Genomic DNA, 72,089 nt, shown 5'->3' on the forward strand with positions numbered 1-72,089 from the left:
ACCGTCCCAGTAGGGAGACGAGTCGTACCGGTTACCGTCCCAGTAGGGAGACGAGTCGTACCGGTTACCGTCCCAGTAGGGAGACGAGTCGTACCGGTTACCGTCCCAGTAAGGAGACGAGTCGTACCGGTTACCGTCCCAGTAGGGAGACGAGTCGTACCGGTTACCGTCCCAGTAGGGAGACGAGTCGTACCGGTTACCGTCCCAGTAGGGAGACGAGTCGTACCGGTTACCGTCCCAGTACGGAGACGAGTCGTACCGGTTACCGTCCCAGTAGGGAGACGAGTCGTACCGGTTACCGTCCCAGTAGGGAGACGAGTCGTACCGGTTACCGTCCCAGTAGGGAGACGCGTCGTACCGGTTACCGTCTCACACACACACGTCAACACATGAACACACTGTTAGTCATTGTTTCTCTGCAGCATCAGAGCGTTCAGTCCTCGCACTAATCAGTCATCTGATCAATAATCTGATCAATGTCTAGCTGACATTTAAAGCAAGTGAAGTCTTATCAGGATAAACTGAAGGTTCTGGTTGTTGTTCCTGGACCCAGAACTGGGTTCAGGTAGCAGAACTGCACTGAAATTATTGATCAATGATCAGTTTAACTTCATTCTGCATTTGTTGTTTTTCTTTCTGACGTTTCGTTTCTATTTCTGGGTCACAGCTCTAGAAATAGATCTGAACCGACAGCAGCAGCAGACTAAATATAGATCAGCTCCAAGAAGATCTGTGGTCCAAAAATAACCAAACCGCTGCAGACTGGATCCATCATGGTCACATGATCCCACCACACCAACGCCAGCCAACACCTGCAGGCCTTCTTCTTCTTCTTCTGTTTGTTTAAAAGTGATGAAGATCAGCTGATGATAATGAGCAGGAGGTCTAATCAATCACAAGAAGAACCGGTACGGGTTGACCTCCTGCTGCTCCTACAGGAGCCCAGCGGGGACAAGGTGCAGCGTCCTGATGACCAAACATGGCAGCAAGATGGAAGACATGAATCTGCCGGTCGGAGCAGCTTGAGATTGATGGAGTTCAGGGTTAGTTAGCTGGACATTTACAGCTGGATGTCCTCCTGTGAAAGGCAGAGACACTTTGACGAGGTCATGGCTGCAGAGAGGCGAAGGGCTGTCAAAGACGGGGGGACAATCAACGTGATGGATGGCATCCAGGACCGAACAGGGAGGTCCAAGCCGTCCTCTCATTTATTTATTTACTGCAGAATACACTCAGCTGTCGGCGCTGTGATTTATGTTGTCCTGATGTTCTGAGACTGAAAAGGAGGCGAAGGGTCAGAGGGCACTCCATCCAGCTCGGTTCACCTGACAAGCAGTCTCCTGATGGGTTCTGAACTTCAGGGTGTCACATCTGCTGAAGGACGGGAGACGGACGTCCGGTCGGAGACGGATGTCCGGTCGGAGACGGACGTCTGGTCGGTGAGGGACGTCTGGTCGGAGAGGGACGTCTGGTCGGAGACGGAGGTCCGGTCGGTGAGGGACGTCTGGTCGGAGAGGGACGTCTGGTCGGAGACGGAGGTCTGGTCGGTGAGGGACGTCTGGTCGGAGACGGAGGTCTGGTCGGTGAGGGACGTCTGGTCGGAGACGGAGGTCTGGTCGGTGAGGGACGTCTGGTCGGTGAGGGACGTCTGGTCGGAGACGGAGGTCCGGTCGGTGAGGGACGTCCGGTCGGAGAGGGACGTCTGGTCGGAGACGGAGGTCTGGTCGGTGAGGGACGTCTGGTCGGAGAGGGACGTCTGGTCGGAGAGGGACGTCTGGTCGGAGACGGAGGTCTGGTCGGTGAGGGACGTCTGGTCGGTGAGGGACGTCTGGTCGGTGAGGGACGTCTGGTCGGTGAGGGACGTCTGGTCGGAGACGGAGGTCTGGTCGGTGAGGGACGTCTGGTCGGTGAGGGACGTCTGGTCGGTGAGGGACGTCTGGTCGGAGACGGACGTCTGGTCGGTGAGGGACGTCTGGTCGGAGACGGAGGTCTGGTCGGTGAGGGACGTCTGGTCGGTGAGGGACGTCTGGTCGGTGAGGGACGTCTGGTCGGTGAGGGACGTCTGGTCGGAGACGGAGGTCTGGTCGGTGAGGGACGTCTGGTCGGAGACGGAGGTCTGGTCGGTGAGGGACGTCTGGTCGGAGAGGGACGTCTGGTCGGTGAGGGACGTCCGGTCGGTGAGGGACGTCTGGTCGGAGACGGACGTCTGGTCGGTGAGGTACGTCTGGTCGGTGAGGGACGTCTGGTCGGAGACGGAGGTCTGGTCGGTGAGGGACGTCTGGTCGGTGAGGGACGTCTGGTCGGAGACGGACGTCTGGTCGGTGAGGGACGTCTGGTCGGTGAGGGACGTCTGGTCGGAGACGGACGTCTGGTCGGTGAGGGACGTCTGGTCGGAGACGGACGTCTGGTCGGTGAGGGACGTCTGGTCGGAGACGGAGGTCCGGTCGGTGAGGGACGTCTGGTCGGTGAGGGACGTCTGGTCGGTGAGGGACGTCCGGTCGGTGAGGGACGTCTGGTCGGAGACGGACGTCTGGTCGGTGAGGTACGTCTGGTCGGTGAGGGACGTCTGGTCGGAGACGGAGGTCCGGTCGGTGAGGGACGTCTGGTCGGAGACGGACGTCTGGTCGGAGACGGAGGTCTGGTCGGAGACGGACGTCTGGTCGGTGAGGGACGTCTGGTCGGTGAGGGACGTCTGGTCGGTGAGGGACGTCTGGTCGGAGACGGACGTCTGGTCGGTGAGGGACGTCTGGTCGGAGAGGGACGTCTGGTCGGTGAGGGACGTCTGGTCGGAGACGGAGGTCTGGTCGGAGACGGAGGTCTGGTCGGTGAGGGACGTCTGGTCGGTGAGGGACGTCTGGTCGGAGACGGACGTCTGGTCGGTGACGGACGTCTGGTCGGAGACGGAGGTCTGGTCGGTGAGGGACGTCTGGTCGGAGACGGAGGTCTGGTCGGTGAGGGACGTCTGGTCGGTGAGGGACGTCCGGTCGGTGAGGGACGTCTGGTCGGTGAGGGACGTCTGGTCGGTGAGGGACGTCTGGTCGGAGACGGACGTCTGGTCGGAGAGGGACGTCTGGTCGGAGAGGGACGTCTGGTCGGTGAGGGACGTCTGGTCGGAGACGGAGGTCTGGTCGGTGAGGGACGTCTGGTCGGAGACGGAGGTCTGGTCGGTGAGGGACGTCTGGTCGGTGAGGGACGTCTGGTCGGAGAGGGACGTCTGGTCGGAGACGGAGGTCTGGTCGGAGACGGAGGTCTGGTCGGTGAGGGACGTCTGGTCGGTGAGGGACGTCTGGTCGGAGAGGGACGTCTGGTCGGAGAGGGACGTCTGGTCGGTGAGAGACGTCTGGTCGGTGAGGGACGTCTGGTCGGAGAGGGACGTCTGGTCGGTGAGGGACGTCTGGTCGGTGAGGGACGTCTGGTCGGTGAGGGACGTCTGGTCGGTGAGGGACGTCTGGTCGGAGACGGAGGTCTGGTCGGTGAGAGACGTCTGGTCGGTGAGGGACGTCTGGTCGGAGAGGGACGTCTGGTCGGTGAGGGACGTCTGGTCGGTGAGGGACGTCTGGTCGGTGAGGGACGTCTGGTCGGAGACGGAGGTCTGGTCGGTGAGGGACGTCTGGTCGGAGACGGAGGTCTGGTCGGTGAGGGACGTCTGGTCGGTGAGGGACGTCTGGTCGGAGAGGGACGTCTGGTCGGAGACGGAGGTCTGGTCGGTGAGGGACGTCTGGTCGGAGACGGAGGTCTGGTCGGTGAGGGACGTCTGGTCGGTGAGGGACGTCTGGTCGGTGAGGGACGTCTGGTCGGAGACGGAGGTCTGGTCGGTGAGGGACGTCTGGTCGGTGAGGGACGTCTGGTCGGAGACGGAGGTCTGGTCGGAGACGGAGGTCTGGTCGGTGAGGGACGTCTGGTCGGAGACGGAGGTCTGGTCGGTGAGGGACGTCTGGTCGGAGACGGACGTCTGGTCGGTGAGGGACGTCTGGTCGGTGAGGGACGTCTGGTCGGAGAGGGACGTCTGGTCGGTGAGGGACGTCTGGTCGGAGACGGAGGTCTGGTCGGTGAGGGACGTCTGGTCGGAGAGGGACGTCTGGTCGGAGACGGACGTCTGGTCGGTGACGGACGTCTGGTCGGAGACGGAGGTCTGGTCGGTGAGGGACGTCTGGTCGGAGAGGGACGTCTGGTCGGAGACGGACGTCTGGTCGGAGAGGGACGTCTGGTCGGAGAGGGACGTCTGGTCGGAGAGGGACGTCCGGTCGGTGAGGGACGTCCGGTCGGTGAGGGACGTCTGGTCGGAGAGGGACGTCTGGTCGGAGACGGACGTCTGGTCGGTGAGGGACGTCTGGTCGGTGAGGGACGTCTGGTCGGAGAGGGACGTCTGGTCGGAGAGGGACGTCTGGTCGGTGAGGGACGTCTGGTCGGAGACGGAGGTCTGGTCGGAGAGGGACGTCTGGTCGGAGAGGGACGTCTGGTCGGAGAGGGACGTCTGGTCGGAGAGGGACGTCTGGTCGGAGACGGAGGTCTGGTCGGAGAGGGACGTCTGGTCGGAGACGGAGGTCTGGTCGGTGAGGGACGTCTGGTCGGAGAGGGACGTCTGGTCGGAGAGGGACGTCTGGTCGGAGACGGAGGTCTGGTCGGTGAGGGACGTCTGGTCGGTGAGGGACGTCTGGTCGGAGACGGACGTCTGGTCGGTGAGGGACGTCTGGTCGGTGAGGGACGTCTGGTCGGAGACGGAGGTCTGGTCGGTGAGGGACGTCTGGTCGGAGACGGAGGTCTGGTCGGTGAGGGACGTCTGGTCGGAGACGGACGTCTGGTCGGTGAGGGACGTCTGGTCGGAGACGGACGTCTGGTCGGAGAGGGACGTCTGGTCGGAGACGGACGTCTGGTCGGTGACGGACGTCTGGTCGGTGAGGGACGTCTGGTCGGAGACGGAGGTCTGGTCGGTGAGGGACGTCTGGTCGGTGAGGGACGTCTGGTCGGAGACGGAGGTCTGGTCGGTGAGGGACGTCTGGTCGGAGAGGGACGTCTGGTCGGAGACGGAGGTCTGGTCGGTGAGGGACGTCTGGTCGGTGAGGGACGTCTGGTCGGTGAGGGACGTCTGGTCGGAGACGGACGTCTGGTCGGTGAGGGACGTCTGGTCGGTGAGGGACGTCTGGTCGGAGAGGGACGTCTGGTCGGAGAGGGACGTCTGGTCGGTGAGGGACGTCTGGTCGGAGACGGACGTCTGGTCGGTGAGGGACGTCTGGTCGGAGAGGGACGTCTGGTCGGTGAGGGACGTCTGGTCGGTGAGGGACGTCTGGTCGGTGAGGGACGTCTGGTCGGTGAGGGACGTCTGGTCGGAGACGGACGTCTGGTCGGTGACGGACGTCTGGTCGGAGACGGAGGTCTGGTCGGAGAGGGACGTCTGGTCGGAGACGGACGTCTGGTCGGTGAGGGACGTCTGGTCGGTGAGGGACGTCTGGTCGGTGAGGGACGTCTGGTCGGAGAGGGACGTCTGGTCGGTGAGGGACGTCTGGTCGGTGAGGGACGTCTGGTCGGAGACGGACGTCTGGTCGGAGAGGGACGTCTGGTCGGTGAGGGAGGTCTGGTCGGTGAGGGACGTCTGGTCGGAGACGGACGTCTGGTCGGTGACGGACGTCTGGTCGGAGACGGACGTCTGGTCGGAGAGGGACGTCTGGTCGGTGAGGGACGTCTGGTCGGTGAGGGACGTCTGGTCGGTGAGGGACGTCTGGTCGGAGACGGAGGTCTGGTCGGTGAGGGACGTCTGGTCGGTGAGGGACGTCTGGTCGGAGACGGAGGTCTGGTCGGTGAGGGACGTCTGGTCGGTGAGGGACGTCTGGTCGGTGAGGGACGTCTGGTCGGAGACGGAGGTCTGGTCGGTGAGGGACGTCTGGTCGGTGAGGGACGTCTGGTCGGAGACGGAGGTCTGGTCGGTGAGGGACGTCTGGTCGGTGAGGGACGTCTGGTCGGAGAGGGACGTCTGGTCGGTGAGGGACGTCTGGTCGGAGAGGGACGTCTGGTCGGTGAGGGACGTCTGGTCGGTGAGGGACGTCTGGTCGGTGAGGGACGTCTGGTCGGAGAGGGACGTCTGGTCGGTGAGGGACGTCTGGTCGGAGAGGGACGTCTGGTCGGAGAGGGACGTCTGGTCGGTGAGGGACGTCTGGTCGGAGACGGACGTCTGGTCGGTGAGGGACGTCTGGTCGGTGAGGGACGTCTGGTCGGTGAGGGACGTCTGGTCGGAGACGGACGTCTGGTCGGTGAGGGACGTCTGGTCGGTGAGGGACGTCTGGTCGGTGAGGGACGTCTGGTCGGAGACGGACGTCTGGTCGGTGAGGGACGTCTGGTCGGAGACGGACGTCCGGTCGGAGACGGACGTCTGGTCGGAGACGGACGTCTGGTCGGTGAGGGACGTCTGGTCGGTGAGGGACGTCTGGTCGGAGACGGACGTCTGGTCGGTGAGGGACGTCTGGTCGGTGAGGGACGTCTGGTCGGAGACGGACGTCTGGTCGGTGAGGGACGTCTGGTCGGTGAGGGACGTCTGGTCGGAGACGGACGTCCGGTCGGAGACGGACGTCTGGTCGGTGAGGGACGTCTGGTCGGAGACGGACGTCCGGTCGGTGAGGGACGTCTGGTCGGTGAGGGACGTCCGGTCGGAGACGGACGTCTGGTCGGTGAGGGACGTCTGGTCGGTGAGGGACGTCTGGTCGGTGAGGGACGTCTGGTCGGTGAGGGACGTCTGGTCGGAGACGGACGTCCGGTCGGTGAGGGACGTCTGGTCGGTGAGGGACGTCTGGTCGGAGACGGACGTCCGGTCGGTGAGGGACGTCTGGTCGGTGAGGGACGTCTGGTCGGAGACGGACGTCCGGTCGGAGACGGACGTCCGGTCGGTGAGGGACGTCTGGTCGGAGACGGACGTCTGGTCGGTGAGGGACGTCTGGTCGGTGAGGGACGTCTGGTCGGAGACGGACGTCCGGTCGGTGAGGGACGTCTGGTCGGTGAGGGACGTCTGGTCGGAGACGGACGTCCGGTCGGTGAGGGACGTCTGGTCGGTGAGGGACGTCTGGTCGGAGACGGACGTCCGGTCGGAGACGGACGTCCGGTCGGTGAGGGACGTCTGGTCGGAGACGGACGTCTGGTCGGTGAGGGACGTCTGGTCGGTGAGGGACGTCTGGTCGGAGACGGACGTCCGGTCGGTGAGGGACGTCCGGTCGATGAGGGACGAAGGACGGGAGACGGACTAGGAACTATTCTACGTTGGCCTGGATGTACGTTTTATGCCAAGCTGGTTAACGCGTTGCTATGGTAACGCCCCGTAACGGAGGGATATTACCGTGTTTAACTGGCCGAACTATGTATAGGAAAATAATGCAGCCAGTTGTCAGTGACAATGGTATAAACTATGTTTAGGTGAACTTCCACAACCTACTGCAGTTATTCTACATGGACCTGCAGCCGGAGCCGACTGAGACTGGCCGCCTGGGAGTGCTTTAGGACGGGAGAGGCTCCCGCTGCTCCTTCCTTACAGTAACTGCAGAACAATATGTGCCTTCAAGTCAGTCGCCAAAACACCAGAAAAGTCTCTAATAACTCCAGTAAAAGCTGCTAGATTTGTCGCTTTTAACAAAAAAAGTCTCCAGATTTAGCGAGAAAGTCTCCAAGTTGGCAACAGTGTCTGAATGAAAGCAAAGCGGCTGTGGGAGGAGTTTACAGCACAGCGCTGCAACGCCAGAGACGCTCGATTAGCAGCTGAAGACAGCAGGAGAGGAAACTGCAGAGAGAACAATAATCACACCCTTTTAGTTTTATCATCGATGGAAACCCAGATCGTAGTTCAGATTAAAACCCGACTCATCGCCGGCTCTACCTGTCCACCAACCGGGCTCAGGACCCAGACCTGGACCCTGACATGTCTGCTGGTTTAAGTCCCAGTGTGAGAAGGAAATGAGTCTGAAAGAATCTGTGGTTCTGACAAGCAGCAGGGTGCCGGACCCTCAGGTCCAGAAGGAGTCCTGAACCCATTCCGGATCCAGGCACCCAGTCACGTGGTTCATTAAGTTGCCAAACTCTCCTCCAGAAACCTGATCAGACGGCCGATCGGAGGCCCCGGAACCACGTGTTGGAAACGCCAGACCCGTTTGTGGTTCCGGGTTCGGAAAACCGTATCGTGCCTGTTGGACTTTGTTCCGGAGGTTTTTCTTCGCTGTGCACGCGTCCTGATTGAACGGGAGCGCGCAGACCTGCCTGCAGCTGATTGATGATAATCACCGGGACGTGCACGCGGGTTTCTCCCTCTGATGCGCGGGCCTGACACGCCCCCAGCCGGAGCTGGAGGAGGAGGAGTTGGTTTCCGCAGCTGCACCTGAGACCGGACAAGCCGCTTCTCTCCCAGCCGAACACTCAGCGGTTCGGTTCGGCTGTCAGGACCCGCCATCCTTTTCTCACAGCGGGGTCCGAACCGGGAAGCAGGTCCGGGTCCGGTTGAGGAGCTCTCCCTGATACCTGCTGGACTTGTTGCGGTGGAGACCTTTCTGCAGCTTTACCAGAACCAGCAGAACCCGGACCGGTTCTGGCCTGACTGGACCGGAGGTCTGACTCCGTTTGGCCGCCTGTCCTCCTCCTCCCCCCCCCGCGGATGTCGCCCCGCTCCTCCGCTCCCTGAAGCCAGAGCTCCGGGGCAGGATGGCGGCAGGGGTCGCAGCCTGGATGCCGTTCGCTCGCGCGGCGGCCGTTGGTTGGATGCCGGTGGCCAGCGCGCGCATGCCGGCGCCCCCCAGGCAGGAGCAGCGCGCGCGGGACGGGTTGATGGTGCTGAACGTGAGCGGGACAAAGTTCCAGACGTGGCGGGACACGCTGGAGCGGTACCCGGACACCCTGCTGGGCAGCTCGGAGCGGGACTTCTTCTTCCACCGCGACAGCAACGAGTTCTTCTTCGACCGCGACCCGGACCTGTTCCGCCACATCCTGAACTTCTACCGGACCGGGACGCTGCACTTCCCGCGGCGGGACTGCATCTCCGCGTACGACGAGGAGCTGGCGTTCTTCGGCATCCTCCCGGAGAGCATCGGGGACTGCTGCTACGAGGAGTACAAGGACCGGCGGCGGGAGAACCAGGAGCGCCTCCAGGACGACGCGGAGGACGAGCAGAGCAGCGAGCCGGTCCCCGCGGACACGAGCCTCCGTGAGAGCCTGTGGCGAGCCTTCGAGAACCCCCACACCTCCACCATGGCGCTGGTCTTCTACTACGTCACCGGCTTCTTCATCGCGGTGTCGGTTCTGGCCAACGTGGTGGAGACGGTTCCGTGCGGCGCGGCGCCGAACCGGGTCCGGGAGCTGCCGTGCGGCGAGCGGTTCGCGCTGGCCTTCTTCTGCCTGGACACCGCCTGCGTCATGATCTTCACGGTGGAGTACCTACTGCGCCTGCTCGCCGCGCCGAGCCGCTACCGGTTCGTGAAGAGTGTGATGAGCGTGATCGACGTGGTGGCCATCATGCCGTACTACATCGGTCTGGTCATGACGGACAACGAGGACGTCAGCGGCGCTTTCGTTACGCTGCGCGTCTTCAGGGTCTTCCGGATTTTCAAGTTCTCGCGACACTCCGCGGGACTTCGCATCCTGGGCAACACGCTGAAGAGCTGCGCGTCCGAGCTGGGCTTCCTGCTGTTCTCCCTCACCATGGCCATCATCATCTTCGCTACCGTCATGTTCTACGCCGAGAAGGGCTCCAGCGCCAGCAAGTTCACCAGCATCCCCGCCGCCTTCTGGTACACCATCGTCACCATGACAACGCTGGGGTAAGTGATGCTGGCTGGTTGGGGGGGCGGAGCTTTGGGCCGTAAAATGGGCGGGTTCGTTGTTGAAGGTCTGAACAGATGTGTGAGGTCTTCCTCCTCCATCGTCGTCATCGTCATCTGATCAGGTCTGTTCAGTCGGACCTGATTGGTTGGCGCCGAACAACCTGACCCGGTTCAGGTTTCCAGTGGACAGCTCCAGACTGGACCTGGAGAGGTCCAGATCTGTCTTCATCCATCAGAGTTCTGCTAATGCAGGAGGAAAATGTTTTAAAATTCCTGCCTTATAAAAGAATAAAAAGAAGAATTCCCGTAGAAAGAAGGAGTGACTTGTAAACATGTCCACAGTAAGAACTAGCCGATGTCTTGGTGGACGACACGCCTGGTAAAAGTGTGTCTGTTTAATCCGGAATAAAAGTTTGCTGCAGGAACAGAGGCTGCCTAAAACATGCGCTTTGACTCTGCGTGTGTGCAGGAGAGACAGATGAGGGACGGATTACCAGACGGTTAACGTGCGTTAGCAGCCGACACCTCGCCATGCCTCGTCACTGCTGACTGATATCACAGGTTAGAACTCTGAACATTTTACCAGCCGCTGCTGCTGCTGGTATAAATCAGAAAGCTGGATCTCCTCCTGGAGGGGTGAAGTGGGGGGGTGGTACGCCAACTCTACGTTTTCTGTCCTTTTCAGTGTGAAATGGTCCCACACTGCCACTTTTCAGTCTTTTCCTCCCCTCTTCTTCATTCTCTGCCATTAGAGACCAAAGCAAGGAGGATCTTCAGACAGAAAGCAAAGCGCTCGCCGCTGCTGGTGGAAATGTCCGTCATCAGTCCGGCTGAAACAGTCAGACTGTACAGACACACCGTAGGCCACAGGCTCTGCTTTTATACATTTTATACATGTTTAGATGTTTATATGTTTACTGAAACAGTGATGTCGTCCCTCCGAGCAGCGCAGTGGTCTGAGAACGATGCAGAAATGAACAAATATCACCACCTGATGTTAATTACACGGAGCCTCGAGGTAAATAATTTGCCTCGATCAGTTTGTACTTGAGTTACAGTTAGTTAACGTTATTAGTAATAGTTAGTAATCATTGTTAGTAATTGTTAGTAATCGTTAGTAATCGTTGTCAGTTATAGTTAGTCATCGTTGTTAGTAATAGTAATCAGTTATAGTTAGTCATCGTCGTTAGTAATAGTAATCAGTTATAGTTAGTCATCGTTGTTAGTAATAGTAATCAGTTATAGTTAGTCATCGTTGTTAGTAATAGTAATCAGTTATAGTTAGTCATCGTTGTTAGTAATAGTCATCGTTGTCAGTTATAGTTAGTCATCGTTGTTAGTAATAGTCATCGTTGTCAGTTATAGTTAGTCATCGTTGTTAGTAATAGTCATCGTTGTCAGTTATAGTTAGTCATCGTTGTTAGTAATAGTCATCGTTGTCAGTTATAGTTAGTCATCGTTGTTAGTAATAGTCATCGTTGTCAGTTATAGTTAGTCATCGTTGTCAGTTATAGTTAGTCATCGTTGTTAGTAATAGTTAGTCATCGTTGTTAGTAATAGTTAGTCATCGTTGTTAGTAATAGTTAGTCATCGTTGTCAGTTATAGTTAGTCATCGTTGTTAGTAATAGTCATCGTTGTCAGTTATAGTTAGTCATCGTTGTTAGTAATAGTCATCGTTGTCAGTTATAGTTAGTCATCATTGTTAGTAATAGTCATCGTTGTCAGTTATAGTTAGTCATCGTTGTCAGTTATAGTTAGTCATCGTTGTTAGTAATAGTTAGTCATCGTTGTTAGTAATAGTTAGTCATCGTTGTCAGTTATAGTTAGTCATCGTTGTTAGTAATAGTTAGTCATCGTTGTCAGTTATAGTTAGTCATCGTTGTTAGTAATAGTTAGTAATCGTTGTTAGTAATAGTTAGTAATCGTTGTCAGTTATAGTTAGTCATCGTTGTTAGTAATAGTTAGTAATCGTTGTCAGTTATAGTTAGTAATCGTTGTCAGTTATAGTTAGTCATCGTTGTTAGTAATAGTTAGTAATCGTTGTCAGTTATAGTTAGTCATCGTTGTTAGTAATAGTTAGTAATCGTTGCAGCCCTAATCCGCTGTCAGGTCAAGAACCGCTGTGGTCCATTTTCCTGTGACGCCCCCCCAGGAAACAGTAGGGGTGGGAAAATCGAATCGAAAAATCGAATACCGAGATTTTTTGCTTTACAATTTTGAAAATGGATTCTTTACCAAAAAATATATATTTTTCCCAAATAAATAAAAAGAATCCATGAAAAAAAACTTATTTAATTTTGTTCTTTTTTTTTTTTTTTTACCAGTTTTTTTGGGCATTATAGCAGCAGAATGATGGTCTGGTTTACTGGTTTGTTTTTCCTCATTGAAATCAAGAAAAATGACCAAAAAAAAAAAGTTTTATACATTTTATTTGTTTTGTTTTTAATCTACAAATGTCAGCAATATTGAAGAATTGTGAGAATCGCAATTTAATTTTTGCTGATTGTTGCTGATTGTGTTATTGTACCCATTTTTATGTACAGCACTTTGTGATTTTTATCTGTGAAAAGCGCTTTATAAATAAACTTTACTTACTTACTTACTTAAATCAGCATCCAAAAAATCTGAATAGAATCAAATCGGAGAAAAAAAACCATATCTTTACAGCCCCAGAAAGCAGCTCCTTCACTTTCCTCCTCTTCCTCGTTTTAGTCCGTCACCTCGGGTTGGTCATGAAAAATCTTTGATGAAACCATAAAACAAATTAATAAAACCTTCTTCTGGGACACATATCCCGTCCGATCGCTGACCTGTTTCCCGTCCGATCGCTGACCTGTTTCCCGTCCGATCGCTGACCTGTTTCCCGTCCGATCGCTGACCTGTTTCCCGTCCGATCGCTGACCTGTTTCCCGTCCGATCGCTGACCTGTTTCCCGTCCGATCGCTGACCTGTTTCCCGTCCGATCGCTGACCTGTTTCCCGTCCGATCGCTGACCTGTTTCCCGTCCGATCGCTGACGTGTTTCCCGTCCGATCGCTGACGTGTTTCCCGTCCGATCGCTGACCTGTTTCCCGTCCGATCGCTGACGTGTTTCCCGTCCGATCGCTGACCTGTTTCCCGTCCGATCGCTGACCTGTTTCCCGTCCGATCGCTGACCTGTTTCCCGTCCGATCGCTGACGTGTTTCCCGTCCGATCGCTGACGTGTTTCCCGTCCGATCGCTGACGTGTTTCCCGTCCGATCGCTGACGTGTTTCCCGTCCGATCGCTGACCTGTTTCCCGTCCGATCGCTGACCTGTTTCCCGTCCGATCGCTGACCTGTTTCCCGTCCGATCGCTGACCTGTTTCCCGTCCGATCGCTGACCTGTTTCCCGTCCGATCGCTGACGTGTTTACCGTCCGATCGCTGACCTGTTTACCGTCCGATCGCTGACCTGTTTACCGTCCGATCGCTGACGTGTTTCCCGTCCGATCGCTGACGTGTTTCCCGTCCGATCGCTGACGTGTTTCCCGTCCGATCGCTGACGTGTTTCCCGTCCGATCGCTGACGTGTTTCCCGTCCGATCGCTGACGTGTTTCCCGTCCGATCGCTGACGTGTTTCCCGTCCGATCGCTGACGTGTTTCCCGTCCGATCGCTGACGTGTTTCCCGTCCGATCGCTGACGTGTTTCCCGTCCGATCGCTGACGTGTTTCCCGTCCGATCGCTGACGTGTTTACCGTCCGATCGCTGACGTGTTTCCCGTCCGATCGCTGACGTGTTTCCCGTCCGATCGCTGACGTGTTTCCCGTCCGATCGCTGACGTGTTTACCGTCCGATCGCTGACGTGTTTACCCCTGTGTTGTGATCCTGGAGTCAGGTTCCCCACTCACCGTGTGATCTGATCTGAAGTCGGTAAACCTAGAAAGTATCACCTGTCTACAGCACTGAAACGTGACCTGTGACCCCGCCCCCACCTGCAGTCACACCTGAACACCAGGTCTAGATCGGTTTCAGCTGCTGAGGATAATGGGGAACTGTTGTTGATGATCCAAGAAGGATCTGGTTCTGGTTCTGTAACACAGTCAGGGATCTGCAACATCATGTGTTACGTCTTATTTTGGACCTGCTTATGTGGCACCAGATGGGTACTGCTGGACTGGACTGGTTCTACTGGATCATGTGCAAAGGAAACTGGATCACATGAAATTATGTGGTTCCTGTCTAAGGACGGATCTAAACAGATGAGGCGTCCCCCACCTCCTCAGTAGGACTGACGTCTGGATGGAGACGATGTGAGGCGTCCCCCACCTCCTCAGTAGGACTGACGTCTGGATGGAGACGATGTGAGGCGTCCCCCACCTCCTCAGTAGGACTGACGTCTGGATGGAGACGATGTGAGGCGTCCCCCACCTCCTCAGTAGGACTGACGTCTGGATGGAGACTATGTGAGGCGTCCCCCACCTCCTCAGTAGGACTGACGTCTGGATGGAGACGATGTGAGGCGTCCCCCACCTCCTCGGTCAGACTGACGTCTGGATGGAGACGATGTGAGGCGTCCCCCACCTCCTCAGGGAGGCCGACGTCTGGATGGAGACGATGTGAGGCGTCCCCCACCTCCTCAGGGAGGCCGACGTCTGGATGGAGACGATGTGAGGCGTCCCCCACCTCCTCGGAGAGGCCGACATCTGGATGGAGACGATGTGAGGCGTTCCCCACCTCCTCAGGGAGGCCGACGTCTGGATGGAGACAATGTGAGGCGTCCCCCACCTCCTCAGGGAGGCCGACATCTGGATGGAGACAATGTGAGGCGTTCCCCACCTCCTCAGGGAGGCCGACGTCTGGATGGAGACAATGTGAGGCGTTCCCCACCTCCTCAGGGAGGCCGACATCTGGATGGAGACGATGTGAGGCGTCCCCCACCTCCTCAGGGAGGCCGACATCTGGATGGAGACAATGTGAGGCGTTCCCCACCTCCTCAGGGAGGCCGACATCTGGATGGAGACGATGTGAGGCGTCCCCCACCTCCTCGGAGAGGCCGACATCTGGATGGAGACGATGTGAGGCGTTCCCCACCTCCTCAGGGAGGCCGACGTCTGGATGGAGACAATGTGAGGCGTCCCCCACCTCCTCAGGGAGGCCGACATCTGGATGGAGACAATGTGAGGCGTTCCCCACCTCCTCAGGGAGGCCGACGTCTGGATGGAGACGATGTGAGGCGTCCCCCACCTCCTCGGTCAGACTGACGTCTGGATGGAGACGATGTGAGGCGTCCCCCACCTCCTCGGTCAGACTGACGTCTGGATGGAGACGATGTGAGGCGTCCCCCACCTCCTCGGTCAGACTGACGTCTGGATGGAGACGATGTGAGGCGTCCCCCACCTCCTCGGTCAGACTGACGTCTGGATGGAGACGATGTGAGGCGTCCCCCACCTCCTCAGGGAGGCCGACGTCTGGATGGAGACGATGTGGGGCGTCCCCCACCTCCTCGGAGAGGCCGACGTCTGGATGGAGACGATGTGAGGCGTCCCCCACCTCCTCGGAGAGGCCGACGTCTGGATGGAGACGATGTGAGGCGTCCCCCACCTCCTCGGAGAGGCCGACGTCTGGATGGAGACGATGTGAGGCGTCCCCCACCTCCTCGGTCAGACTGACGTCTGGATGGAGACGATGTGAGGCGTCCCCCACCTCCTCGGAGAGGCCGACGTCTGGATGGAGACGATGTGAGGCGTCCCCCACCTCCTCAGGGAGGCCGACGTCTGGATGGAGACGATGTGAGGCGTCCCCCACCTCCTCGGTCAGACTGACGTCTGGATGGAGACGATGTGAGGCGTCCCCCACCTCCTCAGGGAGGCCAACGTCTGGATGGAGACGATGTGAGGCGTCCCCCACCTCCTCAGGGAGGCCAACGTCTGGATGGAGACGTTGTGAGGCGTCCCCCACCTCCTCGAGGAGGCCGATGTCTGATGATACATGGTGAAGACATGATGGAGACATGTTAAAAAACATGTTTAAGACATGTTGTGTCACAAGAGATAATGAACCCATAGAGCAGGTTAGCAGCTTTTTAACTGTTTAATGGAGCAATCACCAAATAGACCAGATGGCTGATGTCCAAGGTTCTTGGTAGACTCTGGGGAGGCAGGGAATGATCCAGGCAGGCAGACAGGACTGGCTGGGAGGATGGTCCGAGCGGGCAAGGCAGGCAAGGCAGGCAAGGGCTGTGGATTGTCTCAGGTGAGGTTTACACCTAGAAGAGGCAACGATCCAGCATCGTCTGGTGAACAGCTTGGGTCTTATAAACAGGTGAAGAGCATGATCCTGATTCTGCTCAGCTGTGCAGGCTTAACCACAGGCCACGCCTCCGCCAGACACCACAGAGAGCTACCTCCAGGTTGGAAATCCATGACAGTACCCCCCCCTCAAGGGGAGCCCCCCGGCAACCCACCAGAGCAGGACCGGTGAAAGTCCCGGATGAGCTGACCATCCAGAATGAAGGAACGGGGAACCCAGGAGTGCTCCTCAGGGCCATACCCCGCCCAGTCCACCAGGTACTGCAGACCCCGACCACGCCGACGGACAGCCAACAAACGGCGAACAGAGTAGGCAGGATGACCATCAACAACCCAGGGGGGCGGAGGGGGCCTGGAAGGAGGGACCAAGGGACTGAGGGAAACAGGCTTCAGCTGGGAGACATGGAATGATGGATGGATCTTCATAGAAGAGGGCAACCGCAGCTTCACCACCATGTGATTGATGACCTCCAAAACCTCAAAGGGTCCGAGAAACCTGGGAGACAGTTTGAGACTCAGTCTGTAATGGAATGTTCTTAGATGATAACCAGACCTTCTGACCTGGAACGTATGCAGGAGCCGGGGTCCTGCGCCGGTCTGCCATGTGCTTGTTCCTTTCAGTCGTTCGGACTAGTGCTGCCTTAGCGGATCTCCAGACTCTGCGGCATCGCCTCAGATGATGAAGCACGGAAGGGACAGCAATCTCACTTTCATGAATGGGGAAGAGCGGCGGTGAATATCCTAGAGAAGCCTCGAATGGAGAGAGACCTGTGGCTGAAGAAACATGAGAGTTATGGGCATATTCAATCCAGCATAGATGGTTGCTCCAGGTAGAAGGATTCTCAGCTGCAACGTATCGCAAGGCTGACTCCAGTTCCTGATTCATCCGCTCAGCCTGGCCGTTGGTCTGTGGGTGGTAACCAGAACTGAGACTGACAGACGCACCCAAAGCTTTGCAGAAAGCCTTCCATACACGAGAGACGAATTGAGGACCACGGTCCGAGACAATATCTGTGGGAATGCCATGGAGACGGAAGACGTGCTGCGAGATAAGCTCAGCCGTCTCTAAGGCAGTGGGTAACTTGGGAATAGCAACAAAATGAGCTGCCTTAGAGAACCGGTCGACAATGGTTAGGATTGTTGAGTTACCTCGGGAAGGGGGCAGGCCGGTGACAAAATCCAATGCAATGTGGGACCAAGGCCTTCCAGGCACTGGGAGGGGACGAAGAAGTCCGGCTGGGGCCCGATTGGATGTTTTACTTCGTGCACAGGTCGGACAGGCAGCCACATATTCTCTTACATCCTTGTCCATAGTGGGCCACCAAAAGTGTCTTCGAATGAGAGACATGGTCCGTGCTGCACCAGGGTGGCAAGCAATTCGAGAGGCGTGCCCCCACTGGAAATCCTGGGAGCGAACATTATTGGGTACATACAATAGATTTGGTGGGCCCGTACCTGGATCCGGGTTGTTTTGAAGGGCATCTCTAACAACTTCCTCCACCTCCCAGGTCACAGCAGCCACCATATGCATGAAGCAGGCAGTATAGAGTCCGGGTCCTCTGAAGTGTCATCAGGGCTAAACTGCCGGGACAGGGCATCTGGTTTGATATTCTTGGTACCTGGCCTGAAGGTGATACAGAAGTTAAAACGGCCAAAAAACAGAGACCATCTCGCCTGTCGGGGGTTCAATCTCTTGGCTGACTGAATATATTCCAGATTCCTATGATCTGTCCAAACAATGAAAGGTAATTCTGTCCCCTCCAACCAATGTCTCCATTCCTCAAGAGCCAACTTGACTGCCAACAATTCACGGTCTCCCACATCATAATTCCTCTCTGCTGGAGAGAGACGACGAGAGAAGAAGGCACATGGATGAAGCTGGCCTGACCCCGGCGATCTCTGAGACAGGATGGCTCCAACACCATTGTCTGAAGCATCTACCTCCACCACAAATTGACGTGATGGATCTGGTTGTTGGAGCACAGGGGCTGAGGTGAACCGGACCTTAAGTTCCTGGAAGGCCCTTTCAGCATCCACAGACCACTGAAAAGGAGACTTGGGTGAAGTGAGCTTGGTTAGGGGTGACACAACTTGACTGAAGTTCAGAATAAATCTGCGATAGAAGTTGGCAAATCCAATGAAGCGTTGCAACTGCTTCACAGACTCAGGCCTTGGCCAATCCAAAACTGCACGTACCTTCTCTGGGTCAGTCTTCATCTGCCCACTCTGGAAAATGTATCCCAAAAAGCAAATAGAGCTCGAGTGGAATTCGCACTTCTCTGCCTTTACATAGAGTTTATTTTCGAGGAGTCTCTGAAGTACCATCTGGACATGGGAAATGTGTTCTGACAGATTCCTTGAAAAAATGAGGATATCATCCAGGTACACGAAGACAAACCGGTTAAGAAAATCTCGGAGAACGTCATTCACCAGGGCTTGGAAAACTGCCGGGGCATTGGTGAGACCAAAGGGCATCACAAGATATTCAAAGTGACCCAGGGGAGTGTTAAAAGCCGTTTTCCACTCATCCCCTTCCTTGATTCGAACCAGGTGGTAGGCATTCCGAAGATCAAGCTTGGTGAAGACGGTAGAACCTGCTAGGGCATCGAAGGCGTAATCAATCAGAGGCAGAGGGTATTTATTTCGGACAGTGATCTTATTCAAACCCCGATCATCAATACAAGGTCTAAGCGTCTTGTCCTTCTTTGACACAAAGAAGAAACCTGCTCCCAGTGGTGAAGAAGATGGTCTTATTATGCCAATAGTAAGTGAGTCATTGATGTATTTTTCCATGGCCTGTCTCTCAGGTCTGGAAATGTTATACAAACGGCAACTGGGTAAAGGAGCCCCAGGCAAGATGTCAATGGCACAATCATAAGGTCTATGAGGAGGCAAAGACAGAGCTTTGGTCTTGCTGAAAACCTCAGCCAAATCATGGTACTCAGAAGGGACAGTAGACAAGTCAGGAATCTCACTCTTACTGCATGGAGTCGAGGTAGATGGCATAGCCGCCCTCAAGCAAGACTGGTGACATTTAGAACTCCAGCTGGAAATGGAACCGGTCTCCCAGTTAATGTGCGGGTTGTGGAGTGACAACCAGGGATGTCCTAGTACCAGGGGGGAGTCAGATGCAGAGATTAACTTAAACTCAATAAACTCAGAGTGGTTGCCCGACAACTTCAACTTAACAGGGATGGTGGTGTGAGTTACCTGCGCTAATAGTCGACCATCCAAAGCTTTAGCGGTCATGGGATGAGGTAGAGGTACCAAGGGTATCCCTGCCCTCTCAGCCAATTGTGCATCCAGGAAATTGGCTTCGGCACCAGAATCAATCAAGGCTGGGACTGTGAGAGTGTGATCGTGGCAAGTAAGGGTTGCTTCAATTTGTGTCTTGGTTGGGATCTCCGGGGCTCTCTTTATGCTGCTCGTCAGTACCCCGACATTTACTGACGAGCCCCGTCTTTTGGGCGAATGGGACAGGCATCACGAAAATGGCCCAATCGACCACAGTAAAAGCACTCACCAGACTGTAGCCGCTTCTGCCGTTCAGCCTGAGTGAGACGGGCTCTTCCCAACTGCATGGGCTCCTCAGCGTTGGCAACAGTAGATGGGCAGTTCTGGGAGGGTAAAGGACTGGGAGTTTGTAAATGTCCCAGAGATGAGGACAAGTGGGCTCCTCTTCGCTCCTTCCGCCTCTCACGGAGACGATTATCGATTTTGATAGTCAGAGAGATTAACTCGTCCAGGGTTCCAGGGAGGTCTCGAGTTGCCAACTCATCCTTCAGGGTCTCAGACAAACAGCTCAAAAAATGGTCAACTATAGCCTCGGAATTCCATTTGGAGTCTGCTGCCAGAGTTCGGAACTCAACCGAGAACTCCGCCACACTCAATGCTCCCTGACGTAAGGACATGAGTTTCTTGGCTGCCTCTCGACCACGTACGGGGTTATCAAAAACCTCTCATCTCCTCCGAGAATTCCCTATAGGTTAAACTACTGAGAGGTGAAGTTCCAAGATATGCCTCAGCCCAGGTTAAAGCCCGGGAATCCAGTAATCCTATGATATATGAAATCTTGGATCTGTCAGACGAGTAGGTCTATGGTTTTTGGTCAAACACAAGTGAACACTGTAAGAGGAATCCCCTACATTTACCTAAATCCCCAGAGAATGGTTTGGGGTCCGGGATGTGAATCTCTCGGTTGGGAGTGAGCTGTGGTTGTCCAGATACAGATGCTGAAGTAGTCGCTGTAGAAACAGAAGTCTGAGATAACTGGTTAAGCATGGTTGTCATTTTAGCTGTTATGTCATTCAGCTGGGATTGCATGGCTTGCTGCATATCACCCAGAGATCCGAGTATTCGAGCATGTTGGCCCAGAAGATTCCCCTGAGAGGAGACAGCAAAAAACAGTTCATTACCAGCTTCTGGTCTCTGGGCATCCATGGCAGTTTGATCCACTGGGTCCATCTTTGTGGCTGGATCGTTCTGTCACAAGAGATAATGAACCCACAGAACAGGTTAGCAGCTTTTTAACTGTTTAATGGAGCAATCACCAAATAGACCAGATGGCTGACGTCCAAGGTTCTTGGTAAACTCTGGGGAGGCAGGGAATGATCCAGGCAGGCAGACAGGACTGGCTGGGAGGATGGTCCGAGCGGGCAAGGCAGGCAAGGCAGGCCAGGGCTGTGGATTGTCTCAGGTGAGGTTTACACCTAGAAGAGGCAACGATCCAGCATCGACTGGTGAACAGCTTGGGTCTTATAAACAGGTGAAGAGCATGATCCTGATTCTGCTCAGCTGTGCAGGCTTAACCACAGGCCACGCCTCCGCCAGACACCACAGAGAGCTACCTCGAGGTTGGAAATCCATGACATGTTGAAGACATGTTGAAGACATGATGGAGACATGTTTAAGACATGTTGAAGACATGATGGAGACATGTTGAAAACATGTTGAAGACATGATGGAGACATGTTGAAAACATGTTGAAGACATGTTGAAGACATGTTGAAAACATGATGAAGACATGATGAAGACATGTTGAAAACATGATGAAGACATGTTGAAAACATGATGAAGACATGATGAAGACATGTTGAAAACATGATGAAGACATGTTGAAAACATGATGAAGACATGTTGAAGACATGATGAAGACATGTTGAAAACATGATGAAGACATGTTGAAAACATGATGAAAACATGATGAAAACATGAAGACATGTTGAAAACATGATGAAGACATGATGAAGACATGTTGAAAACATGATGAAAACATGAAGACATGTTGAAAACATGATGAAGACATGAAGACATGTTGAAAACATGATGAAAACATGATGAAGACTTGATGAAAACATGAAAACATGTTGAAAACATGTTGAAAACATGATGAAGACATGATGAAGACATGTTGAAAACATGATGAAAACATGAAGACATGTTGAAAACATGATGAAGACATGTTGAAAACATGATGAAAACATGATGAAGACTTGATGAAAACATGTTGAAAACATGATGAAAACATGATGAAGACTTGATGAAAACATGTTGAAAACATGATGAAGACATGATGAAAACATGAAGACTTGATGAAAACATGAAAACATGTTGAAAACATGTTGAAAACATGATGAAAACATGATGAAGACATGATGGCTGGACGCGCTGACTTTGCGGTAACGTATTGTGTCATTTGCTGTTTCCCTAGCGTGTATCACTGCGGATTGCTACGAGCCGTTGGCTCCTTTAACTTCTTTCTAACTTCTATCTATTGTTAACCAACCACTCACTTTAGCGCACAATATCTTCCCAAACCACTGTTCTATATATTGCATTTATTTTTGGGATCTTTGGCTTTCTGTTTACTGACTTAAACAGCTCAAGCACTCGGTTTTAGCATGGCTGCTAGCTCTCTTCCCACACCCCGGTCCCTTGCCTTTTCTTGCTCGGTGTGTCTGATGTTTAGCTACTCCTCCGCCTCCTTTAGTGATAACGGTAGGTGTATTAAGTGTAGCAGCTTGGCAGCCTTGGAGGCGAGGCTCTGTGAGTTAGAAGCCCAGCTCCGCACTCAGTTAGGAAAGCAGTTAGTCAGCAAGCCCCCATTAGCCAGTGCGGCGCTACCAGCCAGGGCAGCTAGCCCACCTAGCGGTCCCTCAGCAGTTCCCGCGCAGCCGGGAGCCGAGGCGGGCTGGACGACGGTCAGGCGGAAGCGTAGCCCCAAACCAAAACCCACTGGCCACCACCGACCTGTTCACGTTTCTAACAGATTTTCCCCGCTCGGCGACACACCCGCTGAGGCAGAAACCCTGATTATAGGTAGTTCCATAGTCAGAAACGTGGCTCTAGAGACACCGGGGACCATAGTCAGATGCATTCCTGGGGCCAGAGCGGGCCACGTCGAATCGTATTTGAAACTGCTGACTAAGGCTAAACGTAAATACCGTGAGATTGTAATTCACGTCGGCGGTAACGACACCCGGTTACGCCAATCGGAGGTCACTAAAATTAATGTTGCTTCGGTGTGTAACTTTGCCAAGAGCATGTCGGACTCCGTAGTTTTCTCTGGTCCCTTGCCAAATTTAATCAGCGATGACATGTTTAGCCGCATGGCATCCTTCAACCGCTGGTTGTCTAGGTGGTGTCCCGATAACAACGTGGGTTTTATAGATAATTGGAGCGCTTTTTGGGGAAAGCCTGGTCTTATTAGGAGAGATGGCATCCATCCCACGTTGGATGGAGCCGCTCTCTTATCTAGCAATATGGACTCTTTTATTAGTCAGCTAAATTGACAACTCAGGGTTGGGACCAGGAGGCAGAATTGTAGTCCTACACACTTTTCTGCAGCTTCCCACCTGCCGCCGCCCACCCAAAACCCCATTCCGACCTTATACAACTCCCCAGCAGTAAGAATTAAACAACACAAAAACACTTCTGGGGTTAATCGTGAAAACCTCATAAAAATAAAAACAATGGATCTAATAAAATCTGAAAATAAGACAATAAAGTGTGGCCTACTGAATATTAGATCCCTCCCAAATAAGTCTTTATTAGTCAATGACTTGATATGTGATCACCACATTGATTTATTCTGTCTTACGGAAACCTGGTTACAGCAAGAGGATGATGTTAGTATTAATGAAGCTACGCCAGCTAACTATTTAAACTTTCACATTCCTAGAACTACAGGCAGAGGAGGAGGTGTTGCAGCTATTTTTAAGTCAGAATTATTAATTAGTCCTAAGCACAAAACTAACTATAAATCCTTTGAATTCCTGACATTAAATTTATCTCATCCAAAATGGAATTGAGAGAAACCGCTCCTTTTAGCATTAGTGTATCGCCCACCTGGACCTTACTCCGAGTTTCTGACCGAATTCTCTGATCTCTTGTCTGAGTTAGTGCTGACTACTGATAAGGTCATTGTACTAGGTGATTTTAATATTCATGTTGACGATGAAAATGATAGTTTAAACATTTCCTTTAGCTCTATTCTAAACTCAATTGGGTTTTCACAAAATGTCCATGGAGCCACTCACTCTCATGGTCACACTCTTGATCTGGTTCTAACATCTGGTATTGAGACTGATAAGCTCAAAGTTTTTCCTCAAAACCCTGTCTTGCCTGATCACTTCTTATTAACCTTTGAATTCACTTTATCTGATTACTCACTGACCAAAAATAAATTCTACTATAGTAGATGTTTATCAGACAATAATATTACAAAATTTAAACAATCAATTGAATCAATTTTTTCCCCTCTACCATGTGTTAGCATGACTGAGAGTCCCCCTTTAAGCCTTACTCCTGCTCAGATTGATCAACATGCTGATACTATAACAGCTTCAATGCGTACAACCTTGGATAATGTTGCTCCCCTAAAGAAGAAGAAATTAGGTAAGATTATGAAGGCTCCCTGGTTTAATTCCCAGCTTCGAGCTCTAAAACAGGCGTCAAGGCGTTTGGAAAACAGATGGCGTTCATCAGGACTAGAGGAGTCTCACTTAACCTGGAAAGAAAGTTTAAGCGTATACAAAAAAGCCTTACGTATGGCAAGAACAGCTTATTATTCATCATTGATAGAGGAAAACAAAAACAACCCCCGGTTTCTTTTCAGCACTGTAGCTAGGCTTACTAGGAGCCGGAGCGCTGTGGAGCCATGTATTCCTTTCTCACTTAGCTGTGATGATTTCATGTATTTTTTCAGGAATAAAGTTGATACTATTAGACATCAAATTCACAATATTCTCCCTTCTACTTATAATGTTGAGCCTGTTGTGGTCTCCGAAGCATCCTTAGAACCAGGATCTGACTTGTGTCTAAATAGTTTCTGTCCTGTCCAACCCTCTGAATTAACTAAAATAATAGCTTCATCTAAACCATCCACCTGTATCTTAGACCCTCTCCCAACGAGCCTCTTTAAGGACATTTTCCCTTTAATTAATACATCACTACTAAATCTTATCAATATGTCTTTAGTGACAGGATATGTACCACAATCATTTAAAACTGCTGTAATCAAGCCTTTACTTAAAAAGCAATCTCTGGATCCAGAGGTGATAGCAAATTATAGACCTATATCTAACCTCCCGTTTATGTCCAAAATTCTGGAGAAAATAGTTTCAGCTCAGCTACATGCCCACCTGAGCAGAAATAATTTATGCGAGGAGTTCCAGTCAGGATTTAGAGCTCATCATAGCACTGAGACAGCATTGGTGAAAGTTACTAATGACCTTCTTATGGCCTCAGACAAAGGACTTGTGTCCGTACTTATCTTGCTTGATCTTAGTGCTGCATTTGATACAGTCGATCATAACATTCTGTTACAGAGACTAGAACAGGTGATTGGAATTACAGGTACAGCGTTAAGCTGGTTTAAATCATATTTATCTGATAGACTTCAGTTTGTTCATGTAAATGACAAGTCCTCCTCCCAAACTACAGTAAGTCATGGAGTTCCTCAAGGTTCTGTACTTGGACCAGTACTCTTCACGCTATATATGCTCCCTTTAGGCAAAATTATTAGACAGCATGGAATAAACTTTCATTGTTATGCAGATGATACTCAGATATACTTATCCTTTTGTAATGAACCTGGATGGCATTACTTTAGCTTCCAGTGCTACAGTGAGAAACCTTGGAGTAATATTTGACCCTGACCTGTCCTTTGGCCCACATATTAAGCAGGTTACTAAAACAGCCTTCTTTCATTTACGTAATATAGCCAAAATTAGAGACATTCTGTCTCGGAGTGATGCAGAAAAACTGGTTCACGCTTTTGTTACTTCGAGACTAGATTACTGTAACTCTCTATTACTGGGCTGTCCTAAATATGCCCTGAAAAGCCTTCAGCTGATCCAGAATTCTGCAGCCAGAGTCCTGACCAGAACCAGCATGAGAGATCATATTTCTCCAGTTTTAGCCTCTCTTCATTGGCTGCCTGTTGAATCTAGAATAGAATTTAAAATCCTTCTCCTTACATATAAAGCCCTCCACAACCAGGCACCACTATATATCAAAGACCTCATTGTTCCTTATATACCAAGCAGAGTACTTCGTTCGCAGACTGCAGGCTTACTTGTGGTTCCTAGAGTCTCAAAGAGCCGAGCAGGAGGCAGAGCCTTTGGTTATCAGGCCCCTCTCTTATGGAATAAGCTCCCAGTTAGTGTTAGGGAAGCAGACACCCTCCCCACCTTTAAGACTAGGCTGAAGACTTATCTTTTTGATAAGTCCTATAGCTAGGGATGGTTAGCATCCCTTAGTTATGCTGCTATAGGTTTAGACTGCTGAGGGACATTTCCTGATACACTGAGCTTCTTTCTTTTTCTCTTTATCTCTTTCTTTTACCCCCCCCCCCCCCCCCCCCCAACAGTGTAGCATCATTAACATGTATGTCTCCTGTCTCAGCAGGTCTCCCTGGCCGGGAGTAGCAGTTCCTGTTGTCTGTTGTCTTTCTGTCCTCTTCCCCCCACACAGCAGAGGCAGATGGCTGCCTGTCCTGAGCCGGGTTCTGCCGGAGGTTTCCTTCCTGTTAAAAGGGAGTTTTTTCCTTCCCACTGTCGCCAGTGTGCTTGCTCAGGATGGGAGATTGAGTTGGACTCAACTCAATCTGTTGGTTTCCTTATATAGGCTGTTATGAATTGGCCTTCATTATGTTTTCCCCTCTGTCTGTAAAGCGTCTTGAGATGGCATTGCCGTGATTTGACGCTATATAAATAAAGTTGAATTGAATTGAATTGAATGATGAAGACATGTTGTAAACATGTTGAAAACTTGATGAAAACATGTTGAAAACATGATGAAAACATGTTGAAAACTTGATGAAAACATGTTGAAAACATGATGAAAACATGATGAAAACATGTTGAAAACATGATGAAGACATGATGCAGACATGTTGAAAACATGATGAAGACATGATGAAGACATGTTGGAGACATGATGGAGACATGTTGAAAACATGATGAAAACATGAAGACATGATGAAGACATGATGGAGACATGTTGAAAACATGATGAAGACATGATGGAGACATGATGGAGACATGATGAAGACATGATGAAGACATGTTGAAAACATGTTGAAAACTTGATGAAAACATGTTGAAAACATGATGAAAACATGTTGAAAACATGATGAAGACATGATGGAGACATGATGGAGACATGTTGAAAACATGATGAAAACATGATGAAGACATGATGGAGACATGTTGAAAACATGAAGACATGATGAAGACATGATGGAGACATGTTGAAAACATGATGAAGACATGATGAAGACATGATGGAGACATGATGGAGACATGTTGAAAACATGATGAAAACATGATGAAGACATGATGGAGACATGATGGAGACATGTTGAAAACATGATGAAAACATGATGAAGACATGATGAAAAGATGTTGAAAACATGATGAAGACATGATGAAAACATGTTGAAAACATGATGAAGACGTGATGAAAACATGTTGAAAACATGATGAAAACATGATGAAGACATGTTGAAGACATGATTAAAACATGTTGGAGACATGTTGAAGACATGATGGAGATATGTTGAAGACATATTGGAGACATGTTGCAGACATGATGGAGACATGTTGAAGACATGATGGAGACATGTTGAAGGCATGATTAAAACATGATGAAGACATGTTGAAAACATGATAAAAACATGAAGACATGATGAAGACATGATGAAAACATGTTGAAGGCATGGAGTCATGTGGAAGACATGATAGAGACATGTTGAAGACATGATTAAAACATGTTGAAGACATGTTGAAGATATGTTGAAGACATTGGAGACATGATGGAGACATGTTGCAGACATGATGGGGACACGAAGACATGATGGAGACATGTTAAACACATAATGGAGACATGTTGAAGACATGATGGAGACATGTTAAAGACATAATGGAGACATGTTGCACACATGATGGGGACACGTTGAAGACATGATGGAGACATGTTGAAGACATGATGGGGACATGTTGAAGACATGATGGAGACATGTTGAAGACATGATGGGGACATGTTGAAGACATTATGGAGACATGTTGTAGACATGATGGAGACATGTTAAAGACATGATGAATACATGTTGCAGACTTGATGGGGACACGTTGAAGACATGATGGGGACACGTTGAAGACATGATGGAGACATGTTAAAGACATAATGGAGACATGTTGAAGACATGATGGAGACATGTTGCAGACTTGATGGAGACATGATGGAGACATGTTGCAGACATGATGGAGACACGTTGCAGACATGATGGAGACATGTTGCAGACATGATGGAGACATGTTGCAAACATGATGGAGACATGTTGCAGACATGATGGAGACACGTTGAAGACATGATGGAGACATGTTGCAGACATGATGGGGACACGTTGAAGACATGATGGAGACATGTTGCAGACATGATGGGGACACGTTGAAGACATGATGGAGACATGTTAAAGACATGATGGAGACATATTGAAGACATGATGGAGACACGTTGAAGACATGATGGAGACATGTTAAAGACATGATGGAGACATGTTGAAGACATGATGGGGACATGTTGAAGACATTATGGAGACATGTTGAAGACATGATGGAGACATGTTGCAGACATGATGGGGACACATTGAAGACTTGATGGGGACACGTTGAAGACATGATGGAGACATGTTGCAGACATGATGGAGACATGTTAAAGACATGATGGAGACATGTTGAAGACATGATGGAGACACGTTGAAGACACGATGGAGACATGTTAAAGACATGATGGAGACATGATGGAGACACGTTGAAGACATGATGGAGACACGTTGTAGACATGATGGGGACACGTTGCAGACATGATGGAGACACGTTGCAGACATGATGGAGACATGTTGCAGACATGATGGAGACATGTTGCAGACATGATGGAGACATGTTGAAGACATGATGGAGACATGTTGAAGACATTATGGAGACATGTTGAAAACATGATGGAGACACGTTGCAGACATGATGGGGACATATTGAAGACTTGATGGGGACATGTTGAAGACATGATGGGGACACGTTGAAGACATGATGGAGACATGTTAAAAACATGATGGAGACACGTTGAAGACATGATGGGGACACGTTGAAGACATGATGGAGACATGTTGCAGACTTGATGGGGACACGTTGAAGACATGCTGGAGTTATGTTAAAGACATGATGGAGACATGTTGCAGACTTGATGGGGACACGTTGAAGACATGATTGGGACACGTTGCAGACATGATGGGGACATGTTGAAGACATGATGGAGACATGTTGCAGACATGATGGAGACATGTTAAAGACATGATGGAGACATGTTAAAGACATGATGGAGACATGTTGAAGACATGATGGAGACATGTTGAAGACATGATGGAGACATGTTGCAGACTTGATGGAGACATGATGGAGACATGTTGCAGACATGATGGAGACATGTTGCAAACATGATGGAGACATGTTGTAGACATGATGGGGACACGTTGAAGACATGATGGGGACACATTGAAGACATGATGGAGACACGTTGCAGACATGATGGGGACATGTTGAAGACATGATGGAGACATGTTGCAGACATGATGGGGACATGTTGAAGACATGATGGGGACATGTTGAAGACATGATGGAGACATGTTGCAGACATGATGGAGACACGTTGCAGACATGATGGGGACATGTTGAAGACATGATGGGGACACGTTGAAGACATGATGGAGACATGTTGCAGACTTGATGGGGACACGTTGAAGACATGCTGGAGTTATGTTAAAGACATGATGGAGACATGTTGCAGACTTGATGGGGACACGTTGAAGACATGATTGGGACACGTTGCAGACATGATGGGGACATGTTGAAGACATGATGGAGACATGTTAAAGACATGATGGAGACATGTTGAAGACATGATGGAGACATGTTGCAGACTTGATGGAGACATGATGGAGACATGTTGCAGACATGATGGAGACATGTTGCAAACATGATGGAGACATGTTGTAGACATGATGGGGACACGTTGAAGACATGATGGGGACACATTGAAGACATGATGGAGACACGTTGCAGACATGATGGGGACACGTTGCAGACATGATGGAGACACGTTGCAGACATGATGGGGACATGTTGAAGACATGATGGGGACATGTTGAAGACATGATGGGGACATGTTGCAGACATGATGGAGACATGTTGCAGACATGATGGAGACATGTTGCAGACATGATGGAGACATGTTGCAGACATGATGGAGACACGTTGAAGACATGATGGAGACATGTTGCAGACATGATGGAGACATGTTGCAGGCATGATGGGGACACGTTGCAGACATGATGGGGACATGTTGAAGACATGATGGAGACATGTTGCGGACATGATGGAGACATGATGGGGACATGTTGCAGACATGATGGAGACATGTTGCAGACATGATGGAGACACGTTGCAGACATGATGGAGACACGTTGCAGACATGATGGGGACATGTTGAAGACATGATGGAGACATGTTGAAGACATGATGGAGACATGTTACAGACATGATGGAGACACGTTGCAGACATGATGGGGACATGATGGAGACACGTTGCAGACATGATGGGGACATGATGGAGACATGTTGCAGACATGATGGAGACACGTTGCAGACATGATGGGGACATGTTGAAGACATGATGGAGACATGTTGAAGACATGATGGAGACATGTTGGAGACATGATGGGGACACGTTGCAGACATGATGGGGACATGTTGAAGACATGATGGAGACATGTTGCGGACATGATGGAGACATGTTGAAGACATGATGGAGACATGTTGAAGACATGATGGAGACATGTTGCAGACATGATGGAGACATGTTGCAGACATGATGGAGACACGTTGCAGACATGATGGGGACACGTTGCAGACATGATGGGGACATGTTGAAGACATGATGGAGACATGTTGCAGACATGATGGAGACACGTTGCAGACATGATGGGGACATGTTGAAGACATGATGGAGACATGTTGCAGACATGATGGAGACACGTTGCAGACATGATGGGGACATGTTGAAGACATGATGGAGACATGTTGCAGACATGATGGAGACACGTTGCAGACATGATGGGGACATGTTGAAGACATGATGGAGACATGTTGAAGACATGATGGAGACATGTTGCAGACATGATGGAGACATGTTGCAGACATGATGGTGTTATGAAAACTGGTTTGCTGTAAACAGGCTCTCTTTTTTGTTTCTTGTCCTTGCATCAGAATCACTCATCTGTCTCCACCTGTCTCCTACTTCCTCCAACTGTCTCCACCTGCCTCCACCTATCTCCACCTGTCTCCACCTGTCTCTAACTTTTTCCACATGTCTCCACCTGTTGCCACCTGTGTCCACCTCCCTCCAACTGTCTCCACCTGCCTCCACCTATCTCCACCTGTCTCCACCTGTCTCTAACTTTTTCCACATGTCTCCACCTGTTGCCACCTGTGTCCACCTCCCTCCAACTGTCTCCAAGTGCCTCCACCTGTCTCCAACTGTCTCTAACTTCCTCCACATGTCTCCACATGTCTCCACCTGCATCCGACTGTCTCCACCTGCCTCCACCTTTTTCCACCATCTCCACCTGTCTCCAACTTTCTACAACTGCCTCCACCATCTACACCTTCCTCCACCTGTCGTCTCTCTTTACGACCCATCAGATGTTTGTTTTGATGGTAAAATGACAAACTATTATTTTTTAAGTTAGAATAAAAACATTAAAGCTGTATAGAAGCAGCTAGAACAGGAGTCCCACAGGGCTCTGTTGGAGGACTCCTGATTTCTAGATTAAAATAAATGAATAAAAAATAAATAAGGAAAATAAAAAGCAAATAAAAGTTGTCTTTCGGTGCTGACGTGTGTAGAAGATGCGGTGCTTCATGAACAGGAAGAAGTTGTTCAACAGCTACAGATTTCTAATTTGACCTAAAACAGAGAAAAACTCCACCCATGTTCTTTTCTGATGAATCCAACTGAGACACCTTCTTTGGATAAACAGGCAAAACTATCAATATGTCTGAATTCAGATATCAGGGGTCATGCTGGACAAACCTTTGCTTTGAAAGTCACATAAAACATGTTAATGTGCTGAAAGGTAATGTTTTTGCCCAAAAATTAGCCTGATATGTAAGATTTCTGTTAACTAGGAAGAAGCTTGATCTGCAATCAGAAAATGGGCGTCATGGTTTACGACCACATTTCTGATCAGATGTTTGGAATAATCCTGGTTTTTCTTTGGAAATGAGGGAATTTCTGGTTGAACGGAGTCAGTTTCTGATAGTCGTCAGTAAGCAGCTGGTGATTCTCTTAGTCCTCCTCATCTTCTGTGATTTGGCATCTCAGAAGTGTTTTCCTGCAGTTGAACGTAAAAATGGAAGAAATGTCTGACCTGCTTTCTTCCTGCTGCTTATGAGCCTTCTGCTTCCTTTCTTTCACTCTTTTTTCCGGCTGATTGCTGCCAGAGGTCAGCTGATTTCCTCCACCACAGCCCAGCTTTTCTGCTATCTTGCTTTACAGATTTAAAAAAGGTCAAGGGGGTGGCATATAAAAGCTTCTTTATCTGAATCGTCGACTTCCTCTGCACTCACCGCCTCACATCTCGGAGCTGTAATACTAATGTGCAGTCACACTCAGACAGGACCCCAGATCCTGCCGCCCTTCTCATTTATCCATAGTTTACTGCATTTAACCTCACTTCAGCTTCCAGATGAGACCCCCATCCTCGTTAGTTCAACGCCCCCCACAGGAGGTGTTAAACTAACGGACTTCCTGCTGCCCAAGCTGGCTACTCTGGCCTTTACCTTTCTGAGGTTAACATTCAAATAACTTGATATAAGACACAAAAGATGTCTTCTACATCCGTCAGTGTTTTTATTTTTTTGTGAAAAAATTCAGCCAACTTTCCAATCCATCCAGCTAACAGTGTTAGCTAACACTGGCTAGCATTAGTTCACACTGCCTTGTATTAGCTAACAATAGCCAGCATTTTTTATTGAAATAAACAAAACCCAAGGAGTAGACATGAGAAACAAAAAGTCTTTGTCCAAAGGGAGTGGAAGCCAACGCCTGTGCAGTCCTTGTACACACCAATAGCCTAGTGGATTCTCAGGATGGGTCGTTGGATCCAAGTCAAGACTTTATGCAATCTCTTGGTTGTCCTTTACTAGGCCATTGGTTTTTAATAGACTGGAATTAATGTGTCTGTAAAGTGTCCTGATATGTCATTTCTGTGATGTGGTGCTATCCACATAAAGTTGAAATGAATTGAATTTTATAGGTAGTTCTAATGGTGGTACTGATGGTGGTTCTTGTGGAACTGAATCAAAAATAAAAGGATGTAGTTGCCTGGAAACAGGTGGCTGTAGTTAGTGAAGAGTCAGCACTTGCCATGGACAGGAGTGCAGTCTCTGACAGGTGTGATCAATCAGGATGGATGGGGCGGAGTCTTCTCTTATCACCTGTCAGTGCAGAATGAAATATCTTTAAAAACAAGCCAGAGCATAGAGGCAGCGCTGACAACCTGGTTCAGATAAAGAACTGCATTTCCCAGTATGCTCTGCAGCTACAGTTATTCAAGATGGAAGTGTCCTTGCGAGAACATTTTGTGATTTGGACAACCTGCAAGTTAATCCACATAAGCAGGTCCTGTTCTAGTCTGAGGCATGGACTTTTATAGTTTGTCAGGTTGGTAGATAGGGAGGTAGATAAGTCAGTATGTAGATAGATAAGTTCCTGGAATGTCCCTGCAGGGTCCTGGAGAACTGTTCCTGGAATGTCCCTGCAGGGTCCTGGAGAACTGTTCCTGGAATGTCCCTGCAGGGTCCTGGAGAACTGTTCCTGGAATGTCCCTGCAGGGTCCTGGAGAACTGTTCCTGGAATGTCCCTGCAGGGTCCTGGAGAACTGTTCTGCGGGATGTGATACAGATTGTGGGCTTTGATCCGAGACGTGAAGCGGGTCTGATGCAGACAGACTTCTGGTCTCCTGGTGAGCAGGATTTAGCAGGGTTTATTTTCACACTGATGATGAGTCAGCTGTGATGAAGAGCAGCAGCAGAGCTCTGGCTCCCACATGTGGACATGGACTGAACTGCAGGGAAATGCAGAATCCGCTCCATTTTCTGCTGATTCTTAGAAAAGTTGATGTGAATTTATTTTAGTCAACAGCAGAGAATCACTTGGTTCTGTCCTCCATCAGGAAGACCAAATTCTTGTCAAAAACACCTCCACCCTTTCTACACCATTACTCTCATCACCATCGCGACTATCTTCCTAAGAGACCATAGACATCATATCTATGTAGACGCCTCATTGTGAGCTGGAGAAACCGGCGTCGCCGCCATATTGGATGTGTCTCCGCCATGATAAATTTTACCCCTATGAGGTGTTGATGGAAAAATATGATATTGATGCTTCACAAAGAGAGTTTTACATGGTAGCATAAATACCTCCACCAATGAGGTCATATTTTTACCAGCTTTATCTGTTTGTCTGTTTGTGTTCAAGATAACTGAAAAAGTTTCATGAAATTTTCAGGACTTGTTGGAAACGTGAACAGGAAGAACTGATTTAATTCTGGTGGTGATCCGGATCACCGTTTGGATCCAGGAACGTTTTGCAGACCATGGCGGAGGTTTACGCTCTCCGAGTGTTTTTCTGGGTAACTGCTGAATTTCACAGTTTTGATAAAATATTTTATTTATATGTCTGATATGTAGGGGGCGGTGCTGTCTGATATGTGGGGGGCGGTGCTGTCTGATATGTGGGGGGCGGTGCTGTCTGATATGTGGGGGGCGGTGTTGTCTGATATGTGGGGGGCGGTGCTGTCTGATATGTAGGGGGCGGTGCTGTCTGATATGTAGGGGGCGTTGCTGTCTGATATGTAGGGGGCGGTGCTGTCTGATATGTGGGGGGCGGTGCTGTCTGATATGTGGGGGGCGGTGCTGTCTGATATGTGGGGGGCGGTGCTGTGTGATATGTGGGGGGCGGTGCTGTGTGATATGTGGGGGGCGGTGCTGTGTGATATGTGGGGGGCGGTGCTGTGTGATATGTGGGGGGCGGTGCTGTCTGATATGTAGGGGGCGGTGCTGTCTGATATGTAGGGGGCGGTGCTGTCTGATATGTAGGGGGCGGTGCTGTCTGATATGTAGGGGGCGGTGCTGTCTGATATGTAGGAGGCGGTGCTGTCTGATATGTGGGGGGCGGTGCTGTCTGATATGTAGGAGGCGGTGCTGTCTGATATGTAGGGGGCGGTGCTGTCTGATATGTAGGGGGCGGTGCTGTGTGATATGTGGGGGGCGGTGCTGTGTGATATGTGGGGGGCGGTGCTGTCTGATATGTAGGGGGCGGTGCTGTGTGATATGTGGGGGGCGGTGCTGTGTGATATGTGGGGGGCGGTGCTGTGTGATATGTGGGGGACGGTGCTGTGTGATATGTGGGGGACGGTGCTGTGTGATATGTAGGAGGCGGTGCTGTGTGATATGTGGGGGGCGGTGCTGTGTGATATGTGGGGGGCGGTGCTTTCTGATATGTAGGAGGCGGTGCTGTGTGATATGTGGGGGGCGGTGCTGTCTGATATGTAGGAGGCGGTGCTGTGTGATATGTAGGGGCGGTGCTGTCTGATATGTAGGGGGCGGTGTTGTCTGATATGTGGGGGGCGGTGCTGTCTGATATGTAGGGGGCGGTGCTGTCTGATATGTAGGGGGCGGTGCTGTCTGATATGTAGGGGGCGGTGCTGTCTGATATGTAGGGGGCGGTGCTGTCTGATATGTAGCGGGCGGTGCTGTCTGATATGTGGGGGGCGGTGCTGTCTGATATGTGGGGGGCAGTGCTGTCTGATATGTAGGGGGCGGTGCTGTCTGATATGTGGGGGGCGGTGCTGTCTGATATGTAGGGGGCGGTGCTGTGTGATATGTAGGGGGCGGTGCTGTGTGATATGTAGGGGGCGGTGCTGTCTGATATGTAGTGGGCGGTGCTGTCTGATATGTAGGGGGCGGTGTTGTCTGATATGTAGGGGGCGGTGCTGTCTGATATGTGGGGGCGGTGCTGTCTGATATGTAGGGGGCGGTGCTGTCTGATATGTAGGGGGCGGTGCTGTCTGATATGTAGCGGGCGGTGCTGTCTGATATGTAGCGGGCGGTGCTGTCTGATATGTGGGGGGCGGTGCTGTCTGATATGTAGGGGGCGGTGCTGTCTGATATGTGGGGGGCAGTGCTGTCTGATATGTGGGGGGCAGTGCTGTCTGATATGTAGGGGGCGGTGCTGTCTGATATGTGGGGGGCAGTGCTGTCTGATATGTAGGGGGCGGTGCTGTCTGATATGAGAGGGCGGCGCTGTATGATATGAGGGGGAGGTACTGTATGATATGAGGGGGCGGTGCTATCTGATATGAGGGACCTACTGCTGCAGCTGCCTCACCAAACTGAGGTCCCCCTGCAGGTCCCACAGTGCTACTGTGTCTTCTCTATCTCCGAGAAGATGATCTGAAGGAACAATCAGGACAGGATCTGCTGTGGTCTGCCTCATGGTTTGATCCTACCTCTGACTGTCTCCCTCCAGGTACGGGGACATGGTACCAAAAACCATCATGGGGAAGATCTTTGGCTCCATCTGCTCCCTGAGTGGTGTGCTGGTCATTGCCCTGCCTGTGCCCGTCATCGTCTCCAACTTCAGCCGCATCTACCACCAGAGCCAGAGGGCTGAGAAGAGGCGAGCGCAGAAGGTGAGACCTCCTGAGACTTCCACCAGACTCCTCCACCAGACTCCTATTAGGGAGTCAAGGTAGACGGGAGTAAACCAGAAGCAGAGCTTTAAATCTGATGCGAGCTGCAACCGGAAGCCAGTGAAGAGCGATTAGCAGCAGAGTGACATGAACCCGTTTGGACTGGTTGCTGCTGGTTCTGGATCATCTGCAGAGGTTTAACCAGCATGCAGGCACACCTGCCAGTAGGGAACTGCAGTAATCCATGTGTGAGATGACCAGAACCTGAACCAGAAGCTGAGTTGTGTGTTCTGTCAGGTACGTCTGATTCTCTTGATGTTGTAGAGAGCATATCGGCAGGTACGGGCAACCGAGGCAACATGGACCTTAAAGGTCAGCTGGTCATCCACCATGACACCCAGATTCCAGGCAGCAGACGTAGGAACAAGTGTGACAGAGTGGAGCTTCACACGTATCTGCGGAGGTAAGGAAGGATTGGCTGGACAGACAATGAGCTCTGTCTTGGACAGATGGAGCTGAAGATGGCGATCCTTCATCCATGCAGAGATATCAGCAAGGCAAGCTGATATTCTCAGTGAAACGTTGTGTCGTCTGGTGGGAAGGAGAGGAAAAGCTGAGTGTCATCTGCATAGCAGTGGTAGGAGAAGCCATGAGAGCTTCTAACTGCACCAAGTGAGGAGGTGTATGGTGGAAAGAGAAGAGGGCCGAGCACCGATCCCTGAGGCTCCCCTGTTTTCATGTGATCTGGACACTTCTCCTCACCAGGATACTCTGAAGGATCTTCCTGTGAGGTAGGACGTGGACCAGGAGAGGACAGATCCAGAGATGCTGAGCTCAGAGAGTGGAGAGGAGAACCTGATGGTTGGCTGGGTCAGAAGCAGCAGACAGGTCTAGAAGGACCAGGACTGACCGGTGGATCTGGTCCAGCAGGACCAGGACTGACCGGTAGATCTGGTCCAGCAGGACCAGGACTGAGGCCTGACCAGTGGATCTGGTCCAGCAGGACCAGGACTGACCGGTAGATCTGGTCCAGCAGGACCAGGACTGAGGCCTGACCAGTGGATCTGGTCCAGCAGGACCAGGACTGACCAGTGGATCTGCTCCAGCAGGACCAGGACTGACCAGTGGATCTGCTCCAGCAGGACCAGGACTGACCAGTGGATCTGGTGTTAGGGAACCAGTAGCAGACAGGAGACCAGTTCCAGTGGAGTGAAGCCAGACTGATGTGGATCTAACTGGTTTCTATCATGGAGGAACTGGGAGACTGAAGACGACCCGCTCCAGTAGTGTGGACATGAACGGCACCAGTGGGACCAGCCGGTAGTTTCCAACCTGGACTGGGTTGAGTGTGGGTTTCTTTAGCCAACCGGCCTTCGTCCAGACCTCTCAGGGAAATCCTTGCAGACTCCAGGAAGACATTGTTAAACCACATCCTGCATCAGACCTAACCCTAACCCTAACCCTATGAAACAACATTCCTCTCCTAAAAGTCCAGCAGCTGGTTATGGACTTCCCAGATGTTTCCAGATGTTAGAAAAGGTAAGGATGCTAACATCGTCCTGGAGCTGCTTCGCCTGTGATCTGTCCTCCGTGTTGACCGGGATCTTCTCCTGCATGATGGGGTCCAGTTTAGTCCCGGTAGGGGTGTTCCTGGTCTAGCTGCTTGTTGTCTTGTTGGTGTGTGAAACATGTTCCCGGGGACCAAACCAGCCTCCACAAAGCAGATTCTGGTCGTCAGGAGGGACCACCTGACGCAGGCGGAGGTGGTGAAGGGGTCAACGTCAGCGGTCTCAGGCAGGAGGACTGCCGGGGCTTCATTTCTAAAGCCGCCGCCCGAAGAAAACATGCCGTTCACCAGTTATAGTCAACTTTGGAATTTATGTAAACACAAGTTGGCGGGAGAATGTCCCGCCTCCACGCCACCTCTCATCTGCCATACGGACAGCATCTGGAGAGACGGCGACACCAACGAAGAAAAATAAAACCAAAGAAATGGTGTGAAATTTGAAACATTTGTTTAAAATCAAAGATAAACTTTCAATGAAATGTTTCACATTAAAATGATTTGGAAAACAGAAGAAAATGCAGATGTGATATTGATCCTCCATCATTAAAAACATCTGGATTTTCATCAGAAATGTTATTGATAACAACGTGAACCACTTAAATACGTTCTGTCATTGTGGAACAAAGTAGTTCTACATTTCATGAAGTTCAAACAGCTGATCAATAAACTGATCAATAAGCTCCTCATTAGTTGCAGAACACAAGAAGTTCTATCAAAACAAAATGGCCGCCACGCAGAATTTTACAACAGGAGACTGATCCCCCCCCCCCCCCCCCCCCCCCCCCCCCCCCACCTGTCCCTGATGGAGGACCTGGTCTACCTGGTCCCTGGTCTACCTGGTCTTGCTGAAGGACCTGGTCTATAGCCATGAATGCAGCATCTACGGAGTCAGATAAGGGTCAGAAGACATGCTGCTGCTCCATTCTGATGCTAATAAAGGTTTTCAGGACGAATTTAAAATAAATATATCTTCATACATGTCAATTTTATGAATTTATCATTTCATTCAATCGTTCTATTTTACCTGAACGGCTTCAGATGATGATGAAGTTTGTATATTGTTTATGTGACTTGCTGATCTATGATGAGTCTGTATTGGAAGAAAATGTGAAATTTATCTGTTTAACCAAAAATCTGCTGGTCTGCCTGTTAATGTTTTTGCTAGCTTACATGTAGTTTACCTGATAGCTTAGCTAAGGCTTCAGCTAATGTTTGGGCTGCAAGTTTAGCCACTTTCTTAATTGCTAGTTTACCTACAAGTTTATCAGCTAGTTAAGCTTGTAGCTTAGCTACATGATTAGTTAATACTTTAGCTTTTACTTTAGGTTAGTTTCTGTTTTGTTTTGTTTTTTTGCTATGTTAAGTCTGTTTGACATTTTAGTTTAGCTTCTAGTTTATCTGCTAGTCTAGCTTATAATTTAGCTACTAGTTTACTTGTTAGTTTAGCTTCCTTTAGCATTTTGTTCAGCTACTATCTTAGCTTAGCTGCTACTTTCCCTTCTACCTTAGCTTATAGCTTATCTGGTAATTTAGCAAATACTGTAGTTACTAGTATTGTTACTAGTTTAGCTTGTACTTTAGCTGCTAGTTCAATTGCTAATTCTGCTGTTGTTTTAGCAAATAATTTTAACTAATTAGTTGTCAATACTGACTTAGCTCTAGTTTAAGTAATACTTTAGCTATTAAATTAGTTAATCATTTTGCTACTAGTTTAGCAGATAATTTAGCTGTTTCATTTACTTGTAGTTTAGATGCGGGCCACCTGCTAGTTTAGCTGTCAGGCCAGCTGCAAGCTGATACCAGGTACTTTCGGTTGTAAACATCTGAATTTCTAACTACAGCTTTTGGTGGTTCAACCAGCTGAATGACAGCTGATTTATTGAGTCACCAACGGCTCCTTATTGGCAAGGTCATCCAAGTTTTGCTATGAAATGGAATCAAACCTTTTACTTGCGTGTGCATGAGGCATTTCTCAGGTGGACGTCTTCCTCATCTCCAGGAACTCACAAACTGTTTATCCTCTCTGCTCTCTGTCTTTGGCCATGGATGGCGACGCTGCCAGCCAACCGGCTCTCATGTGTCTTCAGATCCTGGACTTCATGTAGAGGAATGAGACTGGACTGCATGTCCACCAGCAAACCAAACAGCATGTTGCAGGACAGAGTCAATGTGATACCGGCCTGAAGGACCAGAGACCATGTCCCAGACTGTTTATGGCACAGGTGTCCAAAGTCTGTCCTCGACGGCTTGTAGAATTTCAATGTATACCTGCCCTAACTCACCAGGCTTAGATTAAATGGATCCAGCAGACTATGAGGTTCTGACTGATAGGGATACATAGAAAACCCGCAGGACTGTGGCCCTCTAGGACCAGAGCTGGACACCCCTGGTTTACACAAACACTTCAGATGTGAACTCGGGTCCACTGTCCTGCAGTCGACAGGAGAAATTATCTGACGCCCTATGCTACATGTTAGCCTGGCTGCTATGCTACATGCTAGCCTGGCTGCTATGCTACATGTTAGCCTGGTTGCTATGCTACATGTTAGCCTGGTTGCTATGCTACATGTTAGCCTGGTTGCTATGCTACATGTTAGCCTGGCTGCTATGCTACATGCTAGCCTGGCTGCTATGCTACATGTTAGCCTGGTTGCTATGCTACATGTTAGCCTGGTTGCTATGCTACATGTTAGCCTGGTTGCTATGCTACATGTTAGCCTGGCTGCAATGCTACATGTTAGCCTGGGTGCTATGCTACATGTTAGCCTTGGCGCTATGCTACATGTTAGCCTGGCTGCTATGCTATATGTTAGCCTGGCTGCAATGCTACATGTTAGCCTGGGTGCTATGCTACATGTTAGCCTTGGCGCTATGCTACATGTTAGCCTGGTTGCTATGCTACATGTTAGCCTGGGTGCTATGCTACATGTTAGCCTGGCTGCAGTGCTACATGTTAGCATAGCAGCAAAGATCTGGACTGCAGAATCTCATGCTGGACCTTGCACAGGAGGCGCAGGGTGTTCATTTAGCCTCTTGAACTGGTCTCTGCTGGTCCATCTGGGTGACATTCAGTCTAGACTCTGAGGTCACCACAAGACAAAGACAAATGATGTGATTTATTTTTGTCCCTGAAGGCATCCAAAGAGGCAGGCCAGGCACTGGTGTGTAAAACCAACCCGACCTTTGATCTGCATCACCACCACTTGCTGAACTGTCTGGAGAAGACAACGGTGAGGACATTCATGCAGTTTTTAATCAGAAAGTTAGGAATCATGTCTGATACTGTAACATCCATCTCTGTCCACAGAACCACCAGTTTGTGGACGAAAAGACGTACGAGATTAACTGCAGGGAGGTGAATCTGGTGAAGCAGGTGCTGTGCTCTCCATCCACCAGCTCCTCATCCTCACCTCATGGCCTGTCCTGCTGCGCCCGGAAGAAGAGGAAAACCTTCAACGTCCCCAACTCCAGCTTTTTGGTGGGCCTGAGGGACAGCGTCCAGGAGCTGAGCACCATCCAGATCAGGGAGCGATCAATCAGCAACAGGTGAGTCAGACATTTCACCTCTGGTCTTTGGTTATCAGCCATCCATTAATGTCTTGGGGGGCAACAAGGTGGTCTTATTAAGGCCAGAGACACCTGAAGGTTTTGCAGAGCCCAGAAGACCACCTGTCTATCACTATGTGGTTGATACTCCTCCAAGCAAGTCCCCTGCTGCGAGGTGGGGACATTTATTGTCCCCCACCGGTCCAGAATGCAGATGCATGAGTAAAGACCTGGATCCAGACTGGTTTTATTCTACTTAATCCCTGTCCACCTAAAACAACCATTGTTCACCAGAACCTCCATCTAATCATGCCTTATAAATCATACTCATATAGCCAGATCCACGCTGGGATGTGGTTTTACTGAGCCAGATCCACGCTGGGATGTGGTTTTACTGAGCCAGATCCACGTTGGGATGTGGTTTTACTGAGCCAGATCCACGCTGGGATGTGGTTTTACTGAGCCAGATCCACGCTGGGATGTGGTTTTACTGAGCCAGATCCACGCTGGGATGTGGTTTTACTGAGCCAGATCCACGCTGGGATGTGGTTTTACTGAGCCAGATCCACGCTGGGATGTGGTTTTACTGAGCCAGATCCACGCTGGGATGTGGTTTTACTGAGCCAGATCCACGTTGGGATGTGGTTTTACTGAGCCAGATCCACGCTGGGATGTGGTTTTACTGAGCCAGATCCACGTTGGGATGTGGTTTTACTGAGCCAGATCCACGTTGGGATGTGGTTTTACTGAGCCAGATCCACGTTGGGATGTGGTTTTACTGAGCCAGATCCACGTTGGGATGTGGTTTTACTGAGCCAGATCCACGCTGGGATGTGGTTTTACTGAGCCAGATCCACGCTGGGATGTGGTTTTACTGAGCCAGATCCACGTTGGGATGTGGTTTTACTGAGCCAGATCCACGTTGGGATGTGGTTTTACTGAGCCAGATCCACGCTGGGATGTGGTTTTACTGAGCCAGATCCACGTTGGGATGTGGTTTTACTGAGCCAGATCCACGCTGGGATGTGGTTTTACTGAGCCAGATCCACGTTGGGATGTGGTTTTACTGAGCCAGATCCACGTTGGGATGTGGTTTTACTGAGCCAGATCCACGCTGGGATGTGGTTTTACTGAGCCAGATCCACGTTGGGATGTGGTTTTACTGAGCCAGATCCACGTTGGGATGTGGTTTTACTGAGCCAGATCCACGTTGGGATGTGGTTTTACTGAGCCAGATCCACGTTGGGATGTGGTTTTACTGAGCCAGATCCACGCTGGGATGTGGTTTTACTGAGCCAGATCCACGTTGGGATGTGGTTTTACTGAGCCAGATCCACGCTGGGATGTGGTTTTACTGAGCCAGATCCACGCTGGGATGTGGTTTTACTGAGCCAGATCCACGTTGGGATGTGGTTTTACTGAGCCAGATCCACGCTGGGATGTGGTTTTACTGAGCCAGATCCACGCTGGGATGTGGTTTTACTGAGCCAGATCCACGTTGGGATGTGGTTTTACTGAGCCAGATCCACGCTGGGATGTGGTTTTACTGAGCCAGATCCACGTTGGGATGTGGTTTTACTGAGCCAGATCCACGCTGGGATGTGGTTTTACTGAGCCAGATCCACGTTGGGATGTGGTTTTACTGAGCCAGATCCACGTTGGGATGTGGTTTTACTGAGCCAGATCCACGCTGGGATGTGGTTTTACTGAGCCAGATCCACGTTGGGATGTGGTTTTACTGAGCCAGATCCACGTTGGGATGTGGTTTTACTGAGCCAGATCCACGCTGGGATGTGGTTTTACTGAGCCAGATCCACGCTGGGATGTGGTTTTACTGAGCCAGATCCACGTTGGGATGTGGTTTTACTGAGCCAGATCCACGTTGGGATGTGGTTTTACTGAGCCAGATCCACGCTGGGATGTGGTTTTACTGAGCCAGATCCACGTTGGGATGTGGTTTTACTGAGCCAGATCCACGTTGGGATGTGGTTTTACTGAGCCAGATCCACGTTGGGATGTGGTTTTACTGAGCCAGATCCACGTTGGGATGTGGTTTTACTGAGCCAGATCCACGTTGGGATGTGGTTTTACTGAGCCAGATCCACGCTGGGATGTGGTTTTACTGAGCCAGATCCACGCTGGGATGTGGTTTTACTGAGCCAGATCCACGTTGGGATGTGGTTTTACTGAGCCAGATCCACGCTGGGATGTGGTTTTACTGAGCCAGATCCACGCTGGGATGTGGTTTTACTGAGCCAGATCCACGTTGGGATGTGGTTTTACTGAGCCAGATCCACGTTGGGATGTGGTTTTACTGAGCCAGATCCACGCTGGGATGTGGTTTTACTGAGCCAGATCCACGCTGGGATGTGGTTTTACTGAGCCAGATCCACGCTGGGATGTGGTTTTACTGAGCCAGATCCACGTTGGGATGTGGTTTTACTGAGCCAGATCCACGTTGGGATGTGGTTTTACTGAGCCAGATCCACGTTGGGATGTGGTTTTACTGAGCCAGATCCACGTTGGGATGTGGTTTTACTGAGCCAGATCCACGTTGGGATGTGGTTTTACTGAGCCAGATCCACGCTGGGATGTGGTTTTACTGAGCCAGATCCACGTTGGGATGTGGTTTTACTGAGTCAGATCCACGCTGGGATGTGGTTTTACTGAGCCAGATCCACGTTGGGATGTGGTTTTACTGAGCCAGATCCACGCTGGGATGTGGTTTTACTGAGCCAGATCCACGCTGGGATGTGGTTTTACTGAGCCAGATCCACGCTGGGATGTGGTTTTACTGAGCCAGATCCACGCTGGGATGTGGTTTTACTGAGCCAGATCCACGCTGGGATGTGGTTTTACTGAGCCAGATCCACGCTGGGATGTGGTTTTACTGAGCCAGATCCACGCTGGGATGTGGTTTTACTGAGCCAGATCCACGTTGGGATGTGGTTTTACTGAGCCAGATCCACGTTGGGATGTGGTTTTACTGAGCCAGATCCACGCTGGGATGTGGTTTTACTGAGCCAGATCCACGTTGGGATGTGGTTTTACTGAGCCAGATCCACGCTGGGATGTGGTTTTACTGAGCCAGATCCACGTTGGGATGTGGTTTTACTGAGCCAGATCCACGCTGGGATGTGGTTTTACTGAGCCAGATCCACGCTGGGATGTGGTTTTACTGAGCCAGATCCACGTTGGGATGTGGTTTTACTGAGCCAGATCCACGTTGGGATGTGGTTTTACTGAGCCAGATCCACGTTGGGATGTGGTTTTACTGAGCCAGATCCACGCTGGGATGTGGTTTTACTGAGCCAGATCCACGTTGGGATGTGGTTTTACTGAGCCAGATCCACGCTGGGATGTGGTTTTACTGAGCCAGATCCACGTTGGGATGTGGTTTTACTGAGCCAGATCCACGCTGGGATGTGGTTTTACTGAGCCAGATCCACGTTGGGATGTGGTTTTACTGAGCCAGATCCACGTTGGGATGTGGTTTTACTGAGCCAGATCCACGTTGGGATGTGGTTTTACTGAGCCAGATCCACGCTGGGATGTGGTTTTACTGAGCCAGATCCACGTTGGGATGTGGTTTTACTGAGCCAGATCCACGCTGGGATGTGGTTTTACTGAGCCAGATCCACGCTGGGATGTGGTTTTACTGAGCCAGATCCACGTTGGGATGTGGTTTTACTGAGCCAGATCCACGCTGGGATGTGGTTTTACTGAGCCAGATCCACGTTGGGATGTGGTTTTACTGAGCCAGATCCACGCTGGGATGTGGTTTTACTGAGCCAGATCCACGTTGGGATGTGGTTTTACTGAGCCAGATCCACGCTGGGATGTGGTTTTACTGAGCCAGATCCACGCTGGGATGTGGTTTTACTGAGTCAGATCCACGTTGGGATGTGGTTTTACTGAGCCAGATCCACGCTGGGATGTGGTTTTACTGAGCCAGATCCACGCTGGGATGTGGTTTTACTGAGCCAGATCCACGCTGGGATGTGGTTTTACTGAGCCAGATCCATGTTGGGATGTGGTTTTACTGAGCCAGATCCACGTTGGGATGTGGTTTTACTGAGCCAGATCCACGTTGGGATGTGGTTTTACTGAGCCAGATCCACGTTGGGATGTGGTTTTACTGAGCCAGATCCACGTTGGGATGTGGTTTTACTGAGTCAGATCCACGCTGGGATGTGGTTTTACTGAGTCAGATCCACGTTGGGATGTGGTTTTACTGAGTCAGATCCATGTTGGGATGTGGTTTTACTGAGCCAGATCCATGTTGGGATGTGGTTTTACTGAGCCAGATCCACGTTGGGATGTGGTTTTACTGAGTCAGATCCACGCTGGGATGTGGTTTTACTGAGTCAGATCCACGCTGGGATGTGGTTTTACTGAGTCAGATCCACGTTGGGATGTGGTTTTACTGAGTCAGATCCACGCTGGGATGTGGTTTTACTGAGTCAGATCCACGTTGGGATGTGGTTTTACTGAGCCAGATCCACGCTGGGATGTGGTTTTACTGAGCCAGATCCACGCTGGGATGTGGTTTTACTGAGCCAGATCCACGTTGGGATGTGGTTTTACTGAGCCAGATCCACGCTGGGATGTGGTTTTACTGAGCCAGATCCACGTTGGGATGTGGTTTTACTGAGCCAGATCCACGTTGGGATGTGGTTTTACTGAGCCAGATCCACGCTGGGATGTGGTTTTACTGAGCCAGATCCACGCTGGGATGTGGTTTTACTGAGCCAGATCCACGCTGGGATGTGGTTTTACTGAGCCAGATCCACGCTGGGATGTGGTTTTACTGAGCCAGATCCACGTTGGGATGTGGTTTTACTGAGCCAGATCCACGCTGGGATGTGGTTTTACTGAGCCAGATCCACGTTGGGATGTGGTTTTACTGAGCCAGATCCACGTTGGGATGTGGTTTTACTGAGCCAGATCCACGCTGGGATGTGGTTTTACTGAGCCAGATCCACGCTGGGATGTGGTTTTACTGAGCCAGATCCACGTTGGGATGTGGTTTTACTGAGCCAGATCCACGTTGGGATGTGGTTTTACTGAGCCAGATCCACGTTGGGATGTGGTTTTACTGAGCCAGATCCACGTTGGGATGTGGTTTTACTGAGCCAGATCCACGTTGGGATGTGGTTTTACTGAGCCAGATCCACGCTGGGATGTGGTTTTACTGAGCCAGATCCACGCTGGGATGTGGTTTTACTGAGCCAGATCCACGCTGGGATGTGGTTTTACTGAGCCAGATCCACGCTGGGATGTGGTTTTACTGAGCCAGATCCACGCTGGGATGTGGTTTTACTGAGCCAGATCCACGCTGGGATGTGGTTTTACTGAGCCAGATCCACGTTGGGATGTGGTTTTACTGAGCCAGATCCACGTTGGGATGTGGTTTTACTGAGCCAGATCCACGCTGGGATGTGGTTTTACTGAGCCAGATCCACGTTGGGATGTGGTTTTACTGAGCCAGATCCACGTTGGGATGTGGTTTTACTGAGCCAGATCCACGTTGGGATGTGGTTTTACTGAGCCAGATCCACGTTGGGATGTGGTTTTACTGAGCCAGATCCACGTTGGGATGTGGTTTTACTGAGCCAGATCCACGTTGGGATGTGGTTTTACTGAGCCAGATCCACGCTGGGATGTGGTTTTACTGAGCCAGATCCACGCTGGGATGTGGTTTTACTGAGCCAGATCCACGTTGGGATGTGGTTTTACTGAGCCAGATCCACGTTGGGATGTGGTTTTACTGAGCCAGATCCACGTTGGGATGTGGTTTTACTGAGCCAGATCCACGTTGGGATGTGGTTTTACTGAGCCAGATCCACGTTGGGATGTGGTTTTACTGAGCCAGATCCACGCTGGGATGTGGTTTTACTGAGCCAGATCCACGCTGGGATGTGGTTTTACTGAGCCAGATCCACGTTGGGATGTGGTTTTACTGAGCCAGATCCACGCTGGGATGTGGTTTTACTGAGCCAGATCCACGTTGGGATGTGGTTTTACTGAGCCAGATCCACGCTGGGATGTGGTTTTACTGAGCCAGATCCACGTTGGGATGTGGTTTTACTGAGCCAGATCCACGTTGGGATGTGGTTTTACTGAGCCAGATCCACGCTGGGATGTGGTTTTACTGAGCCAGATCCACGCTGGGATGTGGTTTTACTGAGCCAGATCCACGCTGGGATGTGGTTTTACTGAGCCAGATCCACGCTGGGATGTGGTTTTACTGAGCCAGATCCACGTTGGGATGTGGTTTTACTGAGCCAGATCCACGTTGGGATGTGGTTTTACTGAGCCAGATCCACGCTGGGATGTGGTTTTACTGAGCCAGATCCACGTTGGGATGTGGTTTTACTGAGCCAGATCCACGTTGGGATGTGGTTTTACTGAGCCAGATCCACGCTGGGATGTGGTTTTACTGAGCCAGATCCACGTTGGGATGTGGTTTTACTGAGCCAGATCCACGTTGGGATGTGGTTTTACTGAGCCAGATCCACGCTGGGATGTGGTTTTACTGAGCCAGATCCACGTTGGGATGTGGTTTTACTGAGCCAGATCCACGTTGGGATGTGGTTTTACTGAGCCAGATCCACGTTGGGATGTGGTTTTACTGAGCCAGATCCACGCTGGGATGTGGTTTTACTGAGCCAGATCCACGTTGGGATGTGGTTTTACTGAGCCAGATCCACGTTGGGATGTGGTTTTACTGAGCCAGATCCACGCTGGGATGTGGTTTTACTGAGCCAGATCCACGTTGGGATGTGGTTTTACTGAGCCAGATCCACGTTGGGATGTGGTTTTACTGAGCCAGATCCACGTTGGGATGTGGTTTTACTGAGCCAGATCCACGTTGGGATGTGGTTTTACTGAGCCAGATCCACGTTGGGATGTGGTTTTACTGAGCCAGATCCACGTTGGGATGTGGTTTTACTGAGCCAGATCCACGTTGGGATGTGGTTTTACTGAGCCAGATCCACGTTGGGATGTGGTTTTACTGAGCCAGATCCACGCTGGGATGTGGTTTTACTGAGCCAGATCCACGCTGGGATGTGGTTTTACTGAGCCAGATGTCTGACTGCTATGCAAACGTTCCGTCTTTCAGGAAGCAGCAGAAGCTCCTGATGAAACAAAACAACCCTAGATGGTAACTCAGGACCTTCAGGACATTTTAGAGCAAATCAGGGGTCCATCGAAGTGACCTGCCCTTTACAGTGACGTTGGCATTCTTCCATTCTGGTCCCAAGCTTACCCTAAAGGGTGGAGCCGAGCATGCTGCACTCTTCTGATTGGTGGAAAGAATCATCACTTCCTGTGTGACTCAGCAATACCAACCAAACTAACTGTCCCATCCAGATGGGTTCAGGGCCCTCTGGTCTGGTCCCACCGGTGACCTTTGACCTGAGGTGTTAATAAGGTTGGAGGTGCAGAGAGACCTGACCATGTCAAGCTCTAAAAGCAAGGACCAACTGGACAGTGACCATGGAGACAGGCTAAAACTGGGGTCATGTGTCCTGGTTTATGAGCCGTGCAGCTCAAAGAGACGGAAGTTTTGTAAAATGGGTCCACATCTGAGCTTTTGCCCTATGATGAGGTTCTGCAGTTCTTTGGGGTCCTGATGTTCTTCAGCAGGGTTCCAGGGTGGAACTGTGGTCTTTGGTTACATTTCCCAGCTGATTTTAATCGTTTTAGGTCTTGAAGGTTTCCAAGGTCCCGATGGAGATGGTGGGACGAGGATTTTCAAGTCCTGGACTTGGCATCTGGAGAAGATCTTTAAAGGAGAAATTAGTTTTCCTGAAAAGGTGGTCCAGATGGGTCTGAGGACAACCTGAGACCGTCACATGCACGTAGTATCAGAGGATTACAGATCTACCCTCTGAGATGGTTTCTGAGTTCCACAGGAGAGATAGCTGGAGAAGGAGGAGTCCTGTTGCCATGGTAACCCTTCAGGAAGACAATTCTGCGAAAACGTACTTCAGAGACGAGCTGAACTCAGACATCGTGTAGATGAAGCCTGACCGATACGACTCTGTGTCGCCACACGGCGTCATGTGACCACGTTCCCATAAGTCATACGGCAGGACTGTCCCGCTGTGGGACGACCGGAAGTCTGGGAGGAGCTGGAACCCAGCTTGTCTTCTGTTTGTCCTCAGCTGCAGATGTCCATCCATCATCCATCCATCCATCATCATTTGTCCATGCTTCATCCATCTATCCATCCATCCGTCCGCCCGCCCATCCATCCGTCCATCTATCCATCCTTCATCCATCCGTCCTACCATCCATCCATCCGTCCTACCATCCATCCATCCGTCCTACCATCCGTCCGCCCGCCCATCCATCCATCCATCCGTCCATCCATCCATCCATCCATCCATCCATCCATCCGTCCTACCATCCATCCATCCATCCATCATCATTTGTCCATGCTTCATCCATCTATCCATCCATCCGTCCGCCCGCCCATCCATCCATCCATCCGTCCATCCATCCATCCATCCATCCATCCATCCATCCGTCCTACCATCCATCCATCCATCCATCATCATTTGTCCATGCTTCATCCATCTATCCATCCATCCGTCCGCCCGCCCATCCATCCATCCATCCGTCCATCTATCCATCCTTCATCCATCCGTCCTACCGTCCATCCATCCGTCCTACCGTCCATCCATCCATCCGTCCTACCATCCATCCATCCGTCCTACCATCCATCCATCCGTCCTACCATCCATCCATCATCATTTGTCCATGCTTCATCCATCTATCCATCCATCCGTCCGCCCGCCCGTCCATCTATCCATCCATCCATCCGTCCTACCATCCATCCATCCGTCCTACCATCCATCCATCCGTCCTACCGTCCATCCATCCATCCATCCATCCATTCAGTAGTCCTGGTCCACCTCATGCTGCTCCCCTGGACGAGGAGGTTCTGCAGTCATGTCCCTATGTCCTGGAGACGTGGGGAAACGTCTTTATCGTGGAAGACGGAGGAGTTTGTCCCCCTTCACCCTGTTGAAGCTGGTGTTCCTGGGGCCTGGGTTTCTGTTGAACTGGTTTAATTGGACTTTATGGGACTGTTTCGGTAGCAGATTAAGGTTCAGGTACTAATCAGTGTCTGAAATTAGTTCAGATCCAGATATATAGACCGGATTGAGTCCTGATGAAACATCCAAACATCAACACCGTGAGTATCCATCCATCCTCCACCATCTTTACTCAGCTTCTTCTTCTCTCTTTTTATCCAGTCGCTCCAGTCTTAACGGCAAACGGCAGGAGGCGCTTCCACTGAACTGTGAAGAGTCCTACCTTGCTGCTGCAATTATTAGCATGTCCACACCACCCAGGACCACGCCAGAGGACGACCAGTCCCCAAGCTCCACCCAGTACCACCAGGCCAACGTCGTCCGCGTGTCTGCACTCTAGACCAGTCCGCCCCGATCGTGCTGGACAGTGGCAGAGACCACCTTGTTTGCCTGGTTGCCATGGAGACTCAAACACATATGTCTGCACTGAAGATTGTGTCTTTTCGTTTATTACGAATGGACTGAAGCAGCTGCAGGAAATATCTGTTGAAGTTCAGGTTTTCCAGAAAAACTCGTCATTTGCAGCAAAAAGACTGGAAGATCCAGATCCAGACCTGGTTCAGGTTGTCCTAGCTGGTAGTTTCACTTCGAAATAACCTTCATTTTTAACATGTAAATAACAGTTACTTCTTTCACAATTCAAAGCAGAATGTGATGTCGCTGTGTCCATGGTTACGTCTGGTGGATGACACGGCGGACCGAAAGACATGTGGTCCGGAGAAGAGAACAATTCCTGGAATCAGCGAGATGAAAACATACATAAACGTGTTCATATGAGGAAACATTTCTGTTTCTGCTGTTAACAGGACGCTGAAATGCAACACATTTTATTCTGTTCAGACACGACGGTTGGTTGATGCATGTTTACATCTATGATTCATCATGATGGGAATTACAAGGCAGATCTGATTGGATCGAAAGCTGATCAAACACATTTCTTCCATGTAACAGGAACAGATTTGACTAATTTTCAGACTTTGATTTGGCTTCGACAATGACAGACAGAATTCCGTCACATCGCCACCCAGGACCACATCTGGCACCACATCATATCAGTCCTAGTCCACGTTCAGGCAGCACCTTACCCAAGCCATAGGGGCCAGAAGACGGCCAGATGGGGTCCAGACATGTCTGCTGTATGGTTCTGAAGATGACTAAATGTGCAGGAGAGTCCTGAATAAACCTGCAGGTCGCTGTGTTGTCATGGGAAGGGATGTTATGGTCTGCAGGTCGTCTCCATGAGGTGCATGGAGAACATAATCATTATTTCAAGTTTTTTTCATTTCATCTTGTTGGTTTTGAGGTGAAAGCCTCATCGTTTATTGGACGCATCTCTCCAGCTCTGTGGTCTGCAGGATGACGGTCCTGGATCAGGACTACATCAGGAAGCTGCAGATTTACTGGTTTCCAGGTGGAAAAACTCGACATCCAGCTGCAATGTCTGAAGGGAAGTCAGGAAAACTAAAGCAAGCAGTGTGTGTGAATGCATGAACCTATGTGTTTCCATGTTTCAGCGCTCCGCGACATGCATGTGGAGCAGTCTGGGTTCTGGTCCAAGCTCTGTATATACCACATCATTTTTATCAGAACTCCCTGTCAGAGCAGACTGTCTCTCCGTGGAACAGAACCTCATCATGGGACGTTTCTCATCTTGTCCTGCTTGCCGGTTTATTAACATTATCTTTATTTATTTATTTGTTCCAATAAGATTTAACTTTAGACGAAATCATTTTATTTGATGAGCCTGAAGGAGGATTAAGAGAGAGACGACAGACAGTCAGCAACACTTTTAACTGTTCAGAAGCATAAAATCTTCCACTTAAACCCTGTTCTCCTTATCTATTGTTAATGATGCTGAACTACTAAATATTAGATAATGCTGTTCATGTTTAAGTGTTTACCTTATTAATTGCTACATTACTGTTTACATCTCACAGATAATAATTGTATGTGGCAAGAAAACATTTTTTTCCTGAATCCTGCACTTTTAACTTGAATAAAATTATTTGACAATCTGCATCACATCATTTTCTTTCAAAGCTGAGCAGAATTGACGAAGTTAGCTAATGTTGCCAAATCTTATGCAGCTAAACATTAGCCAATATAGCTTAAGGTTTGTTAAAGTGGCTAAATGTTAGTTAATGCAGCTAAACCCTGTTCAGCTAAATGTTAGCTAAATGCTATACAGCTAAATGTTAGTTAATGCAGCCAAACATTAGCAAATGTGGCTAAACCTTGGCTAATGCAGCTAAAATTGATCTAAGTAAGCTAAATGTTAGCTAATGTAAGTAAACATAGACAAATATGGCTTCAGCACAACAGCTAATGAAGTGACAGGCCTAAACAGGGTTATTTATATGATATATTTGACTTACACTGTGTTGACAAACTTCTTCTTGAACATTTTTCAGCAAGATTTTTTCACTGGAAATGACTAATCACACACCCATGTATAAATAGAAATAATATTTACAGGTTAAGAAATGTAAACAGTACGGATGCAGGTTCACAGTTCCTATCCCTGTGTGTCAGCTCAGGCAGTCTGAGGTCTGAACCCCGACTACACGTCCCTGCAACCCTGTTGTAATGTTGGATGATGTGCGGACATTAGAATCCTATTATGTGAAACTGAGAGAAAATGTTTTGAAACCTTAAAAGTCAGCGTTTGAACATTGAAAACTTAAAATAAAGTTTTGCAAGTCTGAAAAAAGAAGTTCAAATGCCTTCAAGCAGAATTTTTTAACAGAATTGTTATTTTTCATCAGTGCAACATGCAGATTGGAGTTTCAGCCTCACATGTTCAGAAACAGACCTCTTACTGCAGCTTTGCTGTACGTCTGAACAGGGTACGTCAGCATGTATTCACAACCAGCAGGGGTTCAGCCAAACCTCTGGGTCTGGGATTCCCAGGCCCATCAGTCGTAGTTGGGTCCCTGCTGCCACATCGGAAGGTCCGGTCCTGGTCCAGGATTCAGGGCTGACAAAGATGGGGGAGGTGGAGACTGGTAGTGTTGGTGTTGCAGCTGGTCGTAGAGACAGTCTCTGCTCCAGTGTACTGACGACCCCCCCACGGGTCACATGTTATGAACCACACGGGTCACATGTTGGAAACCACACGGGTCACATGTTATGAACCACACGGGTCACATGTTGGAAACCACACGGGTCACATGTTGGAAACCACACGGGTCACATGTTATGAACCACACGGGTCACATGTTGGAAACCACACGGGTCACATGTTGCAAACCACACGGGTCACATGTTATGAACCACACGGGTCACATGTTATGAACCACACGGGTCACATGTTGGAAACCACACGGGTCACATGTTATGAACCACACGGGTCACATGTTGGAAACCACACGGGTCACATGTTATGAACCACACGGGTCACATGTTGCAAACCACACGGGTCACATGTTATGAACCACACGGGTCACATGTTGGAAACCACACGGGTCATGTGTTCTGAACCACACAGGTCACATGTCGCAAACCACACGGGTCTCATGTTGGAAACCACACAGGTCACATGTTGCAAACCACACGGGTCATGTGTTCTGAACCACACAGGTCACATGTTGCAAACCACACGGGTCTCATGTTGGAAACCACACAGGTCACATGTTGCAAACCACACGGGTCACATGTTGCAAACCACACGGGTCACTTGTTGCAAACCACACGGGTCACATGTTATGAACCACACGGGTCACATGTTGGAAACCACACGGGTCACATGTTGGAAACCACACGGGTCACATGTTATGAACAACACGGGTCACATGTTGCAAACCACACGGGTCAAATCTTGCAAACCACACGGTCACGTTGCAAACCACACGGGTCACATGTCGCAAACCACACGGGTCTCATGTTGGAAACCACACAGGTCACATGTTGCAAACCACATGGGTCATATGTTGCATACCACACGGGTCACATGTTCTGAACCGCACGGGTCACATGTTGCATACCACACGGGTCACATGTTGCAAACCACACGGGTCACATGTTGCAAACCACACGGGTCACATGTTGCAAACCACACGGGTCACATGTTGCAAACCACACAGGTCTCATGTTGCAAACCACACGGGTCACATGTTCTGAACCGCACGGGTCACATGTTGCATACCACACGGGTCACATGTTGCAAACCACACGGGTCACATGTTGCAAACCACACGGGTCACATGTTGCAAACCACACGGGTCACATGTTGCAAACCACACGGGTCACATGTTGCGAACCACACGGGTCACATGTTCCGAACTGCACAGGTCACATGTTGCATACCACACGGGTCACATGTTCTGAACCGCACGGGTCACATGTTGCAAACCACACGGGTCACATGTTGGAAACCACATGAGTCACATGTTCCGAACTGCATAGGTCACATGTCACAAACCACACAGGTCTCATGTTGCAAACCACACGGGTCACATGTTGCAAACCACACGGGTCAAATCTTGCAAACCACACGGTCACGTTGCAAACCACACGGGTCACATGTCACAAACCACACGGGTCTCATGTTGCAAACCACACGGGTCACATGTTGCAAACCACACAGGTCACATGTTCCGAACTGCACAGGTCACATGTTGCAAACCACACAGGTCACATGTTCCGAACTGCACGGGTCTCATGTTGCAAACCACACGTGTCAAATGTTGCAAAACACACGGGTCACAAGTCGCAAACCACACGGGTCACATGTTCCGAACTGCACGGGTCACATGTTGAAAACCACATGGGTGTCATGTCGCAAACCACACGGTTCACATGTTCCGAACTGCACAGGTCACATGTTGAAAACCACATGGGTGTCATGTCGCAAACCACACGGTTCACATGTTCCGAACTGCACAGGTCACATGTTGAAAACCACATGGGTGTCATGTCGCAAACCACACGGTTCACATGTTCCGAACTGCACAGGTCACATGTTGCAAACCACATGGGTCACAAGTCGCAAACCACACGGGTCACATGTTCCGAACTGCACGGGTCACATGTTGAAAACCACATGGGTGTCATGTCGCAAACCACACGGTTCACATGTTCCGAACTGCACAGGTCACATGTTGAAAACCACATGGGTGTCATGTCGCAAACCACACGGGTCACATGTTCCGAACTGCACGGGTCACATGTTGAAAACCACATGGGTGTCATGTCGCAAACCACACGGTTCACATGTTCCGAACTGCACAGGTCACATGTTGCAAACCACACGGGTCACAAGTCGCAAACCACACGGGTCACATGTTCCGAACTGCACGGGTCTCATGTTGCAAACCACACGTGTCAAATGTTGCAAAACACACGGGTCACAAGTCGCAAACCACACGGGTCACATGTTCCGAACTGCACGGGTCACATGTTGAAAACCACATGGGTGTCATGTCGCAAACCACACGGTTCACATGTTGCAAACCACACGGGTCACATGTTGCAAACCACAGGGGTGTCATGTCGCGAACCACACGGGTCACATGTTGCAAACCTCACAGGTCTCATGTTGCAAAACACACGGGTCACAAGTCGCAAACCACACGGGTCACATGTTCCGAACTGCACGGGTCACATGTTGAAAACCACATGGGTGTCATGTCGCAAACCACACGGTTCACATGTTGCAAACCACACGGGTCACATGTTGCAAACCACAGGGGTGTCATGTCGCGAACCACACGGTTCACATGTTCCGAACTGCACGGGTCTAATGTTGCAAACCACACGTGTCAAATGTTGCAAACAACACGGGTCACATGTTGCAAACCACATGGGTGTCATGTCGCGAACCACACGGGTGTCATGTCGCGAACCACACGGGTCACATGTTCCGAACTGCACAGGTCACATGTTGCAAACCACACGGGTCACATGTTGCAAAGCACACAGGTCATATGTTGGAAACTTCACGGGTCACATGTCGCAAACCACACGGGTCACATGTTGCAAACCACACGGGTCACATGTTGCAAACCACACAGGTCACATGTTGGAAACCACACAGGTCACATGTTGCAAACCAAACGGGTCACATGTTGGAAACCACACGGGTCACATGTTCCGAACTGCACAGGTCACATGTTGCAAACCACATGGGTCATATGTTGCATACCACACGGGTCTCATGTTGGAAACCACACAGGTCACATGTTGCAAACCACATGGGTCATATGTTGCATACCACACGGGTCACATGTTCTGAACCGCACGGGTCACATGTTGCATACCACACGGGTCACATGTTGCAAACCACACGGGTCACATGTTGCAAACCACACGGGTCACATGTTGGAAACCACACGGGTCACATGTTATGAACAACACAGGTCACATGTTGCAAACCACACGGGTCACATGTCGCAAACCACACGGGTCTCATGTTGGAAACCACACAGGTCACATGTTGCAAACCACATGGGTCATATGTTGCATACCACACGGGTCACATGTTATGAACAACACAGGTCACATGTTGCAAACCACACGGGTCACATGTCGCAAACCACACGGGTCTCATGTTGGAAACCACACAGGTCACATGTTGCAAACCACATGGGTCATATGTTGCATACCACACGGGTCACATGTTCTGAACCGCACGGGTCACATGTTGCATACCACACGGGTCACATGTTGCAAACCACACGGGTCACATGTTGCAAACCACACGGGTCACATGTTGCAAACCACACGGGTCACATGTTGCAAACCACACGGGTCTCATGTTGCAAACCACACGGGTCACATGTTCTGAACCGCACGGGTCACATGTTGCATACCACACGGGTCACATGTTGCAAACCACACGGGTCACATGTTGCAAACCACACGGGTCACATGTTGCAAACCACACGGGTCACATGTTGCAAACCACACGGGTCACATGTTGCGAACCACACGGGTCACATGTTCCGAACTGCACAGGTCACATGTTGCATACCACACGGGTCACATGTTCTGAACCGCACGGGTCACATGTTGCAAACCACACGGGTCACATGTTGGAAACCACATGAGTCACATGTTCCGAACTGCATAGGTCACATGTCACAAACCACACAGGTCTCATGTTGCAAACCACACGGGTCACATGTTGCAAACCACACGGGTCAAATCTTGCAAACCACACGGTCACGTTGCAAACCACACGGGTCACATGTCACAAACCACACGGGTCTCATGTTGCAAACCACACGGGTCACATGTTGCAAACCACACAGGTCACATGTTCCGAACTGCACAGGTCACATGTTGCAAACCACACAGGTCACATGTTCCGAACTGCACGGGTCTCATGTTGCAAACCACACGTGTCAAATGTTGCAAAACACACGGGTCACAAGTCGCAAACCACACGGGTCACATGTTCCGAACTGCACGGGTCACATGTTGAAAACCACATGGGTGTCATGTCGCAAACCACACGGTTCACATGTTCCGAACTGCACAGGTCACATGTTGAAAACCACATGGGTGTCATGTCGCAAACCACACGGTTCACATGTTCCGAACTGCACAGGTCACATGTTGAAAACCACATGGGTGTCATGTCGCAAACCACACGGTTCACATGTTCCGAACTGCACAGGTCACATGTTGCAAACCACACGGGTCACAAGTCGCAAACCACACGGGTCACATGTTCCGAACTGCACGGGTCACATGTTGAAAACCACATGGGTGTCATGTCGCAAACCACACGGTTCACATGTTCCGAACTGCACAGGTCACATGTTGAAAACCACATGGGTGTCATGTCGCAAACCACACGGGTCACATGTTCCGAACTGCACGGGTCACATGTTGAAAACCACATGGGTGTCATGTCGCAAACCACACGGTTCACATGTTCCGAACTGCACAGGTCACATGTTGCAAACCACACGGGTCACAAGTCGCAAACCACACGGGTCACATGTTCCGAACTGCACGGGTCTCATGTTGCAAACCACACGTGTCAAATGTTGCAAAACACACGGGTCACAAGTCGCAAACCACACGGGTCACATGTTCCGAACTGCACGGGTCACATGTTGAAAACCACATGGGTGTCATGTCGCAAACCACACGGTTCACATGTTGCAAACCACACGGGTCACATGTTGCAAACCACAGGGGTGTCATGTCGCGAACCACACGGGTCACATGTTGCAAACCTCACAGGTCTCATGTTGCAAAACACACGGGTCACAAGTCGCAAACCACACGGGTCACATGTTCCGAACTGCACGGGTCACATGTTGAAAACCACATGGGTGTCATGTCGCAAACCACACGGTTCACATGTTGCAAACCACACGGGTCACATGTTGCAAACCACAGGGGTGTCATGTCGCGAACCACACGGTTCACATGTTCCGAACTGCACGGGTCTAATGTTGCAAACCACACGTGTCAAATGTTGCAAACAACACGGGTCACATGTTGCAAACCACATGGGTGTCATGTCGCGAACCACACGGGTGTCATGTCGCGAACCACACGGGTCACATGTTCCGAACTGCACAGGTCACATGTTGCAAACCACACGGGTCACATGTTGCAAAGCACACAGGTCATATGTTGGAAACTTCACGGGTCACATGTCGCAAACCACACGGGTCACATGTTGCAAACCACACGGGTCACATGTTGCAAACCACACAGGTCACATGTTGGAAACCACACAGGTCACATGTTGCAAACCAAACGGGTCACATGTTGGAAACCACACGGGTCACATGTTCCGAACTGCACAGGTCACATGTTGCAAACCACATGGGTCATATGTTGCATACCACACGGGTCACATGTTCTGAACCGCACGGGTCACATGTCGCAAACCACACGGGTCACATGTCGAAAACCACACAGGTCACATGTTGCAAACCACACGGGTCACAAGTCGCAAACCACACGGTTCACATGTTGCAAACCACACGGGTCACATGTTACAAAACACACGGGTCACAAGTCGCAAACCACACGGTTCACATGTTGCAAACAACACGGGTCACATGTTATGAACCACACGGGTCACATGTTGGAAACCACACGGGTCACATGTTATGAACAACACGGGTCACATGTTGCAAACCACACGGGTCACATGTTGGAAACCACACGGGTCACGTGTTCTGAACCACACAGGTCACATGTCGCAAACCACACGGGTCTCATGTTGGAAACCACACAGGTCACATGTTGCAAACCACATGGGTCATATGTTGCATACCACACGGGTCACATGTTGCAAACCACACGGGTCACATGTTGGAAACCACACGGGTCACATGTTCCGAACTGCACAGGTCACATGTCGCAAACCACACGGGTCTCATGTCACAAACCACATGGGTCTCATGTTGCAAACCACACAGGTCACATGTTGCAAACCACACGGGTCACATGTCGCAAACCACACGGGTCACATGTTGCAGACACAGAGGTCACATGTTGCAAACACAGAGGTCACAAGTTGCAAACCACACGGGTCACATGTTGCAAACTTCACGGGTCACATGTTGCAATCCACACGTGTCACATGTTGCAAACCACACGGGTCACATGTTGCAAACCACACAGGTCACATGTTCTGAACTGCACAGGTCACATGTTGCAAACCACACGGGTCACATGTTGCAAACCACACGGGTCTCATGTTGGAAACCACACAGGTCACATGTTGCAAAACACACGGGTCACAAGTCGCAAACCACACGGGTCACATGTTCCGAACTGCACGGGTCTCATGTTGCAAACCACACGTGTCAAATGTTGCAAACAACACGGGTCACATGTTGCAAACCACATGGGTGTCATGTCGCAAACCACACGGTTCACATGTTGCAAACCACACGGGTCACATGTTGCAAACCACAGGGGTCTCATGTCGCGAACCACACGGGTCACATGTTGCAAACCACACGGGTCACATGTTGCAAACCACATGGGTCACATGTTGCAAACCACATGGGTCTCATGTTCCGATCTGAACAGGTCACATGTTGCCAACCACACGGGTCTCATGTTGCAAACCACACGGGTCACATGTTGCAAACCACACGGGTCTCATGTTGCAAACCACACGGGTCACATGTTGCAAACCACACGGGTCACATGTTGCAAACCACATGCTTCACATGTTGCAAACTTCACGGGTCACATGTCGCAAACCACATGGGTCACATGTTGCAAACCTCACAGGTCTCATGTTGCAAACCACACGGGTCACATGTTGCAAACCACACAGGTCACATGTTCTGTACCAAATGGGTCAGATGTTGCAAACCACACGGGTCTCATGTTCCGATCTGAACAGGTCACATGTTGCAAACCACACGGGTCTCATGTTGCAAACCACACAGGTCACATGTTCCGAACTGCACGGGTCACATGTTGCAAACCACACGGGTCACATGTTGCAAACCACACAGGTCACATGTTGCAAACCACACGGGTCACATGTTGCAAACCACACAGGTCACATGTTCTGTACCAAATGGGTCAGATGTTGCAAACCACACGGGTCTCATGTTCCGATCTGAACAGGTCACATGTTGCCAACCACACGGGTCTCATGTTGCAAACCACACGGGTCACATGTTGCAAACCACACGGGTCTCATGTTGCAAACCACACGGGTCACATGTTGCAAACCACACGGGTCACATGTTGCAAACCACATGCTTCACATGTTGCAAACTTCACGGGTCACATGTCGCAAACCACATGGGTCACATGTTGCAAACCTCACAGGTCTCATGTTGCAAACCACACGGGTCACATGTTGCAAACCACACAGGTCACATGTTCTGTACCAAAAGGGTCAGATGTTGGAAACCACACGGGTCTCATGTTCCGATCTGAACAGGTCACATGTTGCAAACCACACGGGTCTCATGTTGCAAACCACACAGGTCACATGTTCCGAACTGCACGGGTCACATGTTGCAAACCACACGGGTCACATGTTCTGAACCACACAGGTCACATGTTGTAAACCACATGGGTCATATGTAGCAAACCACACGGGTCACATGTTGCAAACCACACGGGTCACATGTTGCAAACCACATGGGTCACATATTCCAAACCACACGGGTCTCATGTCACAAACCACATGGGTCACATGTTGCAAACCACACGGGTCCCATGTTCCGAACTGCACAGGTCACATGTTCCGAACTGCACGGGTCACATGTTGCAAACACAGAGGTCACATGTTGCAAACACAGAGGTCACATGTTGCAAACTTCACGGGTCACATGTCGCAAACCACACGGGTCACATGTTGCAAACCTCACAGGTCACATGTTGCAAACCACACGTGTCACATGTTGCAAACCACACGGGTCACATGTTGCAAACCACACAGGTCACATGTTCTGAACCAAATGGGTCAGATGTTGCAAACCACATGGGTCTTATGTCACAAACCACACGGGTCACATGTTGCAAACACAGAGGTCACATGTTGCAAACCACACGGGTCACATGTTCCAAACTGCACAGGTCACATGTTGCAAACCACATGCTTCACATGTTGCAAACTTCACGGGTCACATGTCGCAAACCACACAGGTCACATGTTCCGAACTGCACAGGTCACATGTTGCAAACCACATGGGTCATATGTTGCAAACCACACGGGTCACATGTTCTGAACCGCACGGATCACATGTTGCAAACCACACGGGTCACATGTTGCAGACTACACGGGTCACATGTCGCAAACCACACGGGTCACATGTTGCAAACACAGAGGTCACATGTTGCAAACCACACGGGTCACATGTTCCGAACTGCACAGATCACATGTTGCAAACCACACGGGTCTCATGTCGCAGACTACACGGGTCACATGTCGCAAACCACACGGGTCACATGTTGCAAACACAGAGGTCACATGTTGCAAACCACACGGGTCACATGTTGCAAACCACATGCTTCACATGTTGCAAACCACACGGGTCACATGTCGCAAACCACACGGGTCACATGTTGCAAATCACACAGGTCACATGTTGCAAACCACACGGGTCTCATGTCGCAGACCACACGGGTCACATGTTGCAAACACAGAGGTCACATGTTGCAAACCACATGGGTCACATGTTCCGAACTGCACAGGTCACATGTTGCAAACCACATGCTTCACATGTTGCAAACTTCACGGGTCACATGTTGCAAACCATACAGGTCACATGTTGCAAACCACATGGGTCTCATGTTGCAAACCACACGGGTCACATGTTCCGATCTGAACAGGTCACATGTTGCAAACCACACGGGTCACATGTTGCAAACCACACAGGTCACATGTTCCGAGCCGCACAGGTCGCATGCTTCAAACCACACGGGTCACATGTTGCAAACCACACAGGTCACATGTTCCGAGTCGCACAGGTCACATGTTGCAAACCACACGGGTCTCATGTCGCAGACTACACGGGTCACATGTCGCAAACCACACGGGTCACATGTTGCAAACACAGAGGTCACATGTTGCAAACTTCACGGGTCACATGTCGCAAACCACACGGGTCACATGTTGCAAACCTCACAGGTCTCATGTTGCAAACCACACGTGTCACATGTTGCAAACCATACAGGTCACATGTTCCGAGCCGCACAGGTCGCATGTTTCAAACCACACGGGTCACATATTCCGAACCGCACAGGTCACATGTAAACAGAGATTGATGTACACCAAGAGGAAGATTCGTACAGTTATGACTTGTTACAGCTCGTGTTGTAATAAGAACATTGATAAATGATCATGAACAGTGTTCAACAGAGAAGCTTGTGGTTTCATTCCGTGTCTGAGAAATAAAAATAATGTCCAACATGGCTGACTGTCTGCCAGCTGATGTGTAAGTTTGCCGTGTGATCGATGCTATGCATGTAAAATAAGCGGGTAGAAATGGAGGCAGCCTGTCCGGCAGACTGAATTCTCTGAGCTATTAATATCATCCAGTGACGGTGGAGGTTGTGTTAAATACAAGCTGCGCAGCTGACTCCATGTTTACATTCTCCTCTTCCTCCTAGCAGCTGCACTTCCTCTACAGGAATGTGAATCTGGTATTTTCCAGTCCAGGATCTTCTCTGAACCCTTTCCGTCCCACAACCTGGTCCCCCACAGCTTCATGCTCTGGTCCAGCCTCCAAAGAAAACCGTAAAAAGTTTCCCAACCTGTTCCATCATGAATCCAAATCCAGGATCCAAGGTTGAAGAAGCTTAAAGTGATTATTTCTATCTTCTAATTAACTATTTTTTCATCAGCTGCAGTATCCCAGTAACCAGTAGGGGGCAGCGTAAGGGACCAGTTACACCAGATGGCGAGAAAGGCTGCTGGATCCATCTCTCTATCGGACCTGTAAAGGTCCTAGTTCTGGGTGTCATTGAGGACATTCTGCGTAAAACTGAGGACTTTTCTTTATTAAACTGAAATAAATATTAAATATTTTACATGCAACGTTTCTCACATACAGAAACCACGCTAACACATACTGGTTGTTCAAGCACATCAAAGAATCCATCTTTTCTCTTTAAATCAGTTTGATAAATAATCTACAGCCTTCCAGCAGCTTGTCTTCCACAAACGCCACCATCATCGTCCAGCTAAGAAAGGCTTTGTGCTGCCTCACAGGACCTGCTGGATGGTCTGGAAGCTTCATCTAGACCAACCAGTCTGAGACCGGTCGTCTACGTCAGTGACTTTGACACTGTAGTTCTCATCCATCATGAAAAGCAGTCAGCTTTTGTGGGTTTATGCTTGTTTTTAACCAAAATGTCAGAGTTTGTAAAGAAAAACATGTTCTTGATGTGGAATCTGGTTTGCAAAAACCTGAAGGACGGTTTTTAATTGGACGTCACCAGTTCAGTAAGGAAGAAGAAAAGTGACTCAATTCAATTCCACGTGACAACATTGCAAAGGTACTACGTTTCTGTTTCAACGTTTTAACGCTACTACGTTTGTTTCAACGTTTTAACGCTACTACGTTTCTGTTTCAACGTTTTAACGCTACGTTTCTGTTTCAACGTTTTAAAGCTACGTTTGTTTCAACGTTTTAACGCTACTACGTTTCTGTTTCAACGTTTTAACGCTACTACGTTTCTGTTTCAACGTTTTAACGCTACTACGTTTCTGTTTCAACGTTTTAACGCTACGTTTCTGTTTCAACGTTTTAACGCTACGTTTCTGTTTCAACGTTTTAACGCTACGTTTCTGTTTCAACGTTTTAACGCTACGTTTCTGTTTCAACGTTTTAACGCTACGTTTCTGTTTCAACGTTTTAACGCTAACGTTTCTGTTTCAACGTTTTAACGCTACGTTTCTGTTTCAACGTTTTAACGCTACTACGTTTCTGTTTCAACGTTTTAACGCTACGTTTCTGTTTCAACGTTTTAACGCTACTATGTTTCTGTTTCAACGTTTTAACTCTAACGTTTCTGTTTCAACGTTTTAACGCTACTACGTTTCTGTTTCAACGTTTTAACGCTACTACGTTTCTGTTTCAACGTTTTAACGCTACGTTTCTGTTTCAACGTTTTAACGCTACGTTTCTGTTTCAACGTTTTAACGCTACGTTTCTGTTTCAACGTTTTAACGCTACGTTTCTGTTTCAACGTTTTAACGCTACGTTTCTGTTTCAACGTTTTAACGCTAACGTTTCTGTTTCAACGTTTTAACGCTACGTTTCTGTTTCAACGTTTTAACGCTACTACGTTTCTGTTTCAACGTTTTAACGCTACTACGTTTCTGTTTCAACGTTTTAACGCTACTACGTTTCTGTTTCAACGTTTTAACGCTACGTTTCTGTTTCAACGTTTTAACGCTACGTTTCTGTTTCAACGTTTTAACGCTACGTTTCTGTTTCAACGTTTTAACGCTACGTTTCTGTTTCAACGTTTTAACGCTACGTTTCTGTTTCAACGTTTTAACGCTAACGTTTCTGTTTCAACGTTTTAACGCTACGTTTCTGTTTCAACGTTTTAACGCTACTACGTTTCTGTTTCAACGTTTTAACGCTACGTTTCTGTTTCAACGTTTTAACGCTACTATGTTTCTGTTTCAACGTTTTAACTCTAACGTTTCTGTTTCAACGTTTTAACGCTACTACGTTTCTGTTTCAACGTTTTAACGCTACTACGTTTCTGTTTCAACGTTTTAACGCTACGTTTCTGTTTCAACGTTTTAACGCTACGTTTCTGTTTCAACGTTTTAACGCTACGTTTCTGTTTCAACGTTTTAACGCTACGTTTCTGTTTCAACGTTTTAACGCTACGTTTCTGTTTCAACGTTTTAACGCTAACGTTTCTGTTTCAACGTTTTAACGCTACGTTTCTGTTTCAACGTTTTAACGCTACTACGTTTCTGTTTCAACGTTTTAACGCTACGTTTCTGTTTCAACGTTTTAACGCTACTATGTTTCTGTTTCAACGTTTGAACTCTAACGTTTCTGTTTCAACGTTTTAACGCTACTACGTTTCTGTTTCAACGTTTTAACGCTACGTTTCTGTTTCAACGTTTTAACGCTACTATGTTTCTGTTTCGACGTTTTAACGCTACGTTTCTGTTTCAACGTTTTAACGCTACGTTTCTAATTCGTTTTAACGCTAACGTTTCTGTTTCAACGTTTTAACGCTACTACGTTTCTGTTTCAACGTTTTAACGCTACTACGTTTCTGTTTCAACGTTTTAACGCTACGTTTCTGTTTCGTTTTAACGCTACGTTTCTGTTTCAACGTTTTAACGCTACGTTTCTGTTTCAACGTTTTAACGCTAACGTTTCTGTTTCAAAGTTTTAACGCTACGTTTCTGTTTCAACGTTTTAACGCTACTACGTTTCTGTCTCCACGTTTTAACGCTACTACGTTTCTGTCTCCACGTTTTAACTCTACTACGTTTCTGTTTCAACGTTTTAACTCTACGTTTCTGTTTCCACATTTTAACTCTACTACGTTTGTTTCAACGTTTTAACGCTACTACGTTTCTGTTTCCACGTTTTAACGCTACTACGTTTCTGTCTCCACGTTTTAACGCTACTACGTTTCTGTTTCAATGTTTTAACGCTACTACGTTTCTGTTTCAACGTTTTAACGCTACTACGTTTCTATTTCAATGTTTTAACGCTACTACGTTTCTGTTTCAACGTTTTAACGCTACGTTTCTGTTTCAACGTTTTAAAGCTACTACGTTTCTGTTTCAATGTTTTTAAGTTTTTACGCTTTTAATGTTTTTTGACATTTTTGACACTTTTCAGTTTCCGTAGTCCAGATGGATGTGAACAGGTCACATGGTTGCTTCCGATGAAAGGCCACGGTTTGCTGGGCAGGACGTTGGACCGGGCCTTTCAGAACGCAGGCGTGTTGTTGTGCAGGTACATTCTGCTGGTCTTCTTATCTCCTGTGGAACTGGGTGAGACTGTTACATGTTTCAGACTAAATCTGGTTTTCAGACGGCAGCATGAAGTCGCTCCATCTCAAACTTTTTCAGCTCGCTGGCAGCCATCTTGGGACGAGCTTTACTCATACAGCTGGATGTGATGGCGTCAGCAGATGCTCCGCAGCTCGCTGCTGCGGGCAAAGACTTATCGGACGATGCCATTCCACTCCGAGAGTCCAGTCCGGTCCGAGAGTCTGGCTGTGGAGCATTCCGATCATAATAAAGAGCCCAGAGCAGTGTGAGTGTGAGGGCCATTGCCAGGATCTGGGCCACGCCAATGGACACGCCAAGGAACCGCAGGATCTGCAGTTGCTTCGTCCCTCGGATGAAGCTGTAGATCTTTGGGCCGCAGCCCTGGAATACATACAGGCTGGTTTCAGGATCACATCTGGATCCGGTTAGATTGAAAGATTCAGTTTTCACCTCAGTTTCTGTCTATAAAACACAACATGGTTACATACATCTTACATCTCACATGCATGTCAGTTATAACTTCCACGTTACCTGTGAACAGTCCTCATTGGTTAGAAGCTGATTCTAGTGTTTCTTGACCAATCAGAGACAGCGGATTCTCACCTCTTGGTGCAAGTCGCTGAGGTCGTGGTAGTGGGCGTGGCGAGCACAGCCTGGATACTGATTGGCGCAGCAAGAGTCGGGTGGCCACTCCATCTCAGTCATCTCCAGCCAATCAGTGAAGTAGATCACCCCGCAGCATTTAAACTGCAGGCAAGTGAACACCACCTGTCAGCATGCTGGTCACATGACCAGTGACATCATCATGTGTGCACTTTACCTCAGTCTGGAAGCTGTTCCAGGTGTGTGTGAGCCACTGGTAGCGCTGCAGGCCAAAGTTTGGCATCCGGGACTTGAGGCTGATCATGTCAGACCGCTGGACCGAGATCTGAACACAAAAACCAACGTAAACACAATGATGTGGAGAAAGACGGTTTTATCTGAGTCCATGCTCTAGATCCTGGACTGGAACCACGGTTCTGTCTCACAGTCAAACTCCTCCAGACAGTCCGGAACCTGGACCATGTGCTGGAAAATCAACCAGACCCTCCTCATGGACTTCTACACCTGCCTTCTACACCTGCGGCTGTAGCTCAGGAGGAAGAGCAGTTGTCCTTCAACTGGTAAGTTGAGGGATCGATTCCAGGCTTCCCCTGAAATGCCGAAGTGTCCTAGGGCTGAACCCCAAACTGCCCCCCGATGTGCCTATCGGGGTATGAGTGTGTTGAGTGAGTGTGTGTGTGAATGGGTGAATGTGACAAGTAGTGTAAAGCGCTTTGAGTGGTCTGTATGACTAGAAAAGCGCTATAGAAGTACAAGTCCATTTACCATTTACCTTCCAGTTAAACTCAGTGTGTTCATCTCAGGAACATGGTCTGGTTGGTCGCTGGAAGTCCAGTGCCGGAAAGGGGGAGGGGCCAGTACGTCTGATGCTAAAAACAGCAGCTAAGTGACAGTAGCAGCTTTCTGAATTCAACCATCTATGTCTGAAGCGGACTCTAAGCCTGAGAGAGAAGATACAGAGATGGTGGAAGGAGCATGTTTACAATAAACTCTCTGAATGGTAAAGTCCTCATTTTAATGTCTGCTCGCCTTGCTGTAAAGTCAGAGAGCATGTTGACAACGAGGCCTGTCATTCATGTTAATACGTGTTATTCTGTGTTGGACCATTTTCTAAACTATTAATTTATTTTTTTAAAAATCAGAAGTTAGAATGTAAAAAATGAAGTAATGTTGATGCTGCATCATATTTCCCTACCAAACTTACACACACACACCACACCGAACTTACCGGCAGCCAGATAAGCACACACACATTTTAACGACAGAACTGCACAAAGCAGCGCGTTTACTTTAGGTTTTATTTACCGTCAGTGTTTATCTTAATTAATTAGTCTATTTAGATGTTTTTACCAGGAGCTTGGAATATGTGGTGATTTCCACATGACAGATCTCTGGTTTATTAAGCCACCGTGCGGCCGTGTTACTGTACAGACAAAAAACATGAAGTTAAACATCTTGTATAAATAAAGCGTCATGGTTTGGCTGCAACATCCTGATGAGGTTTCCTGCTGACATATGTAGACCCGTGTTTTATATCTGCAGCATCACCTACCATCTTTTATGTTCTAATTATCATCTCTGTTAAACTGCACATGTGGAAATTCTGCTAATAGAAAGAGAACAGGGACACAGCAAGATATTACTTATTGCTGTGCTTAGAAAATAAAGCACAGCAATAAGTAACATAGCAGATCCAAGATCCTGGCATGGAACCTGTCTGTTTAAATGCTTTTTCATTATCAAATGCAAGAAACATTTATAAGTATGATAATGTACATTTACCTATTGGAGGAAATGAGAGGGAAGTTTCTCTTCTAGACCCAAAAAATTAAGAAATAAAGCTAATCAAATGGCAAATAACTGTAAAAGGTCATTATATATGTCCTTGACATTTTATACAACAAATATTAACTTTGCTGCAGTCACTTCAGACAAAAGTAATTGAATTGAAATAAATACACAACTTTACCATATGCACATTTCTACGTTAAAATCAATACTCATTTTTAATGTAATAAAATAAAAATGATATTTTTCACTCCTAGGTATTGTTTCTGTGAATACAGTAGCTGAGTTTTTTGGGTTAAATGTGGTTAAATGTAGACTCTTGTGGTTCTGGAGCTGCAAAGGATGAACACCGTCTTCATCTTCCTCTTCCTCCAGACTGAGTTGAGGCTTCTTCAGGGATGGCTGTTAGGAGCAGGGAGAACAGGAACCACGGTATCAAGAGATGTGCAGATTCCTACATCCTCCTACTTCACTGCTGTTGTCTGGGTTCCTTTTCTGCACAGAGCCAGATACTGACATCAAAACAAGCAATTAAAGTACCTCTTAGCTTCCAGAATGTTTATGTGTTTGATTAATTATCATTTTCTGTATGTAAAATGAATGAAAAGGACAACAAACCTGTACTTCTGAAGTGAGGGTGGAAAGTCCTTGATGACAGCTGTGTTCCAGTTGTTGCCTGCATTGGGTCAGTCTATCAGCCAACATCTTCTTTTATGCCAAAGGCAACACAAAGTGATTTACATACACCCACCCACCCACCCACCCACACACACACACACACACACACACACACACACACACACACACACACACACACACACACAAACTTCATGTAGACAACAAAACATAAGAATAAGAGTAATTAATATTTGGCTTGATGCGAATGTGATGAAACATATATTTCAGATCCATACAGGTCAGAAGTCAGACCCCCATAGCCACAGAGGCTGTTGCCATAGCAACCACCTAGATGAAAGCAGGTGGGGGTATAACAACTCAGCAGTAACATGCAGGACCCTCCACCACCAGACTTTACAGGAGCAATAAAGTAAATAGTGACTATAAACTCTACAGCCTCTGAAACACAGACAGTTCCCCAGCTTCAGCCTCCAGGAGGATCATTTCTGCCCAGTGTTCCCAGTAAAGTTTATCCGCAAATGTTACATCCTGCACAGCTCCCATTTTACACACGTTACGTCAAAATATCAGAAATATAAAGTTGCGTTCTGGTTCAGTGATAAAATCTGATGCTACTGGAAATAAAAAAAGCAGTAACATGTCATTTTAAAATCCAAATACATCTCCTCTCTGATGAGATGATGGCAGCATCAGACGACATGATGGTCACCGTGTTAGATTAAATGATAACAACTGCCATGTCGTGGTCGGATAAAACACTGGCATCATGACAAACCAACCATCATGAATACTGTAATTAATGTGTGGTAGCAGGCATGAAAAATAAGAAATAGAGAATCTTCTACAAACATTTAGCAAAACTTACCGACTGCATTGATGGTGATCCTCTTAAAGTTGCTTAAATGTCCCTCTTTCCAGCGGGGTTGAAGCCGTCTTCACCTGTTTTTTTCCTAAATGTTTGCAAAATGCACAAGCAGGCTGCAGCCGGCAGAGATGCAGGTGCATTATCAGCAAAAAGTAATGTAATCCATCTGTCCCTGGTAGTTTGGTCGCTGATGAAGGGAGAGAAAAACATCCCGGTGATGGTTTTAGCAACAAACAAGCGAGCAGTGGACATGGGACCGCTGTTTCCACGTCTTCTCACAGCTTGTTGATAACGGCGACTGAGGCCGGCCCAGCAGGTGTGTTGAGGCCTAGAACAGGGACGGGTGTATGCAGATAGCTCCCCAGACTTAAGAAATCCTGGGGGGCAGACGGACGGACGGACAGACAGACTCCTTTAAGAAACCAGGCCTTTCAAACACCTCACACTGATCCTGATCCTGATCCTGATCCTGGACCTGGACCTGGACCAATTCTACTGAGGCTTCTGGACCTGTTCTACCTGGACCTGTGGACCGGTTGGATTTGGACAATGCTAACACATGACATAGCAGATATGCAACCATGTAGCATAGCAGCAATGCTAAGACATAACACTGCAGATATGCTAACATGTAGCATAGCAGCTATGCTAACGCATAACATAGCAGATATGCTAACATGCAGCATAGCAGCAATGCTAAGACATAACACTGCAGATATGCTAACATGTAGCATAGCAGCAATGCTAAGACATAACACTGCAGATATGCTAACATGTAGCATAGCAGCTATGCTAACGCATAACATAGCAGATATGCTAACATGTAGCATAGCAGCTATGCTAACGCATAACATAGCAGATATGCTAACATGTAGCATAGCACCAATGCTAAGACATAACACTGCAGATATACTAACATGTAGCATAGCAGCAATGCTAAGACATAACACTGCAGATATGCTAACATGTAGCATAGCAGCTATGCTAACGCATAACATAGCAGATATGCTAACATGTAGTATAACAGCAATGCTAACACATTACATAGCAGATATGCTAAGATGTAGCATAGCAGCTATGCTAACATGAAGCATAGCAGCTGTGCTTAGAACATGATTTTCCTGCATGAATGATTCTTCACCTCATCGTAGGTCCAAACAGCACTCGCTAGCTC

At 49.3% G+C, this 72,089-nt stretch overlaps 2 protein-coding genes across 3 annotated transcripts in view; one reads left to right on the forward strand and one right to left on the reverse strand.

Annotated features, from left to right (window-relative positions):
- Positions 1-8,667: 8,667 nt before the first annotated feature.
- kcnd2 (potassium voltage-gated channel, Shal-related subfamily, member 2) lies at positions 8,668-50,928 on the forward strand (the record flags this gene model as incomplete). Its single annotated transcript, XM_079263228.1, has 5 exons — positions 8,668-9,779; positions 36,203-36,365; positions 41,067-41,162; positions 41,240-41,478; positions 50,751-50,928. 5 exons carry the CDS (start codon positions 8,668-8,670, stop codon positions 50,926-50,928), a joined length of 1,788 nt encoding a protein of 595 aa, XP_079119354.1.
- Positions 50,929-66,085: 15,157 nt separating this feature from the next.
- tspan12 (tetraspanin 12) overlaps positions 66,086-72,089 on the reverse strand; it is a 13,988-nt gene continuing 7,984 nt past the window's right edge. For both annotated transcript variants that reach the window (XM_079263229.1, XM_079263230.1), the window contains 4 exons: positions 72,057-72,089; positions 67,841-67,948; positions 67,624-67,767; positions 66,086-67,401 (listed from right to left, as the gene is read on the reverse strand). The exon at positions 72,057-72,089 is cut by the window's right edge and continues 33 nt beyond it. In XM_079263229.1, coding sequence (XP_079119355.1) covers positions 67,057-67,401; positions 67,624-67,767; positions 67,841-67,948; positions 72,057-72,089 — 630 coding nt within the window. In that variant the 3' untranslated portion in view covers positions 66,086-67,056. The remainder of the gene's footprint in view (positions 67,402-67,623; positions 67,768-67,840; positions 67,949-72,056) is intronic.

The sequence above is a fragment of the Telmatherina bonti genome, assembly GCF_933228915.1.
Source record: "Telmatherina bonti genome assembly, chromosome: 23".
NCBI classification, from domain to species: domain Eukaryota; kingdom Metazoa; phylum Chordata; class Actinopteri; order Atheriniformes; family Telmatherinidae; genus Telmatherina; species Telmatherina bonti.